Source organism: Sorex fumeus, unplaced genomic scaffold (genome assembly GCF_029834395.1).
Source record: "Sorex fumeus unplaced genomic scaffold, SorFum_2.1 ptg000093l, whole genome shotgun sequence".
NCBI classification, from domain to species: domain Eukaryota; kingdom Metazoa; phylum Chordata; class Mammalia; order Eulipotyphla; family Soricidae; genus Sorex; species Sorex fumeus.
Genome location: NW_026606150.1, coordinates 3,005,270 through 3,076,084, shown reverse-complemented (window position 1 = coordinate 3,076,084; position 70,815 = coordinate 3,005,270). Strand labels below are relative to the sequence as shown.

Genomic DNA, 70,815 nt, shown 5'->3' with positions numbered 1-70,815 from the left:
TAGAACATTCTACAACCACCATACCTACACAGAGCCCAGCCCAACCATAGATGAAGGCAATTTACCCTGCAGGAAATGACGAGGTGGAAGCTCCCCTCACCAAAAGAGAAGCCCACCTTTTCCTGGAGTTTCTGGACAGGGATAGAGCCTATGGGGACAGAGGGACAGGGTTCCCAGAGGGACTCACAGGGAGGGGTTCATGGTGGGTGAGAGTCCCCTCCCTGCAGGGAGCAGTTCTGTGTCAGTGAGGGAGGCCTGGTCATCAGGAGGCCTAGACGCTCCCCTAGGCCATCATTCCCCTCATGTGCTGTTCCCAGGTGACCTCGTGTTCTGACCCCTAGGACAGCCTGTGACAATGAGCTCAGCCCCTGTCCACGTGGGTCTCACTCCTGGGAGTCAGTGCTGCCCCCACAGAGGAGGGGACTCAGGGTCAGGAAGGGCAGGAGCCTGTCAGCCCTCCCCCAGGAGAGACGTGAGACTGTATCTGAGTGTTTCTCCAATGCACCCAAGACCCTCACATACAGGGGCCAGCCCGGGGCAGCTGCAATCTGGGTCCAGGCAAGAGGCAGACGGGGGGAGCCCAGGAGAAGATGGAGAGCTTTTGTGGGCTGTGCCCCTGTGGAGCAGCATAAGCAGGGAAACTGTGCCCTCGTGCCCTGCAGAATGGGGGCCCCTTCACAGGAGTCTCTGGGGGTGCCCTGGGTCTGGCCACACCTGCTGTCGCTGCCTCACCTGAATCGGGTGCCCTGAGCAGGGGCTGCACTGCTGGGGGTCGGGAGGCGCTGTCCACTGAGGCTCAGGGAAAAAAACGATGGAAAAAGACCTTTGACCCAGGGGCTTAGTGTCAATGTTGGGGCGGCAGAAAGATGAAACAAGCACCACGACCCTGCACTAGGATCAGCACCAAGTTTCTCATTTTAAAATAAGGGTCTCTGGAGACTTACGAAGGCCATTTTTCTCTCGGTGAGCTTCGCTGCCTGTGGTTCTTCGTTGCACTACAGAGTTTTATTCTTCCTCAACCGTCCCCAGGTGCACCTGTGCCATGAATGATTCGCATCAAAGTTCACACCAAAACTGCTTTGTCCCCCAAGCAGGGTCGTGCCCAGCAGATGCAGAAACTCAGGGGTTAAGCAGAGGAGACTTCGGGGTGCAAGGTCAGAGTGTAAAGGGGCGGTGGGTGAGTCAGAGCTGAGGAAAAGCCCCCGAGGAAAGAGGGGCTCAGGCAAGGCAGGCACATGGGGTCCTGACAGCAGCAGATGGGAAGGGGAGCTGGATGCCCAGACCCAGCAGAAACCTGCCCAGCCTGAGCGGGGTCACAGAACACACAGAGTCAGAGGGACATAGCCCCAATCCCCATCCTCACAGACACGTGCCCGCCCGGGGTCTCCCATCTGACCCCGCCACAGGCTGAAACCTAGACTCCGAAGTAGGGTTGCTGCCGGGAAACGGCTGATTCCGGAGCCCATGATGGAGCAGAGGCATCCAGGCCTCCTCCCTCAGGCTGGGACAGGGGCTTCCTAAGGGGCTGGGGAGGGAGGAAACAGAGACAAAGGGGGGAGAGGGTGGCACAGGGGACTGGAAGAGCAGCAGTTGTACCCCAGGGCCTGCAGGCGACAAGGTACATTGATGAAATCCCTGGCTAGGCCTGTCATTAAGAAGCACAGCTGACCCTGGTTCAGCTCTGCCCCTCACCCCGTGACCATCAGAGGGAACACCCGTGCTTTCCTTCAGGGATGGGAGTCTGTTGCCACTAAACCCACAGGCCATGGGGACGTTTCTTAGCCCTGGGGTGAAGGTGTGAAAGAGTGACAGCTCTGTGAGGACCGGATGGGGTCCCTGGCACCTATGTACTTGAACCCCACATGGGAAGAGAGCTGCCTACTGCCCGGAAGTCTGGAGAGACCAGGTCCCTCACCCTCTGGGTGTGTGTTTCTGGGGTGAAACACACCCCAGAAACACACACTCAGACCCAGTGGAAACCCAAACTCAGTCCTGCCTGGTGAGGAGGTAGAAGGTAGGTCCCAGGTGACTCCCCATCAGCCCCCAAGTTCTCTCCTATGACATCCCCACAGCAGAGTACTCCCCTGCAGAGACTCCCCCCAAGAAGAGATCCCTAAGAGGAGAACCCTACAGGAGAGACCCCCACAGCAGAGTCCCTTCACAGCCGTCAATGCTTCCAGGTCTTGCCCCTGGTGAACAGGCTGAGGCAGGGTCTCCCTGGAGGATTAGACAATAGATGGAAAAAAGAGAGAGAGCAGGGGTGCAGTGCTGGGCTTCGCACTGGTTCTGACTGCCTTTCACTCTCCACACGCAGAGCTTCAAACTAGTTATTATTAGGGAAAGGGCTGAATCTCTCCTAGTCATGTTCCTGAGAGCAACTTCCCTTTTCTGCCTTTGCCTCATCCAACTGTTATTCAACCAAGAAAGGCCGCTGTGACAAGAGCCGTCCACCCTAGGTGACCAGCATCTAAAGTGCGGGAGACCCGGGGGGGGGGGGGGTTCCAGCATCAGGCCTTTTGTTGACAATGTCTGAAATGATTCCAGATCAGTCACTTAATCACTTAATCACTTAACTTCCCGTTAGTCGTCGATTTGCTCGAGCGGGCGCCAGTAACGTCTCCATTTGTCCCTGTCGCGTGCTAGTGTAGCCCAATGGCATCTCTTCGCTCCGGGAACAAGGAGGGCCTCAAACCGATCGTTCATGACCTTGACAAAGAAGTCTGACCATCTGGTAGGTGGGCGGCCACGCGGTCTCTTGACATCCCGTGGAATCCAATCAGTAACAGCTCTAGTCCAACGGTCGTCTTTAAATCTCATTACGTGACCAGCCCATCTGATTTTCGACACCTTGGCAAAGGAGACAGCGTCCCTGATCCTTGATCGTCGACGGATGTCAGAACTCCGGATTCGTTCTCTCATTTGAGTGAAACGTGATATTCCAAGCATAGCTCTTTCTATTCTTCTTTGGGAGACCTGAATGGCGTTCTCATCTTGTTTGCGTAGGGCCCAGGTCTCTGAGGCATATGTTAATGCAGGAAGAACAGTGGAATCAAAGAGATGTGCCCGGAGCCGGAGGTTCTTCGTCCTCTTAGCTATTTCTTCGACGTTCTTGAAGGCGTTCCAAGCCGCTCTCTTCCTCCTGCGCAGCTCGGGTGCCAGGTCATTTGTCATGTTGACCTCTCGCCCTAGGTACACATAGCTGTTGCATTCGGAGATGGTCGTTCCATTGAGAGCGAATGGGGCGTCAGGAACAAGGCTGTTTCTCATAAACATTGTCTTCGTAAGATTCAGCTGTAGTCCTACCTTTCCACACTCACGGTCAAAGTCGGCCAGCATTTGTGCCGCTTGGCTGATGTTTGGTGTTATTAAAACAATGTCATCAGCAAAGCGGAGGTGGTGTAGTTGCCGACCATCTATCTTCACTCCCATTCCTTCCCATTCCAGTCGTCGCATGATGTTCTCGAGGGTGGCACTGAAGAGTTTTGGTGAAATGGTATCACCCTGCCGCACCCCTCTCTTGACATCAACGATCACTTCTTTGTAGAATGGTGAGATCCTGGTAGTGAATCCGCAATAGAGCTCACGGAGGATCCTGATGTATTGGGCTTGAATGCCCTGATTGGCTAGGGCTTCAATGACCGCTTCCGTCTCAACAGAATCAAAGGCCTTTAAATCAATGAACGTTAAGCAGAGCAGCATCTTGAACTCCCGAGAAACCTCAATGAGTTTGGTTATCGTGTGGATATGGTCGATGGTGCTGAATCCTTTGCGGAACCCTGCTTGCTCACATGGTTGTCCTTCATCTAGTGTTCTGCCAATCCTATTCAGGATGACTCGAGTGAACAACTTGTAGATGACAGACAATAGGCAGATCGGGCGATAGTTGCCAATGTCATGGATGTCTCCCTTCTTGAACAGTAGTACGGTCCTGCTGGTTTTCCATTGAGATGGAACCTTGCATTCAGACAGGTAGCGAGTGAAGAGCCGAGCCAGTGTATTGATGAGTACTGACGGCAGGTTCTTCAGGTGTTCAGGTCTGACCTTGTCTGGGCCGGGTGCTGTTTGCTTCTTTACTGACGAAATGGCGTGTCGGATTTCGGAAGGGAGAACGTTGGGAACGACATACCCATCCTGTGGAATTTGGTATGTCGGCAAGTGGACATGGCTATCGAAGAGATTTGAGTAGAAGTCATGGATAATCTTCTCCATTGCCGTTCTGGAGGATGTGATGGATCCATCAGGACGTCGGAGGGCAGTCATCTTGGTCTTATAGTTGGCGAAGGACAGGCGGGCGTTACGAATACTTTTCCCGGCTTCTGCCGCATCTACCAGTACTTCTGCTCTTCTCTCTTTGAGGTCTTCCTTGATCGCATCTCTGCACTGCTTTGCAAGCTCGGACGTTAGCTTGCGGTTGCCTGAGGCATGCGCCAAACCACGCTGGCGAATTAGCTCAAGAGTTTTCGAAGATAGGCGACTTTTTGTGGCTATCTCTCTCTTGGCATTCCTCGCACATTCATGGAGGTGCTGAACCAGTCGATCGTATTCCTCGTCAATGTTGTCAACAATGGCATCTTCCCATGTTGCCGCAATAGTACCAAAGAGTTCCCAGTTGGTGGTCGTTCTGGGAGTTCTCTTTTTGAACTTTGCAGCCCTTTCTCCCCGCTCTGTGAAGTAGAATTTTGCACGAAGGAGACGGTGGTCCGATCCCGTTCGAAATTTTGGGATAACAGCGACATCAGTCAGGCAAAACCGTCGATTGAATATGATGTGGTCTATTTCGTTGTGGAATCGTCCACCGGGAGACTCCCATGTCCATCGTTTAGATTCTGCCTTCTGGAACTGTGAGTTACCATGCATGGTCTTGGTCGACATGATGAACTCAGACAGTCTCTCACCCTGTTCGTTCCATTCTAGGCCATGGGTTCCGATGTGAAGTTCTTCAGCTGATCTTCTCGGTCCTATCTTGGCATTAAAATCACCCACAATGATCTTGTAAAAGGTGTGGTCTTCTTTATAAAACTTCTCTAGCTCCATGTAGAACTTCTCAATTTCTCTTTCATCATAATGAGATGTTGGTGCGTAGACAACGAAGATAGAAACTGCAGGCAGTGAGCCACATCTATTCAAATGTAAACGTCCGATTCGGGTTGTTAGGCATTCAAATGAATCAATGCTCTTGGCCAAGTTTGTGTTGACAAGGACACCGACGCCTCCAACACCTCTTTTATCGCATGTTCCGAGGAACAATTCTTCTCCAGTGTCGAAAACGGCATGGTGAGTTTCGTGTCTTCTTGTCTCGGTCAGACCAATGATGTCGTACTTGATCATTCGCGCTTGTAACATCAGGTCCTCGATGGATGCATCTGATGCTAGCGTACGTGCATTGAAAGTACAGACGATCATTTTTGTCTTCCTTCGTTGTGGCAGCCTAGGTCGGCCTTGAGATTTTGTCGGCCTCTCCTTTCTCATCCTTCTCAGTGCTGCCATGTCGGTGAAGCCTTCAGGGTCAGGTGAATGAGACCAGTTGTAGTTACTGGTTTTGGCATATAGAATACACAGCGGATAGCTTGCCAGGCTCTTCCGTGCGGGCAGAATACTCTCGGTAGCTTGCCAGTCTTTCCGAGAGGTATAGAGGCTTTTGGGGTGACCTCTAATCACCCTTGTAGGTGTTACCATATTTGAACCCTATCAAATATGGTATGACAATTCCAGAAGACGGGTATTTAGTGTCTTATGATGTGTCGCGCGGCCGCTTGCGGCCGCGCGGGTCCGGAAAGCGTCCTGGAGTGTGGCGACGGCTGGGTAGTGGAAGTAGTGTCGAGAGTGGAAGTCTGCCAGTGGGATATTTATCTGGGTAGGGTGGGTCTCCTGTGCACAATTCGATCCCTGGGTGGTTGATGGAAGCAGACAGGGCAGGGTAGGGTGGGGCTCCTGATTAGAATCCCTTTGTCACCTGTGGTGGTGGGAGCAAGCAGAGAAGCCCTGTCCCTGGGTCCGCCGAGCCTGGAGTCCAAGGTCTCAGAGAGTTCCGCTTACCTTGTTCTGTGGGTCTTCAGTTGTGCGTGGGTCTCGGCCGGAGCTGCCGCGCGGATCCGGAAAGCGTCCTGGAGTGTGGCGACGGCTGGGTAGTGGAAGTAGTGTCCAGACCAGTCAGTGTGGGGAAAATGACAAGAAACACACAAAGGGGGACAAGACACACGAAGGACTGTGACAAGAAAAAGAAAACCCAAAGGGAAAACACAGAACTGCTTAGAGATGGAATCTATCCAGGATATGGCAGTGAGGGGGTCCTAACTCCCTTTGAATTCCTTTGATCCCTCTAGGGAATTCGGAAGTGCTGACCCCAAAGGCCATCAGGCACCTCTGCAGGACTGGACCCTGGAAGAAAACGGGAAACTACCCAGAAGGGCGGGGTGCGGGTGGGGACACATGCAGGAGCCCTGGCTGCTCCCTGGGACATGTATGTTTCTCCCCACCTCCAATCCACCCCCAAACACCGAGCCCTGAGCACCTCCGGACCTGGCCCATAAACACAGAGAAAAATATCCCCCCACATGGGGGCCAGCGGCCCAGCTCAGGGGTGATGGCCATGCCAACCGGGCAAGGCCCTGAGCACTGCTGGGAGCAGCCCCTCCCACAGTGGGATCACAACTTCCACAACAAAAACGACCCCACAGCCCAGCCTCGGAGCACACCTTCTAAGGTGCCTTTGGTGGGTGCAAACAGTTGGAACCTTGTGTGGAGGGAGGCAGGGCAGTGGGGAGAGGAAGCACTTCCTGTGCCCGAGGGGGTGGAGGAGGTCTAGCCTGTGGCTCACTTCCTGCAGTTTTAATTGTTTGTTCTGGAAACATAGACACTGTGAGGTCCCGATTCTGATGGGATTCCAGAAGTTGCTGTTTCTCTAAAGCGAAGGTCTGAACTTGACTCCCCAAGCGTCAAGTCCCTCTGCTCTAGGCTGTGTTACTACCCAGAAATCTGCCTCCTGCATTTGGAGAGTTGGAGTCACTCACTGTTCCTTCTGCCAGCTGGTTGCAAAGCTTCAATAGGAGCTTTCTGGGGTGCTGGGGCAGGTCAGGGGGAGCCTGTTCCTGAGGCAGGCGCAGAGCAGCTGAAGGGGGACCCCGGGGTGCAGGAAGCAAAGAAGGAGGCCTTGTTTGGTGTGGGGGCAGGGCTGCTCTCCTGTCTCTACCCCTTGGATCATCTTTCTGGGCCCCTCCCAGTGTGTCCCACTGACACAGAGCATGGACAGAGGAGGGGGATGGGGGTCCTCCCCGAGCCACCGCCATCCTGCCCCGCCCAGGCCAAGCAGCTCTGGCACCATCACTCCTAGGAACGTCCCCACAGTCCCCAGTAACTGAACTGCCTGATGGGGTCGGGTGCCTGTGGGGTCTCAGGCAGTGCCACTGGCCCGGGACGTGGTGCCGCGCAAAACCTGAGGTTCTGGGGACGATGGTGTCCGAGGCGCTATGGCCACACCCAGAGCTGCTCTGAGGCCTTGAGACAAGGCTGAAGCCACGGCCAACCCACTGCTGACCCTGCACACAGATGCGCCTCACCCGGACACTCTCTCCTGCCCAAACCCGCCGGTCTAACGGCACAGTTTCCCAGACACTTACCGAGGCCGCGTCCTGCCTCCAAGTTACCTTCCTCCCCAATGTTCGGTGGCTAAGTACTGCGCACTTCCGGTTCACAATAAGCTTTCGCTTTCACAATAAGCTTCACTTCCTCTTTGACCCGCACAGACTTCTAAACACTTTAAATTCTTTTTTTTATTTCCAAGCTGCTGGATTTCTGTATTAAGTCCTTGTGCTTCTGGGAACACTTTAAATTCTATGCATCAGCAGTTCCTGTCAAAGCTGCCATTTTCTTTTCCAAGCAGGGCAGGCCCAACCCTATGGGCACCTGAACCTGGATATGAGCCACAGAGAGGAGACATCGGACAGCAGAGCCTGAGTGTGTGTAAACTTACACAAAATAGGGGGCACGGCATCCACAGTGGCGGTGGCTCTATCTCTCCTGCCACCCGCGTTTGGTAGTCTCACCCTTCTCCCACCCCGGAGAGGTTGATGGCGATGGTCAGGCAGAGGAAGGAACGAGGGCCAGGTTGGTCGGTATTCGTCGTAGTTTATTCTGATTCTCTCCTCATCTGTCTCTGCTCCCTCTCTCCTTCTGTCTCTCTGCTCCCTTCTTCTATCTCTGCTCCCAGTCTTCCTCCCTCAGCTAGTGTAAGGGACAGGCCCAAAAATGGACTACCACCAGAATTAATTTAGCTTAGCTTAATAGGAACCTGCATTGCAAAATAACTTGTTTTTCAAGGAACAGTTCTAGATAAGCTTTTTCAGATCCGCTTTATAGGAGCCTGCACTGCAAAATAACTGGTTTTTCTGCCCCTGAGCAAGGAATTCAGATACAGGTACTCGAAGGGTGGGGGTCAGACCAGATAACTGGATGTCTCTCACAAGACCCATGTTGCAAGACCCAGGACTGCCTTAAAAACCTGTCAGTTCCTAAGCACCGACGCAAAATGCTGATCTTTAAACTATAGGCTAGGAAGTGATGTACCCTTAATTGGATTGGTTAAGAAAGCATATGTTGTTACAAATCTATTGGCTATGAAATGCGCGGGCTTTGCTGTAACGGCCAGTGAAGGCCTATATAAGACCCCCTTTGAAGAAGTTCGGGGTCTTGCCTCACCTAACTGACCTGCGTGTCTGTGTAGGCGGCTTGACCCTGGCTAGCCAGTCTTACAATAAACCTTGCTTGCTGTTTGCAGTCTCTGGAGTTTCTTTGTCGTTAAAGGGAGATCACGATCCGCGCCCTAACACTAGTTTATTCTCCTTCTCCATCCTCCTTCATTCTCCTCTTCCTTCTGATCCTCTCTGAACCTCTGCTTCTTCCTTCTGCCCCCTGCCCACTCCTACAGTACAGTTAAATCCTCTCTCCATGAGGAATTAGGGGAACCCATTACACATAGGTGTGATCACAATCAATAGGGGTAGAAATCAACGGGTAGAAATCTTGGCCTCAGGGAAGACCACTCCTAGGACAGATCCTTCCTCAGCAGGAGGATCCACCCTAGAGCATAATCCCATGGGCGTGCCTCTCCTCTCCTTGTCCGACAAGCATGTAAGAATATAATATAAATTATTTTGTATGGATACAGTAAGAAATATCTTAAACTTATAGAATTGCTCTCCTAGGGCCATCTCGATCTCAGACTACGGTGCTCAGGCCAGATAGTCTTTCCCACCCCTAGCAGGATCCTAGTCTCATCGTTACCTTGGATCATGACAGCATTTGTCCATGATCAAACTCTTAACTTATAGTTAAGAATCGTGGCACTTTGGCCTGGCCCATTTCGCTGCCAGGGTAGCTCACTGCTTGCCCTGGGTCCTTTCAGTCCCTCGTCGGGACCCTGCTTTTGGGGTGTTAGGAACTAAGGGCAACTGAGGCTAAGTCGAGAAAGCAGATGCCCGGGAGTGAATAATATTCAAGGCCAATCAACTCCTAAATTACAAAGCATGATGTTAACGGTCTTCCTGTATCTATACAAAAAGGATATTACTTTAAGGTAAAATGTTCATAAGGCATAAGGAGTGGAGAAAGGTAATATTTCACTCATACATATAAAATCATAGATTTCTGGGAAACTGATCTTACAAATTAACAAAGTCTGATTAAGGGGAAAGCTGATTAACTGGGTGGGAAGGAGAGCATAGGGAAGACTGCTTACAGATAAACACAATGGAAGTGGAAGTGCTTCAGGAGCACTGTGATGGGTGTAACCAGATTGATGGGTGTAACCAGATAAACCTAAGCTTCTTGTAGAGGGACAAAGCAATGTTACCCAACATGAGTGGACGATGTGGTGATGGTCAAGGTCAGGGCAGAGGCCAAGTCACCCCATCAGAAATTGGACACAGTTCAGTTGGGAAGGAACTTGACTCAGCTGACCCAGTTGCATGCAGGCACTGTCCATGCTCCCCTGAGCACCACCAGGAGGGACTCCTGAGCCCAGAGCAGGAGGGTCCCAAGCCCCATCCCTCTACCCAATGTGCAGGGAGAGGAGGGGAGGGAGAGAAGGGGCAGGCAGGAGGGATGGAGGGAGGGGAGGGTCTGGGCAGGGAGGGAAGTGCTGCAGGGAGCCCCACACTCAGCCCCCAAACTGCTGCCCTGAGCAGGACAAACTCACAGATCAGGGCTGATGGCAGTAGGATCTGTCCTGGGGGACATGTTCCCTGCTCCAGTTCATACGTTTCCGTCCCTGACCACTGAAGACGTATACCACAGGACGGTGCTGCCAATAGACAAGTTTATTCAGTGTCTGCAGCCTGAGAAGACCCTGCAAGTGAAAGAATCCATATTAGGGCATCAAATTTTTGTGTACTTTAGCTAACTTGCAACATTGCTTTCTGTAAAACTGCTTGGCTGCTTTGCACCTGGGGGAGAGGGGACTTGGAAAGTGAACAGGGCATAACTTCTTTTCTAAACCAAATGTGACAGGATTCAGGTGTATTTACTGTTCCTGAAATGTATTGTCTCAGTAAAGCACCCTGCAGACTTGGGTAAAGGATAACTCAGGATGCGGTGTTTGGGGGAAATTGCCCTTTCTTGGAGTGTATTGTCTCACTAAAGCACCCTGCAGACTTGGGTAACTCAAAACGAGGATGGTCAAGGGAAATTACCTAAGGCTTAATGATTCCAGCTATAACCTTGCTTGTGCTGACAATCGATGTATGTAAATGCTGATCTTTGAATCTATAGGCTAAGGAGTGAGGTACTTTTAAATGGATTGGTTAAGAAAGTATATGTTGTTACAAATCTATTGGCTATGAAATGTGCGGGCTTTGCTGTAACGGCCAGTGAAGGCCTATATAAGATCCCCTTTGAAGAAGTTCGGGGCTCTCAGCCACTGCCCGTTTTGGGGGTATGCTGCGGAGCCCCAGCATGCTGGTCTAAATAAACCCCGTTTTTACTCCTGCAGGAATTGTGTCTATCTGGTCTCTCTGCGCCTCCCAGGGCTAGGGAACTCCCGATCCCAACACAAGCATCTTACTTTGGGGACTAGTGGTCATCATGAAAGGAGCTAGGAAGGCTAGGAAGGAGTTAACTTAGGAAGGCTAGGAAGGAGTTAACTTGCAAAATGGCTTTCTGTAAACAGTTCAGCAGCCTGGAGGTTACAAAATTAGATTGAACCCAGTAGATGTGTAAGGTATGGGCTAGACATAACTATTTAAAGATAGAGTGTTTTGACTATTCTGGAAACTGAAACTATGTGACCGGGTTAAGATGTTTGGGTCGAAATACTGCAAGAAAAACCGCAAGGAACCTAGCAAAACATGTATGTGCAAAATATGTGGTCTTTGTTCTCAAACTGTATAAAAAAATGATCTGTTTCTGAGTTCAGGGCTCTCAGCCTCTGCCTGCTCTTGGGTATGTTGCAGAGCCCCAGCAAGCTGGTCTGAATAAAACCCCGCTTGAATTCCTGCAGGAATGTTGTTTGTCTGGTCTCTCCGTGCCTCCCAGAGCTAGGGAGCTCCCAACCCCAACAATCGGGGCTGGGGGAGGAAGCAGCAAAGGCGGGAGGTGGGGGAGGGGCGGGAGCCGGAAACTCAGATGCAGGCCACAGATCACAGTGATGCCCCTTCCCATGACAGATGCCACAGGGTCGCACCAGGGGTCCCCGCACCCCTCTAAGTGTCCCTGACCGGCCAGCACAGCCCACACAGCTCAGAGGTCCTTGACCTCATGGACAGTTTCTGTCCTGGGCACAGTTTAGCAACCCTACAGGCAGCAGCTGCGCAGGGCAGGGGGTGTGAGGGCCCCCCGGGCTCTCGGGATCAGTCATGCTCAGCACCTCCACTTGCCTCAACCCTGCTGCCCATCAGAACTCCTCGGTCAGACTTTCAAAGAGCAGATAGTGGCTCCATAGGCTCATCTCCAGGCTGTGGGGCTGACGTTGTAAACCTCGAAGCACTGATGGACTCACAGACAGTGCTCAGGGAGCCTAGAGCCAGTGCGGGGACTCTTGGCCTGACAATGTGGAGCTACACAGCCCTTGGGCCTCACCCAGCGGCAGTGCCAGATACAGGCAAGGCCTGTATCCCTGACCCAAGTCACTTCCCTGGCCTCTTGATTCCCTTTAGTTTGTTTTGCTTTCTTTATCTAATCAGGGCATTCAAGCCCAATACATCAAGATCCTCTGTGAGCTGTATTGCGGATTCACTACCAGGATCTCACCATTCTACAAAGAAGTGATCGTTGATGTCAAGAGAGGGGTTCGGCAGGGTGATACCATTTCACCGAAACTCTTCAGTGCCACCCTCGAGAACATCATGCGAAGACTGGAATGGGAAGGAATGGGAGTGAAGATATATCGTCGGCAATTACACCACCTCCTCTTTGCTGATGACATTGTTTTAATAACACCAAACATCAGCCAAGCGGCACAAATGCTGGCCGACTTTGACCGTGAGTGTGGAAAGGTAGGACTACAGCTGAATCTTACGAAGACAATGTTTATGAGAAACAGCCTCGTTCCTGACGCCCCATTCGCTCTCAATGGAACGACCATCTCCGAATGCAACAGCTATGTGTACCTAGGTCGAGAAGTCAACATGACAAATGACCTGGAACCCGAGCTGCGCAGGAGGAAGTGAGCGGCTTGGAACACCTTCAAGAACGTCGAAGAAATAGCTAAGAGGACGAAGAACCTCCGGCTCCGGGCACATCTCTTTGATTCCACTGTTCTTCCTGCATTAACATATGCCTCAGAGAGCTGGGCCCTATGCAAACAAGATGAGAATGCGATTCAGGTCTCCCAAAGAAGAATAGAAAGAGCTATGCTTGGAATATCACGTTTCACTCAAATGAGAGAAAAAATCCGGAGTTCCAACATCCGTCGACGATCAAGAATCAGGGACACTGTCTCATTTGCCAAGGTGTCAAAAATCAGATGGGCTGGTCATGTAATGAGATTTAAAGACGACTGCTGGACTAGAGCTGTTACTGACTGGATTCCACGGGATGTCAAAAGACCACGTGGCCGCCCACCTACCAGATGGTCAGACTTCTTCGTGAAGCTCATGAACGATCGGTTTGAGGCTCTTCATGATCCCAGAGCGAACAGATGCCATTGGGCTACACTAGCACGCGACAGGGACAAATGTAGACGTTACTGGCGCCCGCTCGAGCAACTCGACGACTAACAGGAAGTTAAGTGATTAAATGATGTCTTCCTTTTTGCCATGCAGATATGCTTTGGGGATACTCCTGGCTCTGGACTCAGGGGGTCTGCCGACAGTGCTCCTGGAGGGACCCACCAACACATCTACTCATTCCACTGAGCTCTCTAACTCTGGGATTCTCTTTGAATGTCATTCCATCATGTTTCTAAGATGCATATATGCCACTTTGGAGCTGTGGGACAGCTGGCAGGACACAGGTACGTTCCTATTATCCACTCTCCCTCCTCCACACACAGCTCAGGGATCACTGTTTGCATCCACCAGTCCAGAGGATGTTCTAAAGGCAGCTCTGAGTCAGGACACAGGGACACAGGAAGGAGGAGAGGGCTCTCGGGTGTGCCATGGACTGTCCTAGATCTCAGCCTCTGTGAGGCCCAGGATGTGGGTGCAGGGGGAGGTGCTCAGGCAGCCCTTTGCAGGAGACAGGGTGCAGAGAGTGCCAGCAGTTGCCCCACTGCTCTGGCAAGGCCTGTTCCAGCCCTTCATGGCTGGGTCCCCTGTGGGGTAATGAGCTCATCCCCTGCAGGTTAGGAGGAGAGGCCGCTTGCCCAGTCTGTCTCTTGGGCCTCCATGTCTAGGGACTCGATACTGGTCTCAATTCTAGGGTCCCTGCAGGACCTGCAAACACATGTGCCTTTAGCAGACATGTGTATCCTACCATGTGAGACGGAGGGTTTATGTCAATGACCCCTGTGTTGACTGTTGGTTTTCAGGTGGGACACTGAAAATGTGATTTCCGATGGGTCAGTATGGGGGGGGGGGACTTGGGTTTGAGTCTGGTACCATCACTGTGCTGCGATGGGCAGCTCTGCAGTAACACTCACGGTGCAGATAGTGGGGGCAAGAGGTGCTCAGGAAGTGAAATGATAAAGTGGGGAGATTTGAAAGCAAAGACCTCTTAAATATTGTTTTAGTTGTTCACAATAATTTATTACATTCAATATCCAACACTAATCCCACCACCAATACTCCTTCCCACCACCATTATATCGAATTTTCCCAACCATAACCCAAGCTTGCCCCAATAGCAGGCCTAAATAACTATTTTGTATTGTTTGTTATGGATAATCCACTAAAAATGATCCCCAAAAGTTTCTTTAGAAGAAAGTATGTGAGGATTGTTGTTCTAACCTAGGAGCCATTAAGTTCTTGTATAAGAGATTTAACAATGTGCTGTTACAGGTTGAGCTTTGTGTGCTAATGCATATGTGTGTGTATATAAATGCATATATATATATCTTGTATATCAATGATATAGTGTGAGTTGTTTCGTCGTCACCTTTGCTCTACGAATTCTAAACTGTTAAATAGGGTCATAAAGCTGGAGTTAAATTTTCACATAGATAGTGATTTGAGGGGTTCAGAGGCATCTTCTGAGATTTATTTGTGAGTCTCTGAGTCATGTCCATTAATGAGCTTATACAGCCCCAGAGGCAGTTCATGGGTATGACTGCCAAGCTCCTGGAAGCACAGAGAGATGGAGAGATGTTGTCATCCCTGACTACGTAAGAGCCTGGAATTTCGGTCACAAAATCTGCATATCAGAGTTTTTCAGCAGATTCAGTCACAGTAAGGATCATCCAACCCTGTAGAAAAAGGCTGTGAACATGGCAGCGATTGACTTCTGGAGGTTTTCAGTTGCTAGAGCGCTGTTGGAGCAGGAACTCACCCGCCCCCTCTGGGATGTCCTGATGAGATTCAGCCTGGTTTAGGGGCTGAAGGCATCTCTCTTCACCTTATTGATCTCTTTGAACATTTATTTGTGAATCGCTGGGTGATGGCTACTAGTGAGCTTATATGGCATGGAAGCAAAGACACTTACAGTTTTGGGAGGACCCTTAACCTAGCAGGAGACTGATTCCTGCTCTGAAAAAGGGACAAAGGAGGACTGGGCTGTGGGCCACTTCAGGAAGGGACAGAGGTGGGCTGTAGGGATCCCCTGGGCTTTCTTCCTCACGACCTCCCAGGGAAGACTTGGCACCATTGACAAGGAACCTATGGCACCTCGTGCCCCAAAGCCAGTCATGAAACATTTTGGGGATATGACAGAGTTCTTATGTTCCAGCAAAAAAGTCTGGGAGGTGGAGGACCTCAACCCAAACCGCCCCTGTCCCAGGTTGGGGCTTTGAGCTCGGTGAGAGACTGGCTGGCCAGCCTTTGGGGGGGGGGGCAGAGAGGCTCAGTGGTCCCACAGTGTCATGATCAAGGATCAGGTGAGTAGAAAACACTGGGGTGCCTCTTGGGTGTCCTGATCCTGCATCGCCCACCCTCCTGTCCATGGTCAAGGACCAGAGTCATCACAGATGTGTCCAAGAAGGGACTCAGAGGCTGGGAGGTCCTAGGATCTGCTGCACCCAGCTGACACACTCTGGTCCCGGAAGTGGGTTTGCACCCACTGTCGGTTGCTCTTGACCTTCTGAGAAGTAGAGAAAGTGGGGCTTCCAGGAAAATTACCCCTGGGCAAAGAGGATAGATGCCTTTTGTTCTGATAATGCTCCTAAAATCCCCTAAACCCTCTATTGAAGACCAAGGATAGTATCATCATCATCATCATCATCATATTCGTCATAATTGTAAGAAGAAGGAGAAGGAGAAGGAGAAGGAAATGGAAAGGAAGAAGAAAAAGAAAGAAGAAAAGTTTTAGTTTGCAAGCAAGGTGGGACGTGGAAACTCCTCTAAGAAGAGACACATTTCTGCCACCAGCAAGTCACACCAGGATTTCTCGAGGGTAAAGTCCAGATTTCCAGCTAAATATACTCCAGGGACCCAGATGGATGCTGTCCCTACCCATATCAGCAGCCAATCAGCAGGCTCAGTGTGGGGCGCTCAGCCAATCACATCCTCTCGGGAACGCAGCGGGAACCTGTGGGTTAGTGGGAAGTGGGGTGGGGTTGGCAGGACAACCTGTGCAGGAACCCTGGGGAGAAGCAGGAGCCCCAGACAGGAGCAAGGGGAGCCAGAGAGGAGAGAGGGGAAAGAGGGAAAGACGGCAGAGCCGAGAAAACGGGCGGATCCTGCAGGGCCAGCAGGAGCAGCGGGCACTGGGGCCGCACCCGGTCATGGCCGCAGGAACACACAGCTCCGGCCACGGGCCCTGGGTCCTGTTCCTGCCCATCGGGATGGGTCTGTCCAGGTGCTCCTGTGGAAGGACCCACGTCCTGAATGAGAAAGACAGACACAGACACAGACCCCGGAGTTCAGGCCTTTATTACTCTGTCCACCAGCAGGAAGGGGCAGCACGGGCAGCATCGGCCCTTGGGGATGTTCCTCCTGTCCAACAGCAGCCTGGGCTTGAGTTGGCTGAGAGTCCCCTGAGAAGAGAGGTCGCTTTGCTACAGGAACACGAGTCCACCCGGGCAGCCCCCACTGGCCCAGCTACAGCCCTTCACCCCAGAGGTGCCCCCATCCCTGCGGCCTGGGGCTCCATAGGAACTTTGGAACTCACACCCTGGGGTCTAGATGGGCTGCGGGGCCCCCACCTGCACTACCTTAAAGGAGCCCCTATCAGCGTCTATCAGGGTGACTGAGAGGCCAGATCCAACCTCCTAGGCTAGGCCGGACGGCAGGGTTCGAGGTTCTTCTTTCCATTTCCTGAGTAGCTGTCCCTTAAACATCGTTGATTCCCACATCAAGACTATCTACCAGCAGCTGAAAGGGATCCTCCTCCTGCAGCAGGAAGAAGAGGGTCATGGTATGGGGCTCCGGACATCACACACAAACCCTCAGGGGTCACCCAGGAATCTGTCAGCCCCTCCCCCGGGAGAGATGTCTAGACTGTGTCTGAGTGTTTACCCCCGTGCACCCCAAGACCCCCACATTCACAGGGGCCAGCCTGGGGCAGCTGCAATCGGTCCAGGCAAGAGGCAGATGGGGGAACCCAGAGGGACCTGGAGAGCTTGGGTTGCTGTGTCCCTCTGGAGAGGCATGAGCAGGGAGACTGAGCCCTGGTCCATGCAGAATGGGGGCTCCCTTCATAGGAGTCTCTGGGGGTGCCCTGGGTCTGGCCACACCTGCTGCCACTGCCTCAGCTGAGCCGGGTACCCTGAGCAGGGACTGCGCTGCTGGAGGTCGGGAGGCTCAGGGAAAAAAACGATGGAAAAAGGCCTCTGACTCCTAGGGGCTTAGAGTCAACGTTGGGGTAGCAGAAAGATGGAGCGAGCACCCCGACCCTGCACTAGGATCAGCGCCAAGTTTCTGATTTTAAAATAAGGGTCTCTGGAGACTTACCGAGGCCATTCTCCTCTCGGTGAGGTTCGCTGCCTGTGGTTCAGCCTTCGTTGCACTGCAGAGTTTCATTATTCCTCAACCGTGCCCCGGTGCACCTGTTGAAAGGAGCTAGGAAGGCTAGGAAGGAGTTAATTAACTTGCAAAATTGCTTTCTGTAAACGGTTCAGCAGCCTTGAGATTACAAAGTTGGAGTGAACCCAGTAGATGTATAAGGTATGGGTTAGACATAACTATTTAAAGATAGAGTGTTTTGACCATTCTGGAAACTGAAACTATGTGACCGGGTCAAGGTGTTTGAGTCGAGATACTGCAAGAAAAACTGTAAGGAACCTAGCAAAACATGTATGTGAGAAATATGTGAGAAAAATATGTGGTCTTTGTTCTCAAACTGTATAAAAGATGACCTGTTTCTGAGTTCGGGGCTCTCAGCTTCTGCCCGCTCTTGGGTATGTTGCAGAGCCCCAGCATGCTAGCTTGAATAAAACCCCGCTTGAATTCCTGCAGGAACGTTGTCTGTCTGGTCTCTCCATGCCTCCCAGGGCTAGGAAACTCCTGTCCCCAACATTTGGAGGTTCCACCGAGATCTGAGGACCCTGCCCTAGGGACGCCAGATTGAGCCGCGGGGTAAGTCAAGGCGCCTCTTTTTGTTTTTTCTTTTGGTACCATATATTCTGTCTATATATTCTGTCTCTCAGATCGGACGGGAACACGTCTGCATGTGCGCTCAGTGTCTGGAGAAACACTGACCACAGCCACGAGGGACGCCCCAGTGGTGGAGGAGGACCAGGGACGCCTGGAAGGCTCCTATCTGGTAGACTCGGAGAGTCTACATCTGTTGTGTTGCCCGACCTCTTGACTCTTTCACTATCCTCTTCTCTACAAAGGGAATTGCGCTTGCGTCATTCTCTCTTACAGGTTGTTTAAGAAAATTTTTGTCAAGGAACCATCTTTTTCATAGATTATTGCTTGCAATTAGGAAATATGATAACATGACCACCTTAGGTTTCAACAACTTTGTCATAGTTTATTTTGCCGGCTTATATCAACAAAAGTGCTTTCTTGACCCATTTTTAACAAACAGGAGACTGGCTGGTCAGGCTGGGAAATGGGGAGCAGTGTTCCCAATCGGCCGACAGGGCTTCTTTGCCCTGGGGACTGCTCCTTCCTTTCTCAGTCCATCAGTTTTCTCCCTGCAATTTTTGAAGGGTCAGATCAACTGCAGATGTGTGCACATGTACATGTGGTCTTTAATCAGTTCATTGTCTGTCTGTCTGTGTGGAACACTCGAGTGCTGGAACCAGGTTCCCTCTGCTCCTCCCCTGGCTCCATCTGTGCCTGTCCCCGCAGCTATCGCTCCTACTGCTCCTGTCTTGGTGGCGCAGCCATCTAGCCATCCGCCGCTGTACCCTGCCCTTCCATCCAAAGATCCCCTCCCTGAGTCACAGGATCTCTTACTCTTCGATGAGTCCCCTCCTTATCCACCTGTCCTGGGACTCCAGCCATTCCCGCCTCCTTTCCCTCCTATTCCTGATCCTCTGCCTCCTGCCGTTGCGGAGGCAGCCGCTGCCCCTCCAGCCCCGTACTCATCAACCCCCGGACCTGCGTCCTGGACACGGAGTAGGGAGGCCAGAGCAGCCGGCAGCTCCTCCGAGGCTGACACAGTTATCTTACTCCTCTGTGCTTATGGCCCTGAGATTCCTGATGGGGAGGGGGACGGACGAGTACTCCCCACTCCGGCGACCTGACTGGGACCCCAATACATCTGAAGGTAGGAGACATCTACAGATCTACTGCCAGACTCTAGCTGCGGGTCTCCAGGAGACTGGGCGTTAGCCCACCAATTTGGCTCAGGTGAGGAGAGTTACAAAGGAGCAGGACGAGAGTCCAGCTGTGTTCTTAGAAAGGTCAATGGAGTCGTACCGCAGGTATACTCCCTTCGATGCTACTGTGGAGGAGCACTAGGCTGAAATCAGGAGTAGAAATTTTAGAGAAGTTAGTGATATGCAACCCAGTGATTTAAGAAATGCAGTTGTTTTTGGAACCTGTCAGACAAGGGTTAAAAGAAGAATTCTTATCAGAAGGTTGAGCCTACAGAGAGCGCAGAATTCTCCATCTAAATTTCTTGGTAGAAGAACATTAATGATTATGTGATTAACAGTTGAAATCCTTTTGAACTTAAGAATCTGTACTACCCAGGAAGAGCTGCGGAACTAGAGCCTGAAACTAAGTAAGTAAGTAAAGTAAAGGCCCTCCCGTTGTTCATCGATTTGCTCGAGCGGGCCCAGTAACGTCTCCATTGGAGATTTTGTTGTTACTGTGTTTGGCATATCGAATACATCACGGGTGGTTTGCCTGGCTCTGCCGTGCGGGCTAGATACTCTCGGTAGCTTGCCAGGCTCTCCGAGAGGGGCGGAGGAATCGAACTCGGGTCGGCCATGTTGGCTGCGTGCAAGGCAAACGCCCTACTGCTGTGCTATCGCTCCAGCCCTAGCCTGAAACTAAAGTGAAATAAGAGTTCAGAGAATGCAAGACCTTATCTTACAAGCCTCAACTAACTTTAATGAAAAATTAGGCCGCTTTTCCAAACTACAGAGGTACAGAAGGCATGAAAATGAAGTTTCCTTATTTTCCTAAACAGTGGCAATTTATAGGATAACAATTGGATTTGTCCATTCTCCCTTGACACAAGGAACTAAGGTTTATCAGGTTACACCCATCACAGTGCTCCGGAGTCACTTCCATTCCTTTATTTTTCTGTAACCACTTCTCTATGCTCTCCTCCCCAACCAGTTAATCAGCTTTCCCCCTAGTCAGAATCTGTTAATTTGTAAGATTAGATCCTTCCAGGACACTGAACTTGTACTGTAAATTGCGAGTCGATCTGCTAAGTGAGAATCTGTCCTAGAATGTCCTGACTAGTTTGGATGAGGCTAAACATTTTTCCCTTTCAAACTGCCTTCAGTAAATAATTTCAGTATACTGCAAGAGGTAGCTTCTCTTATCTCACAGAGCAGATCTCAGGTGCTAGCCAGACCTGATCTTTGGGATGTAGATTCCAAGCTCTAGCAGACTGGTCTTTGATGTGCTAATCCGAGTGCTTGTAGCTTGTAAAAGGTGAGGCCAAAATTACTGGCCTGCAGATGTAAAGAAGCAATGTATATTTTGCTGCTTCAATGTTCTTTCTCCTTTTGATGATATCACTATATTGCCCCTTTAGAGGTACCATGATCTATATGAGGACATTTCTGGGCTCTCTACCAGGAGGTCTGAGAGAACCGGGGAAAACATGCTTGAGAGAACCGGAGTTTCTTTTATGGGATATAATGAGACTGTAAGAATGGGCTAGGAGAGGCAGAAGAGATACGAGAGTGAGTGGAGAGAGGATTGGAATAAACTGCAACTAAGATCAAGTAGCCTGGCCATAAGGTTTCCTTCCTTTTTCTGCCCATCGTCATCCACCTCCCTGAAGTGGGGGAAACCACCGAACGTGGGCGGTGGGAAAGATAGATTGCTGTCATCCTTTTTGTGTTCACACAGCAATTCAAATATTTTCTTTTTTTAAAAATTTATTTATTTATTTATTTATTTTTAGTGAAACACCATGTGGTACAGTTGTAGATTTACAATTTTTTGTACTTGGGTTTCGATTATACAATGATCAGATACCCATCCCTCCACCAGTGCCCATTTTCCACCACAATGGATAATATCCCCCCACCCCATCCCCCCCATCCCCCCTGCCTCTGTGGCAGGGCAATCCCCTGTGTTATCACTCTCCTTTTGGGTGTTGTGGTCTGCAAAAGTGGCAAACATGTTCAGTCCATAGTCTACTTTCAACATGCATCTCCCCTCCTGGGAGGATCCTCCAAACACCCTTTATTTGGTGCTCCCTTCTCTATCTGAGCTGCCCTTTCCTCTAGAATGCCCGGCTGGCCACTAAGCTATGGAGTAATCCTCCTGGTGCTGATCTCAGCTATTCTTGGGTATTAATCTCATATTTTGTTACTTTATATCCCCCAGATGAATGCAATCTTTCTATGTCTATCCCTCTCTTTCTGACTCATTTCGCTTAGCATGATACTTTCCATGTTGTACCACTTGTATGTAAATTTCATGACTTCATCTTTTCTAACAGCTGCATAGTACCCCATTGTGTAGATGTACCAAAGTTCCTTTAACCAGTCATCTGTTCTTGGACAGCCGACCTCCACTGCCCAACCACTGCCATGCTCCAGGCCGCTTTTTGGACTGCAAAGTGGCCACGAAACACATTGAAGGCACTCCCTACCCATTACTGCCTCTTGAAGAGCCCAGCAAGCTACTGAGACTATCCCGCCCGCACGATAAGAGCCTGGCAAGCTCCCTGTGACGTATTCGATATGCAAAATACAACACTAGGTCTCATTCCCCTGACCTTGAAAGAGCCTCCAATCGTTGGAAAAAGACGATTAAGAAGAGGCTGCTAAAATCTCAGGGCTGGGAGGAATAGAGATGTTACTGGTGCCTGCTCGAGTAATTAGACGACCAATGGGATGATTGTGATAGTGATAGACATCAATGATGTTTTTCTATAATTCACTTAATCACTTAACTTCCAGTTAGTCCTTGATTTGCTCGAGTGAGCACCAGTAACCTCTCCATTTGTCGCTGTCGCGTGCTAGTGTAGCCCAATGGTGTCTGTTCGCTCTAGGAACATGAAGAGCCTCAAACCGATCGTTCATGATCTTGATGAAAAAGTCTGACCATCTGGTAGGTGGGCGGCCACGTGGTCTTTTGACATCCCGTGGAATCTAGTCGGTAACAGCTCTAGTCCAGCGGTCGTCTTTGAATCACATTACGTGACCAGCCCATCTGATTTTCGACACCTTGGCAAACGAGACAGCATCCCTGATTCTTGATCGTCGACGGATGTCGGCACTCCGGATTCTTTCTCTCATTTGAGTGAAATGTGATATTCCGAGCATAGCTCTTTCAATTCTTCTTTGGGAGACCTGAATAGCGTTCTCATCCTGTTTGCGTAGGGCCCAGCTCTCTGAGGCATATGTTAATGCAGGAAGAACAGTGGAATCAAAGAGATGTGCCTGGAGCCAGAGGTTCCTCGTCCTCTTAGCTATTTCTTTGACGTTCTTGAAGGCGTTCCAAGCCGCTCTCTTCCTCCTGCGCAGCTCGGGTTCCAGGTCATTTGTCATGTTGACTTCTCGACCTAGGTACACATAGCTGTTGCATTCGGAGATGGTCGTTCCGTTGAGAGCGAATGGGGCATCAGGAATGAGGCTGTTTCTCATAAACATTGTCTTCGTAAGATTCAGCTGTAGTCCTACCTTTCCAAACTCACGGTCAAAGTTGGCCAGCATTTGTGCCGCTTGGCTGATGTTTGGTGTTATTAAAACAATGTCATCAGCAAAGCGGAGGTGGTGTAGTTGCCGACCATCTATCTTCACTCCCATTCCTTCCCATTCCAGTCATCACATGATGTTCTCGAGGGTGGCACTGAAGAGTTTCGGTGAAATGGTATCACCCTGCCAAACCCCTCTCTTGATATCAATGATTACTTCTTTGTTGAATGGTGAGATCCTGGTAGTGAATCCGCAATACAGATCACGGAGGATCTTGATGTATTGGGCTTGAATGCCCTGATTGGCTAGGGCTTCAATGACCGCTTCCGTCTCAACAGAATCAAAGGCCTTCTTTAAATCAATGAACGTTAGACAGAGCGGCATCTTGAACTCCCGAAAAACCTCAATGAGCTTGGTTATCGTGTGGATATGGTCGATGGTGCTGAATCCTTTGCGGAACCCGGCTTGCTCGCATGGTTGTCCTTCATCTAGTGATCTGCCAATCCTATTTAGGATAACTTGAGTGAACAACTTGTAGATGACAGACAATAGGCAGGTTGGGCGATAGTTGCCAATGTCATGGATGTCTCCCTTCTTGAACAGTAGTACGGTCCTGCTGGTTTTCCATTGGGACGGAACCTTGCATTCAGACAGGCAGCATGTGAAGAGCCGAGCCAGTGTATTAATGAGTACTGACAGCAGGTTCTTCAGGTGTTCAGGTCTGACCTTGTCTGGGCTGGGTGCTGTTCGTTTCTTTACCGATGAAATGGCGTGTCGGATTTCGAAAGGGAGAACGTTGGGAAAGACATATCCATCCTGTGGAATTTGGTATGTCGGCAAGTGCACATGGCTATCAAAGAGATCTGAGTAGAAGTCATGTATAATCTTCTCCATTGCCGTTTTGGAGGATGTGATAGATCCATCAGGACATTGGAGGGCAGTCATCTTGGTCTTGTAGTTGGCGAAGGACAGGCGGGCCTTACGAATACTTTTCCCGGATTCTGCTGCATCTACCAGCACTTTTGCTCTTCTCTCTTTGAGGTCTTTCTTGATCGCATCTCTGCACTGCTTTGCGAGCTCGGACGTTTGCTTGCGGTTGCCTGAGGCATGCGCCAAACCACGCTGGCGAATTAGCTCAAGAGTTTTCGAAGACAGGCATTTTTTTGTGGCTATCTCTCTCTTGGCGTTCCTTGCACATTCATGGAGGTGCTGAACCAGTCGATCGTATTCCTCGTCAATGTTGTCAACAATGGCATCTTCCCATGTTGCCGCAATAGTGCCAAAGAGCTCCCAGTTGGTGGTCGTTCTGGGAGTTCTCTTTTTAAACTTTGCAGCCCTTTCTCCCCGCTCTGTGAAGTAGAATTTTGCACGAAGGAGATGGTGGTCCGATCCCTTTCGGAATTTTGGGACAACAGGAACATCGGTCAGGCAAAACCGTTGATTGAATATGATGTGGTCTATTTCATTGTGAAACCATCCACCCGGAGACTCTCATGTCCAACATTTAGATTCGGCCTTCTGGAAATGTGAGTTACCATGGATGTCTTGGTCGACATGATAAACTCAGACAGTCTCTCACCCTGTTCGTTCCATTCTAGGCCATGGGTCCCGATGTGAAGTTCTTCAGCTGATCTTCTCGGTCCTATCTTGGCATTAAAATCACCCACAATGATCTTGTAGAAGGTGTGGTCTTCGTTATAGAACTTCTCCAGCTCCATGTAGAAACTTCTCAATATCTCTTTCATCATAATGAGATGTTGGTGCGTAGACAACAAAGATAGAAACTTCTGGTAGTGAGTCACATCTATTCACATGTAAACGTCCAATTAGGGTTGTTAGGCATTCAAATAAATCAATGCTCATGGCCAAGTTTGTGTTGACAAGGACACCGATGCCTCCAACACCTCTTTTATCGCATGTTCCGAGGAAAAATTCTTCTCCAGTGTTGAAAACGGCATGGTGAGATTCGTGCCTTCTTGTCCCAGTCAGACCAATGATGTCGTACTTGATCTTTTGCGCTTGTACCATCAGGTTCTCGATGGATGCATCTGATGCTAGCATATGTGCATTGAAAGTACAGACGAATTTTCTGTACTTTCTGAGACCTTGGACCTCGGAGCTCTCTGAGACCTTGGATTCCAGGCTCAACGGACCCAGGGACAGAGATTCTCTGCTTGCTTCTACCAACCACAGGTGACCAAGGGAGCCCCACCCTACCCTGCCCTGTCTGCTTCCACCAACCACCAAAGACCCAGGGATCGGATTGCGTACAGAAGACCCACCCTACCCCTACTGGGACCAGATAAATACCCCACTGGCAGACCTCCACTACCGACACTACCTCCATTACCCAGCCGCCGCCACACTCCAGGATGCTTTCCAGACTCGCACAGCCACACAGTGGCGGTGCAACACATCATAAGACAATAAATACCCATCTTCCGGAATTGCTGTGCCATATTTGATAGGGTTCAAATATGGTAACACCTACGAGGGCGATTAGAGGTCGCCCCTAAAGTCTCTATCCCTCTCGGAAAGACTGGCAAGCTACCGAGAGTATTCCGCCCGCATGGCAGAGCCTGGCAAGCTATCCGTTTTGTATTCGATGTGCCAAACCCAGTAGTTACAATTGGTCTCATGCACTTGACCCTGAAGGCTTCACCGACATGCCAGCACTGAGAAGGATGAGAAAGGAGAGCAGATAAAATCTCAAGGCCGAACTAGGCTGCCACAACGAAGGAAGACAAAAATGATTGTCTGTACTTTCTATAATTACATCGTTTCAATGACTTAAGGACTTTCTTAATATTAACTAGCACAGGCTCCCAATAGGGGGGAAGAGGGAGAGGAGGGCTGTCTACGGGGAGAAGGTGATCTGGATATCATTGGCTGCAAGAGGCAGAACTTAACGCAAGATGGCCTAGTTGCCTGGTGGTCACTGTCCAAGGCTAAAGTTGGCCCCTGGAAGGGATTTTCCTCTGTCCCTTGGGCATGAACAGACGGGGAGGCGGGGGCACAGTGGGAGGTAAGAGGAAGATGGTGAGGGACCGAGAGTCAGTGTGAAGAGGGGCAGTGTGGAGAAAACCAAGGCAACACTGAAGCTGTCTCTCCTCGCCCTGGCATTAAGAATGCTTGCATTCCTTCTCTATCCCAGCTGCCGACTCCCCCAGCTCCTAAGCAATGATGGTTGGAGGGATTACTCGGGATGGGAGATGTGTGCTGAAAGTCGAAAAAGGATAAGACATGATGACCTCTCAGTATCTGTATTCAAACCATAAAGGATAAGACATGATGGCTTCTCAGTATCTGTATTGCAAACCATAATGCCCAAAAGCAGAGGGAGAGTCAGAGGGAAATTGTCTGTCATAGAGGCGGGGGGAGGGGCGGTACGAGGAGGAGGGCAGGAGGGTTACTGGGAACATTGGTGGTGGAATATGCACACTGGTGGAGGAATGGATGTTCCATCATTGTATGACTGAAATTCAAATATGAATGCTTTGTAACTATAACTCACAGTGATTCAGTAAAAAAATGCTTGCATTCATTTTCAGCGGATTATTCATAACAAACAATATAAAAGAAATGATTTTGGTTCTGCTTTGGGGCAGGGGTTGGGGTTTGGGATGGAGACATCCAAAATATGGTGGTGGGAAGGTGTAATGGTGATTTGATTTATATTCGAATATTAAATGTAATCAAATATTGTGAACAACTTTATAAAAATAAAATAAAATTTAAGAAACAAAAAAATTAAAAAGTTTTTTTAAAAAGCATGCTTTCATAAAGCCAGGGAGAAAACTTTCTAGGGGAGTTTTAAAACTGGTTGTTCTGCCCAGGTTTTGGCTGCAGTGGCAGGTTTTTAGGCGTGAAGGGTGACTTCAGAGCAAGGGTGATGTCTTGTTCTCAGAATTCCAGCGCTCTAAGAGGGCCAAAAGCTAACTACTTGGCACAACCAGGAAGCCGAGGACATTTTGAAAAGCTCACAGAAAAAGGAGTTGGCCCCACTATGCAGGATTCCCAGTGGATCCCAGTGGTGAGCACGAGGACTTACAAAACCTGTAACTGACACCAAAGCACAAAAATCTGCAAGTCTACAACTGTACCTCACGGTGTTTCACTAATAAAAAATAAAAAAAAAACCAGGACCCTTATTCCAGGGTCTCACTTAAGCCTCCATGGCCCTAGAAAGTCATTTCTTGATACCTTAACATGAGTTCCACAATGGGCTGAGGGACCGAGAGTTCACATCATTCTGGATATAACAGAGGAGGGCTGAGTCCCCAGAGGTGATGATTGGTCAAGATAACTGTCCTACACATAATCTCTGGTCAAAAAGGAAAAACATGATGAAGTAATCCCAACATCTAGAAGGACACTTCAGGAGTCATAAATTCTAAAACAGAATGTCATGAGGCCGGTTGTTGGAAGACGTGATCACCTCTACCTGGGAAAAGTCACTGGTGTAGGATAACACTGATTTATCATTTCTCCCTGGCCTCAGGGAGCTTAGATTTATTGAGTTACACCCATCACAGTGCTCCTGAGGCAGTCCCATTCCTCTGTTTTTTTTTTTAATTTTTTTATTAGTGAAACACCATGAGGTACAGTTATAGACTTACAAATTTTTATGCTTGGGTTTCAGTTATACAATGATCAAGTACCCATCCCCCCACCAGTTCACATCCTCCACCACCACGGGTCCCAGCATCCCCCCCCCCCACCCTCTCACCCCCCCGTCCCATCCTGCCTCTGTGGCAGGGTATTCCCCCTTGTTCTCTCTCTCTTCTTTTGGGTACTGTGTTTTGCAAGAGAGGCATTGAGTGGCAATCATGTTTGGTCTATAGACTACTTTTAGCATGCTTCTCCCACCCTGGGAGAGTCCTCACAACACCCTTTATTTGGTGCTCTCTTCTCTATCTGAGCTTCCTTTTCACCTAGCACGTGTGGCTGGCCTTCAAGTCATGGAGCAAAATTCCTGGTACTAATCTCAGCCATTCCTGGGTGTTAGTCTCCCTTTCTGTTGCTTTATGTTCCCCAGATGAATGCTATCTTTCTGTGTCTATCCTGCTCTTTCTGACTCATTTCGCTTAGCATGATACTTTCCATGTAGTACCACTTGTATGTAAATTTCATGACTTCATCTTTTCTAACAGCTACATAGTACTCCATTGTGTAAATGTACCAAAGTTTCTTTAACCAGACATCTGTTCTCGGGTACTCAGGTGTTTTCCAGATTCTGGCTATTGTAAAGAGTGCTGCAATGAACAAACAATTGCAGATGTCACTTCGACTATACCTTTTTGCCTCTTTGGGATCTATTCCCAGGAGTGCTATAGATGGGTCAAATGGGAGATCAAATTCTAGTTTTTTTTGAGAATCGTCCATACTGTTTTCCAAAAGGGTTGGACCAGCCAGCATTCCCACCAGCAGTGAAGGAGGGTCCCTTTCTCACCACATCCGCGCCAGCATTGGTTGCTTTTGTTCTTGTGGATGTGGGCCAGTCTCTGTGGTGTGAAATGATATCTCATTGTTGTTTTGATCTGCATCTCTCTGATGATTAGTGATGTAGAGCATTTTCTCATGTGCCTTTTTGCCATTCGGATTTCTTCTTTGCGAAAGTTTCTGTTCATTTCCTCGCCCCATTTTTTGATGGGGCTGGGTGATTTCTCCTTGTGGAGTTCAACCAGTACCTTGTATATCCTTGATATCAACCCCTTGTCAGATGTGTATTTGGTGAATATCCTTTCCCATTCTGTAGGCTGTCTTTGTATTTTGGTCACTGTTTCTTTTGAGGTGCAGAAGCTTCTTAGTTTAAGATAGTCCCATTTGTCTATCTCTGTTTTCACTTGCTCAGCCATTGGCGTGACATCTTTGAAGATACCATTAGCTTCAATATCATGGAGAGTTTTGCCGACTTTGTCTTCAATAAACATTACGGATTCCAGTCTGATGTTGAGGTCATAAATCCATTTTGATCTTACTTTTGTGCGTGGTGTTAGGCAGAGATCTGAGCCCACTTTTTTGCATGTAGCCGTCCAGTTTTACCAGCACAGTTTATTAAAGAGGCTTTCCCTGCTCCATTTCACTTTTCTTGCCCCCTTATCAAAGATTAGATGATTATGTGTTTGGGAGGAAATGTCAGTATAGTCAACTCTGTTCCTTTGTTCTGCAGCTCTGCCTTTGTTCCAGTACCATGCTGTTTTAATTATTACTGCCTTGTAGTAGAGTTTGAAGTTAGGGAGGTTGATTCCTCCCGTTTTCTTTTTCCCAAGAATTGCTTTAGCTATTCGTCGGGGCTTATTGTTCCATATAAATTTCAGGAGTGTTTGCTCCATTTCTTTGAAGAATGTCATGGGTATCCTTACAGGGATTGCATTGAATTTGTACAGTGCTTTGGGAAGTATTGCCATTTTGATGATGTTGATTCTTCCCATCCATGAACAGGGGATATTTTTCCATTTCCTCGTGTCCTCTTTTATTTCCTGAAGTAGCGTTTTGTAGTTTCCTTTGTACAGGTCCTTTACTTCCTTAGTTAAGCTGATTCCTAGGTACTCGATTTTCTGGGGCACAATTGTGAATGGGATTGTTTTCTTCATGTCATTTTCTTCTCTTTTACTATTTGCGTATAGGAAAGCCATGGATTTTTGGGTATTGATTTTATAGCCTGCCACTTTACTATACAAGCCTATTGTTTCTAGGAGTTTCTTGGTAGAGGTTTTAGGGTTATCTAAGTATAGTATCATATCATTTGTGAATAGTGAGAGCTTAATTTCTTCTTTCCCTATCTGGATGCCCTTAATATCTTTTTCTAGCCTAATCTTTATTGCAAGTACTTCCAGTACTATATTGAACAGTAATGGAGAGAGTGGGCATCCTTGTCTCGTCCCTGACCTTAGGGGGAAGGGTCTCAGATTTTCCCCATTGAGGATGATGTTTGCTGTAGGTTTGGGTAGATGGTTTTAGCTATATTGAGAAAGTCCCCTCTATCCCCATTTTGGCAAGGGTTTTCATCATGAATGGGTGGTGGATCTTGTCAAATGCTTTCTCTGCATCTATTGATATGATCATATGATTTTTATCTTTTCTTTTGTTGATATGATGGATTATGTTGATTGATTTCCGAATGTTGAACCATCCTGGCATCTCTGGGATGAATCCCACTTGGTCATGATGTATGATCTTTTTGATGAGTTGTTGAATTCTATTGGCTTGTATTTTGTTGAGAATCTTCGCATACGTGTTCATCAGGGATATCGGCCTGTAGTTTTCTTTTCTTGTGGTGTCTTTGTTTCCTTTTGGTGTTAGAGAGATATGGGCTTCATAGAAGCTGTTTGGGAGAGTTTCTGTTTTTTCTATTTCCTGGAAAAGCTTGAGAAGAACTGGCAATAGGTCCTCTTTAAATGTTTGGAAAAATTCGCTAGTAAATCCATCTGGGCCTGGGCTTTTTTTTTTTTTTTAATAATTTATTTATTTATTGAATCACTGTGGGAAAAGTTACAGAGCTTTCGGGTTTAGGTCTCAGTCATGTAGATACCGAACACATTTCCCTTTACCAATACTCATTTTTAACCCCGAACTCCAATAGACCCCCACCTCCCACCCCTCCCAATTCTTGTGAGGCAGATGAGTTCTAGTTAATACTCTATCTACTTTGACTAGATAGATTATTTCGATAGAAGATGCACAATTATTCTTTAGAGTTTAAGACCCACCCCCCCCCCCCATCAGACATGCTGAAACAGCATTGTGAAATGATTTGCTTTCTACAACTTGGTTTAAGAATAAAATGATGTCGCGCGGCCGCGATAGCTGCCGCGCGGTTTTGAATTTCTGCTATTTTACTTATTGACCCTGGAAGAATTTCTATTAAAAGTTATCTAGTTAAGAGATTGGTTTCTGTGCCCTGGAGTCGTGGCCGTGCCGGAGAGCCGCTCGTGGGGGGCAGCTGGCGACCTCGGTGGGGCGTGGGGGACGGCCCACAAAGCCCCCCTTCCCATGAGGTCCCCGCCGCTCCCCTGAGCCCGGCTCAAACCTGCTTTCCACAAGGCTCCCGTGCGGCCGCCATCTTTCTTTCCAGAGAGGAGCGGGCGGGCCGGTCAACGCCCTTCCCCCTCCGGGCAGGCTTGGTGGCGCGGATCAACACAAGTCCATTTGCTTTTCTGCTCCAAGCGGCTGGTTCTCTGTGCTAAGTCCTTGTGCCTCCAGGGCCGTGGCCGTGCCGGAGAGCCGCTCGTGGGGGGCAGCTGGCGACCTCGGTGGGGCGTGGGGGACGGCCCACAAAGCCCCCCTTCCCATGAGGTCCCCGCCGCTCCCCCGAGCCCGGCTCAAACCTGCTTTCCACAAGGCTCCCGTGCGGCCGCCATCTTTCTTTCCAGAGCTGGGCTTTTGTTTTTGGGAAGACTTTTGATTACAGTTTCAATTTCCTTGATGTGAATAGGTCTATTCAGGTACTCTATATCTTCTTGATTCAGCTTTTGGAGATGATAGGAAACCAGGAACTTATCTATTTCTTCTAGTTTCTCATGTTTCCTGGCATACAGACTTTCAAAGTAGTCTCTGATGATCTCTTGAATTACTTTAGTTTCTGTTGTGATATCCCCATTCTTATTTCTGATTCGATTTATTAGGGCTCTCTCTCTCTCTCTGTTTCTTTGTGAGTGTTGCTAGTGGTTTATCTATCTTATTTATTTTCTCGAAGAACCAGCTCTTGGTTTCATTGATCTTTCGGATTGTTTCTTTGTTTTCCATGTCGTCGATTTCTGCTCTAAGTTTTATGATCTCTTTCCTTCTGCCTGATTTAGGCTCTTTCTGTTGATCCTTTTCTAAGGTCTTGAGCTGTGAGGTCAAGTTGTCTATGTGCATCGTTTCTATCGACCTAAGATATGCTTGCAGAGCTATAAATTTTCCCCTTAATACAGCTTTCGCTGCATCCCATAAGTTCTGGTAGTTTGTGTCTTCATTCTCATTTGTTTCCAGGTATCTTTTGATTTCATCCTTGACTTCGTTCCTGACCCACTCGTTGTTCAGCATGGAGTTGTTTAATTTCCAGCTGTTTAATTTGCCTCTCTGTGTCTTTGTGTGATTCACTTCTATCCTCAGTGCATCATGGTCTGAAAAGATGGCTGATACTATTTCTATCTTCCTGATTCTGTTGAGGTATGTTTTGTGTCCTAGCACATGGTCTATTTTGGAAAATGTTCCGTGCGCACTGGAGAAGAATGTGTATTCTTTCTTTTTGGGGTGTAAGGCCCTGTATAGGTCCATAAGCCCTTTCTCTCCTATTTCTTCTTTCAAAGCCAATAATTCCTTGCTGGGTTTTGTTCTTGTTGATCTATCCAGAGGTGATAAGGCGATGTTGAAGTCTCCAAGTACTATTGTGTTGGTAGTGATGTCCTCCTTAAAATCTGTTAGCAGTTGTTTTAAATATTTAGCTGTTCCCTCATTAGGTGCGTATACATTTAAGAGTGTGATTTCTTTCTGTTGTATGTATCCCTTGATGAAGAGAAAATAGGCTTCACTGTCCCTTCTAATCTTTTTCAAAGTGAAATTAATGTTGTCAGATACTAGTATGGCCACCCCAGCTTTTTTGAGGGAGCTGTGTGCTTGCAGGATTGTTTTCCATCCTTCGACTTTGAGTCTGTGTTTGCTCTGGCTGTTGAGATGAGTTTCTTGTAGGCAGCAGAATGTTGGGTTCTGTCTCTGTATCCATTGTGCCACTCTGTGTCTTTTAAATGGTGAATTTAGACCGTTGACATTGAGAGAGAGAATGGTTATGGGGTTTTGTGTCATCTTTCTGTGCGGGTGTGTTGTGGTTGTAGGGTTTGTCTTGTTTTATAGTAGCCCCTTTAGCCCTTGCTTTAGGTTTGGTTTTGAGTCTATGAAGTTCCTGAGCTGCTGTTTATCTAGAAAATAGTGTACCTTTCCTTTGATTTTGAGGGAGAGTTTAGCCGGTTAGAGTATTCTAGGTGAAGCATTCATTTCAGTGAGTTTTTTTACTATATCTCGCCACTGCCTTCGGGATTGTAGGGTTTCCTCTGATAGGTCTGCTGTGAATCTAAGGGGTGCTCCTTTGTATGTGATTTCCTTCTTTGCTCTTGCTGCTTGCAGTATTGTGTCTCTATCGGCAGCATCGATCATTCTAACTATGATATGTCTTGGAGTGTTTTTGTTCGGGTCTCTTTTAGCTGGCACCCTTCGGGCTCCTTGAACCTGAATGGCTGCATTGTGGAGCTCTGGGAATTTTTCAGCAATGATTTGTTTGACGGTGTTTTTTTTCATTGGGATTATTTCCCTGAGCTTCAGGTAGTCCCGTGATTCTAATGTTGTTCCTCTTGGAATCATCTGCTAGGACTCTGATTCTCTGTAGAGCTATTTTGAGGTCCCTTGCCACTGTTTGTTGTTGCGTGTTGGCTTGGTGCAGCTGATCTTCCAGCTCACTGATTCTCTCTTCAGCTGTGGTCATTCTATTTTTAAGAGAAGAAACTGAGTTTCTCATTTCTTCTATGGAATCTTTTAATCGTGATATTTCTGCCCTCTTTTCTTCGTGTAATTTGTCGATTTTTTCTGTGGTGTTACTGGCTGTCTGTCTGACTGTTTCATTGAGTTGATTGAACATCTTCATGACTTCGTATCTGAATTCTATGTCAGAGAGGTCCCTTAGGTGAGCTGTATCGACAGAATGTTCTGGATTGTTTTCGTTGTCCTCCCCTTGTGGTGGGGATTTTCTTTGTTTCTTCATATTGCTGAGTAGGTTGGGAACTAGATTCCTTGGGGACTAAGTTCCTTAGTATGGTTAAACAACCTATGGCCGCTTTAGCGGCCGCCCACGGGAAAATAAGCCATGCCCACGTTTGAAGCCACGCCCACTTGTGAAGAGGCCACGCCTCTACAGAAACCTGGGTTTGGGATGAGATGGGCTCTGCGTCAGGAGTGGAGAGGGCAGGGCAGATGCTCAAAACTGCTTCTCTCCAGGCGTCTTGGGAGACACCTGGGGTCCTGCAGAAAGAGGTGGAAGTCCCAGGGTCGCGAGCCGTCAATTGAGCTAACCTGGGTTTGGGATGAGATGGGCGCTGCGTCAGGAGTGAAGAGCCCATTCCTCTGTTTTTAGATTTAACCTCTTTGTACTCTGCTTCCCCAACCGATCAATCAACTTAATACCCAAATCAGACTGTTGATTTGTATTTGTACGTGAAGTACTGCTTTTCTCCTTCCCTTATATCCTTTTGCATAGTTTACTTTGGATCAATGTCCTTTCTGTTTAGACACAGGAAGACAGTTCATGCAATGCTTTTGTAAAAATAAAGTAAGTAAAGGTAAAGTAAAGGCCCTCCCATTGATCATCAATTTGCTCGAGCGGGCCCAGTAACGTCTCCATTGGAGACTTTGTTGTTACTGTGTCTGGCATATCGAATACTCTCGGTAGCTTGCCGGGCACTCCGAGAGGGGCGGAGGAATCGAACTTGGGTCGGCCATGTTGGCCGCGTGCAAGACAAACGCCCTACCCGCTGTGCTATCGCTCCCCAAACCCAGGTGTGACCCAAAAAGCAAAAAAAAAAAAAAAATCAAACACTTGGTAGTTTGTGAACTTCTAATTCTTCTCCTAAAGGAAATAGCCATCCATTATTAAAAATTAGAAAACCAAATAGATGAAGCAACTCTTTTATTTTTACTGAATCACCGTGAGAGATACACATTTACAAAGTTGTTCATGACTGGGTTTCAGTCATACAATGTTCCAACAACTGTCCCTTCATCTGTGTAATTTCCCACCACCAGCAATGTCCCATTCCTTCGTTTCTCTCCCACCCGTGTCCTCTCCTCCTATGGCAGGCACTTTCTCTCTCTCTCTTGTGCACACACACTCTCTCTCTCTCTCTCCCTCCCCTTCTCCGCCCCCCCTTTTTTTATTTGGCCACCTTGGTTTGCTATATAGATACTGAAAGGTAATCATAAAAGAAACTCTTTTACACACTGGATGATAGTCAGCTGAGTAAGGAAATGTTGGACAAAGAACTGTGTCCGATGTGACTTCGGAATGCTTTTGTAAGTTGGGAATTAATTGACTCTGAATAACATTCACTCCTGGGCATCTGTTTTCTCGACTTAAGCCTTACTTGTCCTTACTTCCTAGCATCCCCAAAGCAGGTTCCCAAAGAGGGACTGGCTTGACCAGTAAGCTGTGAGCTACCCTAGCATCGAAATGGGCCAGGTCAAGTGCCATCATACTTAACTGTAAGTTAAGAGCATGGCCATGGGACAAATTCTGTCATGATCCAAAGAGCAACAACTGGATTAGGACCCTGCTAGGGTTAGGAAATATTAATCTGGCCTGAACACTGTAGTCTGGGATCTATAGCAAGATGTACCCAGGAAAGCAATCCTACAAGCATGATGAACGTCTCCAGGGTACAGTCCCGACTCCTGCTAATCTCTAGTGGCCCAGATTGGTGCTACCCTTGGCCCCACAAGTCTGCCCCATGCCAGGGCCCCCCATAGGGCTCACAGCACACGACCCCTTCAAGGCAACATAACTGACACTGGGGGTGAAGCCCAGGGCTATGCTCTGCACTCAGAGCCCAGTGGAGGCTCTGAGTGGGTCACTTGACCCACCAGCAACCAATCAGTGGGCTCAGTGTGAGGAAGCTCAGCTAATCATGTTTTCCTGGAACCCCGCGGGAGCCTATGGATGAGTGGGGTGGGAGCATGGGACAGAGGCCCAAGAGGCCTGTGTAGGACCCTGTGGGGAGAAGCAGGAGCCCCGGGCGGGAGCAGTGGAAGCCACAGAGGAGAGACGGGGAGAGACAGGAGAGCCGAGAAAACGGGCACATCCTGCAGGGGCAGCAGGAGTAGTGGGCACCGGGGCCGCACCTGGTCACAGCCGCTGGACACACAGAGCCGGCCATGGGCCCTGGGTCCTGTTCATGCCCATTATGATGGGCCTGTCCCCGTGCTTCTACAGAAGGATCCACATCCTGCAAGAGAAAAACAAACACAGATGCAGACCTGGAGTCCAGCCCTTTATTAAATCTCTGTCCGCCAGCAGGAAGGGGCAGCACGGGCGGCATAGACTTGCGGGGAAATTCCTGCTGCCCAACAGTGGTCTGGGCTTGAGTCGGCTGAGAGTCCCCTGAGGAGAAAGAGTGGGTTGCCTTGTCACAGGGACACGAGTCCCACCCGGGCTGCCCCCCTAGCCCAGCTCCAGCCCTTCCCCCCAGAGCACCCCCATCCCTGTGGCCTGGGGTTCCCTAGGGACTTTGGGGCTCACACTGGGGTCCCGATGGGCTGCAAATCCCCCACCTGCACTATCTGAAATGAGCCCCAAGGGTCCATCAGGGTGACCAAGGGGCAGGACCCAACCCCTTTGGGTAGGCTGGAAGTTGGGGTTCGAGGTTCTTACCTCTTCCCGTTTCCCACGTAGAAGTCCCTCAAACATCGCTGATTCACACACCAACGCTATGTACCAGCACCTCAAAGGGATCCTCCTCCTGCAGCAGGAAGAAGAGGGTCATGGAGTGGGGCTCTGGACATCACACACAGACCCAAGAGGTAACCAGGAGGGACCAGCTGGCCCATGTTCTCTTCAGCGGAACCCCGGGGGAGCAGAGAGACCTGGAGAACCACCCAAGGGGGCAGGACCTTCGAGAGAAGAAGGTGCTTCCCGGCGGGGAGCAGCAGAGGGAGAGGAGCTGTGGGTGCCCGCTGTGGACACTCGGGAAGGAACACGCGGGCCTGGGGCTGGCACAGGCGGAGGAAGCCGACAGGGGGCGCTGAGGGGAAGGGAGGAATGCCTGGAAGTCTAGGTCGGGGCTGGCCAATCAGGAGCCGGGGAACAAGGGAGATGCTGAGGCACCAGAAACAATCCTATCCCTGTGCTCAGCACCCTGCAGCACCAGTGGGAAGTCAGGCTCATCTGCTGAATGAAGGCCGGGACTGTTTGTTCCTCCAAAGGCGAAGCTTTCACTGTAGTTATCCTCTGGGTGTCACCAGAAGGGGCTTCTGGAGTAGGAAGTGGATCCTAGCGGGGGTGGGGACCCTTCATGGAGCAGGAGGGACAGAGGATGTTCCCTGTGTGGGCACGCACAGCAGAGCAGCTGTCACCCTGAGGTTGCCTGACCGCCCAGCAATCTTCATCATAAATCTCCTGTGTCCTACTTCACCGATTTCACCAGGGGAAAACTGAGGTAACTGTGTAAAACACTCATCCAAAGCTCATCCATGATGATTCTGAGATGCCTTAGAGGGGCACTAAGGACTTCAGAGAGAGGGAAACAACACCACAAACAGACCAAAGAGAATAGTGTAAGGCGAAAACAGCAGATGTTGGTGAAACTGGGCATTTAACTCAGGAGAGAGAAGAATCCAACCACACTCCAGGGGTAAAAGGAAAAGTTTTGGGGGTGAAGGCAGCTGCCTTACAAGGGTGAGGCCCGATGTGCTCCAGCACCACAAAAAAGGGGGCTGATGCCCCAGTGCTCGTGTGTGTGCATGTTGTGTGTGTGTGTGTGTGTGTGTGTGTGTGTGTGTGTGCTCACAGAAGCCCCACCAGACAAGCTCAAAGGACTGTCAGCACCACAATTCATCAGAGTGACCTGAGAAATCACACAGGTTGGGTCATCACCACGACATCCCCTAGACACCCAGGTGCCCAGACATCCTCAGTAACTGACTGAGCCCCATCCTGGGCTCCACATTCCCAAAATGTCTCATTACCACACAAACAACCCCTTTTTCTAGGGTCCTCCTCCTCTTTACAAGGAGCCTCTGCCCTTTTGGGGTGTCCATAGTGTGGGATCACAGCGGTCAGTAGCCCGACAACAGCAGGGAGGAACAAGGGGAGCTGCCTCCATGCACAGGACCCGCAATGCTCCCTTCCAACTCCTCTACTCCTGTTTTCTCTCCTGCCCACACCTAGTCTTGCTCTGATACCCCTGAGGTGCCCGGGTGCAGCCCAGGGTCTCCCGCATGCCAGGCATTTGCTCTGCCTCTTCACCCACAGCCTCGGCCCCTCCTCTGCCCAATCCTCACAGCCCCCATACTCTGGGTTCTAGGATCTTTGTCAAGTGTCAGGTTCTCCCTAAGAATTGGAGCCACCTCCACTGTGGGGCAGCCTCTCCCTGACCCCTCCAGTGAGATCCAGGCCTGTGTGACTGGTGCATGGGATCACATACCACCTATCGTGCAGCTGCTAGCCTGAGTGAACAGATACTGAGCACAGTGAGCCTCAGTTTCTCCATCCGTGAAATGGGTGATAGAACCTGCTTCTCACCAGAGATAAGTTGAGCTCAGTTTTATCTTCATCTTCCAGAGGCTGATTGGTGTTGCTTCATCTCCCACTCCAACTGTGACTTTGGAGGGGGCACAGTGCTCTGTCCAGTCATGCCCAATCACAGTAGAGTCAGGGGGGACAAGGCTTAGAATGGGGACATGGCTGGGAAAAGGGACACACCTGAGCACAATAGGAATGTCCATAGCGTAGCCTCATGGCAAATGTCTCACAGTTCAGATTGAAGGTGCTGTGGTGCCACTCCTGCCCCACCAGTATTAAGGCTCTTCTGGCGATCTCCACAGGAGGCTGTGCCGAGAACTTCCGATCATACTTGTTATTGACCCGGAAGTCACACCCGGCAGCCACGTCCGACAGCAGCTCCTTCTTCACCACACCTTTGGGTACTATGTCTGGCAGAGTGTTGACAGTCTTTGGGTCTGATTTCCTAAAGTCTGTGGGTCACAAGAGAGGACTCAGTGGTCACCCTGCACAACCCCACGGAGTCCACCCTCCCCCAAGTAAGTCACCCCATGGCCCCTTTCCCCACAGAGGGGATGAGCCCAGAAGGGCTGACACTTGCTGACTCTGGCTCAAAATTGGGTCCACTGAGCCTGGACCTCTGGCGAAGGCTTTGGAGTCCCCAGACTCTCTTCCCCTCATTTGTTTTCTAAAGGACAGAGGGAAGTTGGGTGGAACCTGGGTCTCCCACACGGCCATGCCCTCCTCCCTGACCCTAGCCTCAGCTCACTGCAGGTTCTGAAGCAGAGGCCGGGAGTTCTTCCAATACCCCAAGACAGATGTTCTGGAATTGTTGCATGAAGGTGGATGACATGGGCACAGGTGACCAATGCCAGCTATTGGTCCCAGCTTACCACCCACTTACTTGTGGCCAGTCACCAACCCTGCAATACATTGAGCCCCAGCTGGGAGGCCTCAGCAGGCTAAGGCAGACAGTCCAGGGCAGGAGATGTCCAAACTCAGCACTGTAGCACTGTTGCATTGTCCTCCCGTTGTTCATCAATTTGCTCTATGGGGGCCCAGTAATATTGTGAGATTGTGGCTACTCTGTTTGGCATATCGAATATGTCATGGGTAGCTTGCCAGGATTCTGCCGTGCGGGCAAGATACTCTCAGTAGCTTGCCGGGCTCTCTGAGAGGGGCAGAGGAATCGAACTCGGGTCGGCGGGCCAGTAGTGTGCAAAGCAAACACCCTACCCGCTGTGCTATTGCTCCAGCTCATTCAAACTCTGTTTTATCAAATTCCTGGTTCTCCTCTAAAGCTTCCCCAGGAGCCCTGGCTCAGCTGCTCTAGGGGCTGTCTGTGTGGGATGGGGGTTACTGCTGTCCTTCACCATTGATCATCACCAAAGGGCAATTCAACACCGTGTCTGGTTTGGCTTTCCAGCTGCAGGAGCAGATAGGGGTGCAGGAGACCCCAAAGGCAGTATCGGGCCCTCTGGCATCTCTCCCAGACAGAAGGGGAGGCTTCATGCAGGAGAGGAACCTGGGCACCAAGTTGGGCAGGGAGGCATGGGGCTCACCAGTAGGCTTTGCGCCCTCATGGGACAGCCTGGCTCATGATGGGACACCCTAGAAATATTCTGGGTTCTGGAGATGGGACTTGGAGGGGCGCTGCTTGGCATGCTCTGACCGAATTCCATCCAGGCGCCACCTTGTCCTGGAGCAATACTGGGTGTGTCAGTGCACCACCAGCACTGCAGGGCCTGAGTATCACCACAGCCTCTATCCTGGGAGGAACCCAGAACAGGGAGAACATGAACTGAGGGTGGGACCTCAACACCTCCCGAGGATTATTCCAGAAGAGTCCCTAAAATTTGTACCAAGATACATGTGTGTGTGTGTGTGTGCGTGTGTGTGTGTAAAAACACCCTACACTGCAACCTGTCTAAATATTTCTAACCCCAGATTTCTCCTTCAGACCTCCACTCTCTGGAATTTCTGGCAACTGAAGATCAGCAGGTGACGGCTATCAGGGAATAGCACTTGTCATTGGGCCTCAGTGCTATTCCCATGGCCAGGTCTGCAAGGGAACCAGCACAGTGTGTCAGCAAAACCAACAGTCATGTCAGGACGTCCTCAAGAGAGGTCCCGTGCTTACCTGGGTTAGTCAGATGGACCACGCAATTGTTTCCCACATACACTGCCCAGTGGTCATATTCTAGCGAGTGATTGTTGAATTTCCCACCACGGAAAAACTCAATCAGGTCTCCAAGTGTGGGCTCAGGAGAGAGTATTCTCTTCAAAAGAAAAAGCGATTGAGGGAGGTGAGTCCTGACAGGGAACATTCTAGAGCATTCTAGATCCACCATAATTGTAAGGAGATAGGACCAGGTGAGAATCCTCCTTTTCCCATCTGCAGGAAGTGTAGAGGACAAGGCTCCCATCACCATAGAGAGGCATCCCACTTTCTTGGGGAGGCTGGGGTGGAATGAACCTTCAGGATAGAGGTGACAATTTCCCTAGAGGAGCTGTGAGAGGAGACTCACAAGGAGGAGGGCACAGTAGGCGGGAGCCCCCTCCTTGCACGGAGCAGCTCTGTGTCAGTGAGGGAGGCCTGTTCACCAGGAGGTCTAGATGCTCTCCAAGCCGTTGTCCACCCATCTCCTGGACCCAGGGTGACCTCATGTTCTGACTCTCAGGTCAGCCTGTGGACACTGAGCTTAGCCCCTGCCCACGTGGGCCTCATTCCCGGGAGTCAGGAAAGGCAGGAGCCTGTCAACCCCTCCCCCAGGAGAGACGCCGAGATTGTATCTGAGTGTTTACCCCAGTGTACCCCGAGACCCCCACAATCCCAAGGACAAGCCCCACGCAGCTGCAATCTGGGTTCAGGCAAGAGGCAGAAGGGGGAGCCCAGGAGGAGCTGGAGAGCTTGGGCAGGTAGCGGCATGAGCAGGGAGCCTGTGCCCTGGTCCCCTGCAGATGGGGGTGCCTGCACAGGAATCTCTGGGGGTGCCCTGGGTCTGGCCACACCTGCTGCCGTTGCCTCAGCTGAGCCAGGTGCCCTGAACAGGAATTGCGCTATCCCCTGAGACCTTGGGAGAAATGATGGACTCAGGCCTTTGACCAGGGGTCAGAGTCAACGTCAGGGGCGGCAAAAAGACAGAGCGAGCACCTCAGCCCCTGAAAAAATTTTTAGCCCCATTTGTTGCTCTTGCATAGCGGGTAGGGGTTTTACCTTTCATGCAGCCAACATGGCCAGCCCGAGTTCGATTCCTTCGCCCCCTCAGAGAGCGCGGCAAGCTATCGAGAGTATCTCGCCCACACGGCAAAGCATGGCAAGCTCCCTGTAACTTATTTGATATGCCAAACACAGTAACAAGTCTCACAATGTTACTGGGCCCGCTCGAGCAAATCGATGAACAATGGGAGGACAGTGACAGTGAAAGTTTTTGCTCTTTATTAAAATAAAGAGGCTCTGGAGACACCCCGAGACCATTGTTCCTCTCAGTGAGATTCAGCCTTTGGTGACCTTTGATGCACTCCAGGAATGTGTGTGTGTGTGTGTGTGTGCGTGTGTGTGTGATCACAACACCTCTTCAGAGGGGCTTAAAGAGACTGTCAGCACCACAGTTCATCAGAGTAGCCAAGCTACCACACGGGCTGGGGTCAGCACCGTGCTGTTCCCTGGTTATCCGGGTGCCCAGAACAGTCTCAGTAACCACCTGGCTCCTTCCATTGGTCAAATCCACTTTCTCCAGGCTCCTCGACCTCCTTACAGGGGTCCCTGTGCCCCCTTAGAGTGTCCAGGGGTCAGCGTCCTGGACACCATAAGAGAGGACCCAGGGGAGCTGCCTCTGTGCAGACAGGATCAACCTCCACGGGGGCGCCATCAGCATCCCTGCCCCTGGCGATGGCCACTGGGAGTCGGACTTTGGGAGTGACTGAATAGTTGGTTTAGGTCAACACTGTCAGCTTTTCTTGAAGAGATGGGGAGGCTGATCTTACCCTGGGGGCTATTGTGCTCAGTGGACTGTACGCTGACTGGCAGACACTGACACTGAGTGCAGGACAAGGGGATGCCCAAGCTGTGGGCAGTGCCTGTGCTCCAAACCCCCTCCTCCGCAGGGTCACACTCCCCACCAAGTCCTCCATTCCTGATTTCTCTCCTGCCCACACCTACTATTGCTCTGCCTGCCCCTGAGGTGCTTGGGGTGCAGCCTAGGGTCTGATGCATACCAGACATGTGCTCTGCCTCTTCACCCACAGACTAGCCCCTCCTCTGCCCAATCTGACAGCCCCTGTCCCCTGGGCACTCGGATCCCTGGCCAGGGTTAGGCTCAAACCAATGTAAAACTGGCATCCACTGCTGGGCTTCCTCTCCCTGACCCCTCTACGGACATCAAGGCCTGTGTGGCAGCTGCCCTGGAGTCATATCCCACCTACAGGGCAAGTGCTAGAGTTTGGATGATACCTGAAGCACTTTGGGCCTCAGTTTCTCTATCTGTGAAGTGGGTGAGAAAATTTGCTTCTGAGTAGTGGGTCCAGCTCAGCCCCATGTGCTGAGCCCATGCTGGTGCCCCTCCACCTCCCACCCAGACGGTGACATTTGAGAAGGGGGACAGTGGCTTCTGTCTGTCCAGCTCAAGACAGGAAGTCGGTCTGGTCCAGAACAATCAGTGTGGACCATGGTGGGGATGGTGGCAATGGTTGAGGACATACCTCTTCAGAGATGGGTTCTCCGTAGCGCAACTCCGTGACGAAGTGCTCACAGTTCTTCTCGCTGAATCTGTAGGGCCACTCCTGCCCCACCAGGCCAGAGGCTATTTGGGCGATGTTCTGAGGAGATCTCACTCGGCGCTTACCATCGTGTTTGTTATTGACCCAGTACACGCTCTCCCTGACCACCTCCGACAGCAGTAGCTTCTTCACCATGGGTTGGGTGTCTTGGACAGACGCCGCCAAAGTTGATTTCACAGTCGGAATCATAGTGTCTATAGGGCCACAAGAGAGGACTCAGGGTTAACCCTGCACAACCACAGTGAGTCCACCAGCCCAATAAGTCACCCCAGGACCCCTGACCCCATGGAGGGGAAGAGCTCAGAAGAATTGACACCTGCCTGTTCCACTAACACCGGGGCCCACTGGGTATGGCCTCTGGTGAAGGCTTTGGAGTCCCCGGACACTCTTCCCCTCATTTCTTTTCTAAGGGACAGATGGAAGCTGCACGGAACCCGGGTCTCCTACACGACCATGCCCTACTCCCTGACCCAGGCCCCCCCCCCCCCCCCATTCCTGGTTCTGAAGCAGATGCCGGGAGTCCTTTAAATGACCCAAGGCGATTTTGCTGGAATTGTCGCATGAAGGTGGGTGACACGGCACAGAGTCAACCTGGCAACTGGCCCGGGCCATCACTCAACTGCCAGCCCACCACTGGGCACTTCTCCTTGAGCTTCAGAGTTTCCAGTTAAGTGGAGAGAGAAATGCAGGGACATCCACAGTCAGTGGGTCATTGCTCCTTCTGTGACCCTGTGGCAGTGGTGAGTGTTAGGGAGCCACTGCTTCCTGTCCCCTGTTCCTGCAGGTCAGCAGCTACAGAGGATGCTGGGTTCAGGAAGTGCCGTGTCCCCAGGACAGGTGCTGACTGACCCTCCACTCTCCAACCGGACGTGTCCACAGCCTGTCCTTGAACTTCCGGCTACAGAAGATCAGGAGCTGATGGGCCTACAGTGGCCAGCCCTGATCATGAGGCTTCAGTGCTGTGCCGGCTGGCCAGGCTTGCCAGCACAATGTGAACTGAACTCACAGTCACCTCAGCATGTCCTCTACAGACCCCGTCCTTACCGATGTTAACCAGTTTCACCACAAAACCATCTCCCACATACACGGCCCAGTGCTTGAATCTATAGTTGGAAATCTCAATCAGGTCTCCAGGTATGGGCTCAGGACCAAGTCTGTTCTGCAGACAAAAAACAGAGACAAATGGAGGAGGAGAGTCCTTTACAGGGACTGTTCTAGAATATTCTATATCTTCCAGACCTGCTAGGAGCCAGGTCAGTTGCTGAATCCTGCTGTTCTCCTCTGCAGCAAATGGGTGGAGGGGACTCCTTCACCAGGAGAGAAGAAACCCCATGTCCTGAGGTTTCTGGGAGGGGGATAGAGCTTATTGGGGACGGGGGACAGGGTTCCCAGAGGAGCCGTGAGAGGGGCTCACAGGGAGGTGTGCACAGTGGGCGGGAGCCCCTTCCTCCACAGAGCAGGTCTGTGTCAGCGAGGGAGGCCTGGTCACCAGGAGGTCTAGATACTCACCTAGGCCATCGTCCTCCCCATCTGCTGGTCCTGAATGACCTCATGTTCTGACCCCCAGGCCCGCATGAGGAAGCTGAGCTCAGCCCCTGCCCACGGGTTCTCATTCCTGGGAGTCAGAGTTGCACCCACAGGGGAAGGGATTCAGGGTCAGGAAGGGCAGGAGCCTGTCAGTCTCTCCCCTGGAAGAGACACCGAGACTGTATCTGAGTGCTTCTCCCCTTGCACCCGAGACCCCCACAATCACAGGGGCCAGTCGAGGGCAGCTGCAACCTCGGTCCAGGCAAGAGGCAGACGGGGAAGCCCTGGAAGAACTGAAGAGCTTGGGGGGCTGTGCCCTTGTGGAGCTGCGTGAGCAGGGAGACTGTGCCCTGGTCCCATGCAGAATGGGGGCCCTGTCACAGGAGTCTCTGGGGGTGTCCTTGGTCTGGCCACACCTGCTGCCGCAGCCTCAGCTGAGCCGCGTGCCCTGAGCAGGGCCTGTGCTGCCCACTGAGGTCTTGGGAAAAATGGTGGACTAAGGCCAGGGGTCAGAGTCAACATCAGGGTGGCAGAAAGACAGAGCGAGCATTTCAGCTCCTGGACAAAGTAGCCCCATTTTGTTGCTCTTAATATAAAGAGCATTTGGATACTTCCCAAGACCATTGTTCCTCTCGGTGAGATTCGCTGCTGTGGATACAGCCCTTTGTGACCTTTGGTGCACTTAAGGATATGTGTGTGTGTGTGTGTATGTGTGTGTGTGTGTGTGTGTGTGTGTACGTATGTATGTGTGATCACAACACTCCTTCAGAGGAGTTTAAAGAGACGGTCAACACCACAGTTCCTCAGAGTGACCCGAGACATCACACGGGCTGGGAGAGCACCGGGTGCCCAGAACAGTCTCAGTACCTGCCTGGCTCCTTCCTGGGCTCCTCATTCCCCAAGGGGTGGGTTCCCATTGGTCACGTCACCATTCTCCAGGGCCTTCCACCTCCTTACAGGGTCCCAGTGCCCCCTTAGAGTGTCCCTATGAGGTCTCAGGGGTCAGCATCCTGGACACCAGCAGGGAGGACCCAGGGGAGTTGCCTCTGCGCAGACAAGACCCAACTCCAGGGGTCGCCCGTAGCCTCTCTCCCTTTGGAGATGGCCACTGGGAGACGGAACTTGTCAGTGAGTCACTTGATCACTTGACTTCCCGTTAATCATCGATTTGCTTGAGCGGGCGCCAGTAGTAACGTCTCCATTTGTCCCTGTCGTGTGCTAGTGTAGCCCAATGGCACCTGTTCGCTCTAGGAACATGAAGAGCCTCAAATATATCATTCATGATCTTGATGAAGAAGTCTGACCAGTTGGTAGGTGGGCGGCCATGCGGTCTTTTGACATCCCGTGAAATCCAGTCGGTAACAGCTCTAGTCAGAAGTCGTCTTTAAATCTCATTATGTGACCAGCCCATCTGATTTTTGACATCTTGGCAAACGAGACAGCGTCCCTGATTCTTGATCGTCGATGGATGTTGAAATTCCGGATTCTTTCTCTCATTTGAGTGAAACGTGATATTCCAAGCATAGCTCTTTCAATTCCTCTTTGGGAGACCCGAATAGCGTTCTCATCCTGTTTGCTTAGGGCCCAGGTCTCTGAGGCATATGTTAATGCAGGAAGAACAGTGGAATCAAAGAGATGTGCCTGGAGCCGGAGGTTCTTCGTCCTCTTAGCTATTTCTTCGACGCTCTTGAAGGCGTTCCAATCCGCTCTCTTCCTCCTGCGCAGCTTGGGTGCCAGGTCATTTGTCATGTTGACTTCTCGACCTAGGTACACATAGCTGTTGCATTCGGAGATGGTCGTTCCGTGAGAGCGAATGGGGCGTCAGGAACGAGGCTGTTTCTCATAAACATTGTCTTCGTAAGATTCAGCTGTCGTCCGACCTTTCCACACTCACGGTTGAAGGCGGCCAGCATTTGTGCCACTTGGCTGATGTTTGGTGTTATTAAAACAATGTCATCAGCAAAGCGAAGGTGGTGTAGTTGCCGACCATCTATCTTCACTTGTGTATTCGATATGCCAAAACCAGTAATCGTCAGTGAGTGAGTAGTTGCTTTTGGTCAACAATGTCAGCTTTTCCCAAAGAGACAGAGAGGCTGACCTGACCCTGGTAGACAATAGTGCCCATTGGACTGGACATGACCGCGAGACACTGAGCCTGAGCGCGGGGCAATGGGATGCTCAAGCTGTGGGCAGTGCCTGTGGCCAAACTGCCTCCTCTGCCAGGTCAGGATCCCTCCAATTCCTCCACTCCTGTTTTCTCTCCTGCTCACACGCAGTATTTCTCTGCCTGCCCCTGAAGTGCGTGGGGTGCAGCCTAGGGTCTAATGCGTGCCAGGCATGTGCTCTGCCTCTTCACCCACAGCCTGGCCTCTCCTTTGTCCAACCTGACAGCCCTGTTCCCTGGCACTCGACTCCCTGGCCAGGGTCAGGCTCTAGCCAATGTGAAACTGGTCTCCACTGTGGTGCTGCCTCTCCCTGACCCCCTCTATGGATATCAAGGCCTGTGTGGCAGCTGCCCTGGAGTCAGATCCCACCACAGGGCAAGTTCGAGTGTGTGGATGATACCTGAACCAATGTGGGCCTCACTTTCTCCATTTGTGAAGTGGGTGAGAAAATTTGCTTCTGAGTAGTGGGTCCAGCTCAGCCCATGTGCTGAACCCATGCTGGTGCCCCTCCACCTCCCACCCAGATGGTGACAATTGAGAAGGGGGAGAGTGGCTTCTGTCTGCCCAGGTAGGCATGGTCAGTGGAGACACTGCTTGGGACGAGGGCACGGGCTGAGGACGCACCTGCTTACAGATGGGTTCTCCATAGCGCAGCTCTATGGCGAAGTGCTCGCTGTTCTCCTGGGTGAGTCTGTAGGGCCACTCCTTCCCCACCAGTTCCATGGCCATTTTGACGATATTCTCAGGAGATCGCACTCGGCGCTTACCATCGTGTTTGTTATTGACCAGGTACTTGAACCCCGCAGCCACCTTGGACAACTCTTCCTCCTTCACCATGGTTCGGGTGCACTGGACAGTTTCCGTCGTATTCAGATCCACATCCAGAGTCCAACACTCTATGGAATCACAAGAGAGGACTCAGGGTTAACCCTGTACAACCTCAGGAAGTCCACCAGCCCAAGGAAGTCATGCAATGCCATAATTCCCCACAGAGGGGATAATCCCAGAAAGTCTGACATCCCCCACACCGACCCACAACGGGACCGACTGGGCCTAGGTCTCTGGCGAAGTCTTTGGAGTCCGCAGACTCTCTTCCTGCCATTTCATTTCTAAGGGACAGAGGGAAGTTGGGAGAAACCAGGTCTCCCACACGGCCACGCCCTACTCCCTGACCCAAGCCACCGCTCACTGCTGGTTCTGAATTAGAGACCGGGAGTTCTTCAAATGCCCTGACTGGATGTTTCAGGAACTGTCACATGAAGCTGGGTGACACGGGCATTGGGCCAAGGTGGCCGAAACTGGCTCCTAGTCCCGGCCCACCATCCCACTACCTTGTGTCCAGTCACCAACCCTGCACCACCCTGAGCCCCACCGAGAAGGCCTCAGCAGGGCCAGGCACAAGGTCTAGGAATGGAGATGCCCACACTCCCCAGGATCAAGCTTCCTGTTTCTCCTCTAAAGACGCCCCAGGAGAGCAGCTGGGTTGGTTTCAGTGTCTGGTTCAGCTGTGCCAGGAGCTATCTGTGCAGAAAGGGGGTTTCCGCTCTCCTTCTTCATTGGTTCTCTTCCAAAGGACAATTCCACACTGTCAGGCCCAGCTCCCTCATGCTGCAGGAGCAGGCGGGTCAAAGGAGAGCCCAGAGGAGAGAATCAGCCCCTGCTGGCATCTCACCTGACCATCAGGGGAGTTTCAGGCACAAGAGGAACACGAACACTGAGTTTGGGCAGGAAAGGCATGGGGCAAGCAGTAGAGCCTGCAGCACTCATGGGGTAGCCATAGCCTGTCCTGGGATACCCTATATATTCTGGGTTCTGGAGATTGACCGTGGTTGGGGTGCAAGCTCGGCGTGCCCTGACCCGGGTTCCTTATTGGCACCACATGGTCTGGAGAAAAGTTGGGTTGGCAGCGCTCTGCAGGATCTGAGCAGCACCAGAGCCTCGGGCCCAGAGGAGCCCTGGAGCAGAGGGGCCAGAGAATTGTGGTGAGGAGTCAGGCCTCCTGGGCACAGATCCAGAAGGCCTCCTGAAATTTATACCAAGGATTCATTCTTATGCATAAAACATAGCCTGGTCCTCATGCTGCCTCAAAATCTCTGACCTCAGATTTCCCCCTCAGATCATCCCTCCTCTCCTGCATAGTCTTCTGAGTCTTTCCCTAACCCCTCCCCAGTCCCGTCTCCCCCCACCCATCCAGGCTCCCAAGCATCCCCACATCTCTCCCTTCTCCTTCCCATCCTGCCCAGCCCAGCCCAATGTGCTTCTTGTCTCTCCTATAGGGGGCGCCCTACTCCTAGAGAGATTCTGGACCAAAGGCAGAAGCATGGGGGCTTCTTACTTGCACTCCCAGGAAATGAAAATCTATGTATGCAAAAACAAAAGAACCTTATGTGGGAATATTGATTGGGGAATCCAGTATCTCAGTCAAAACTCTAAGCCAAGAGACTGAGAAGAGGGGGTTGGGTCCACCCTGCCAAGGCCGTCCCTACCTGCTCTCTTGCCAGCCCACCCTAGGGAGCTTCTTATTGAACTTCAGAAGGTGTAGTTCAGAGGAGAGACGGAACATGGGGACACCCACTGTCAGCAGAGCCATGCTTCTTCCATGGCCGCATGGTAGTATGAGTGTTGGGGGAACCCTGCTTCCTGTCCCCCATGTCCTTGCAGATCAGCAAATACTAGGAGACTGGGCTGGGAAGCACTATGTACCCAACAGGGGCTGGATGAGCCCCCCCCCCCCCCCCACTCTAATGGGACGTGTCCATAGCCTGTGCAGAAACTTCTGTCTATAGGTGATCAACAGCCAATGGACCTACAGGGGACAGCCCTGGTCATGTGGCATCGGTGCTGTGCCTGCTGGCCAGGCCTGCAGCGGAGACCCACACAGTGTGAATCAAACCCACAGTCACCTCAGCCCATCCTCTACAGAGACCCTGTCCTTACCATCGACAGTCAAATGGACTACAGAATTAGGTCCCACGCACACGGCCCAGTGCATGAAACAACCGCTGATAAACTCAATCAGGTCTCCGGGCATGGGCTCAGGAATGATCAATTGTAAAAGACAAACAGAGAGAGAGAAAAAAGTGAGTACTTTCAGGGAAGGTTCTAGAACATTCTACAACCACCACACCTACAAGGAGCCCAGCCTAGCCACAGATGAAGGCAATTTGCCCTGCAAGAAACAAAGAGGTGGAAGCTCCCCTCACCAAAAGTGAAGCCCACCTTTTCCTGGGGTTTTTGAACAGGGATAGAGCCTATGGGGACAGGGGGACAGGATCCCCAGAGGAGCTGACAGGGAGGGCTGCACAGTGGGCAAGAGCCCCCTCCCTACAGGGAGCAGGTCTGTGTCAGTGAAGGAGGCCTGGTTACCAGGAGGTCTAGACGTTCCCCCAGGCCATTGTTCCCCCCATCTCCTGGTCCCAGGTGACTTCGTGTTCCGACCCCTAGGACAGCCTGCGAAAATGAGCTCAGCCCCTGCCCACATGGGCCTCACTCCCGGGAGTCAGAGTTGCCCCCACAGAGGAGGGGACTCAGGGTCAGGAAGTGCAGGAACCTTTCAGCCCTCCCCCAGTAGAGACGCCGAGGCTGTATCTGAGTGTTTCTTCCACGCACCCCGAGACCCCCACATACAGGGGCCAGCCCGGGGCAACTGTAATCTGGGCCAGGCAAGAGGCAGAAGGGGAGCCCGAGGAGAGCTGGAGAGCTTGGGGGGCTGTGCCCTTGGGGAGCAGCAGGAGCAGGGAGACTGTGTCCTGGTGCCTGCAGAATGGGGGCGCCTTCATAGGAATTTCTGGGGGTGCCCCTGCTCTTGCCATACCTGCTGCCACTGCCTCAGCTGAGCCAGGTGCCCTGATCAGGGGCTGCGCTGCTGGGGGTGGGGAGGCGCTGCCCACTGAGACTCAGGGGGAAAAAAACAATGGAAGAAGACCTTTGACCCAAGGGCTTAGTGTCAACTTTGGGGGTGGCAAAAAGATGGCGCGAGCACCCCGACCCTGCACTAGGATCAGCGCCAAGTTTCTGAAGTTAAAATAAGGGGCTCTGGAGACTTACCGAGGCCATTCTCCTCTCAGTGAGATTCGCTGCCTGTGGTTCAGACTTCGTTGCACTGCAGAGTTTTATTTTTCCTCAACCGTGCCCTGGTGTACCTGTGTCATAAATGAGGCTCATTAAAGTTGACACCAAAACTGCTATGCCCCCCCAGGCAGGGTCGTGACAGGCAGATGCAGATACTCAGGGGTTAAGCAGAGGATACTTCAGGGTGCAAGGTCAGAGTGTACAGGGGAGGAGGGTGAGTCAGAGCGGAGGGAAAGCGGGGCTCAGGCAGAGCATGTGCGTGGGTGGTACGGAGGGCGGCAGACAGGAAGGGTGCAGGAGGCCCAGACCCAGCAGAAACCTGCCTGGCCTGAGTGGAGACACCGAACAACCAGGGTCAGAGGAACAGAGCCCCCACCCCATCCTCACAGACATGTGCCAGGGTCCCCTATCCGACCTCCTCAAAGGCTTACGCCCGAACTCCGGAGCAGGGTTGCTGCAGGGAAATGGCTCATTCTGGAGCCCGAGATGGAGCAGAGGCCCTAGACCTCCGCCCTCAGGCTGGGACCAGGGTTTCCTCAGCGACTGGGGAGGGAGGAAAGAGAGCAAGAAGGGGAGAGGGTGGGGCAAGGGGGTGGCGGGGCAGAGGCTGGCACAAGGGACTGGAGGAGCAGCAGTTGAACCCCAGGGCCTGCAGGTGACAAGGTTCTTTGATGAAATCACTGGCTGAGCTTGTCAGTAAGGAGCACAGCTGACCCTGGTGCAGGCTGCCCCTCACGCCGTGACCAACAGAGGGGACACCCGTTCTTTCTCTCAGGGACGGGCACCTGTTGTCCCTAAGCCCACAGGCCATGGGGACGTTTCTTAGCTCTGGGGTGAAGGTGTGAAGAAGTGACAGCTCTGTGAGGACCAGATGGGTTCCCTGGTGCCTGTGTACTTGAACCCCACATGGAAAGAGAGCTGCCTGCTTCCCGGTTGTCAGGAGAGACCAGGCCCTCACCCCTCAGGCCTATACTCCAGAAACACACACCCAGACCCAGCGGAAATCCAAACTCAGACCTGCCTGGTGAGGAGGGAGATGGTTGCTCCCAGGTGACACCCCACCAGACCCCAAGTTCTCTCCTATGACACCCCTACAACAGAGAACACTCCTACAGAGACTCCCCCCTAGCAGAGACCCCCACAAGTTGAACCCTACAGGAGAGACCCCCACAACAGAATCCCTTCACAGACTTCACAGCTGCAGGGGACCTGTCCTTGGAGAACAGGCTGAGGCAGGGTCTCCCTGGAGGATTAAGACTGTGAGATGGAAATGAGAGACAGAGCAGGGGTGTAGCGCTGGGTTCTGGACCCGTTCCGACTGCCTTTCACTCTCCACGCACAGATTTCCAAACCAGTGATTATTAGGGAAAGGGCTGAGTCCCTCCTTCTCATGTTCCTGAGAGCAACTTCCCTTTTCTGCCTTTGCCTCACCCCAACCTGTCTTCAACCAGGAAAGGACCCGCTCTTCATCTGTGACAAGAGCTGTCCACCTTAGGTGACCAGCATTTATAGTGTGGGAGACTCTGAGGCGGGGGTGGGGGGTGGGTCCCAGCATCAGGCCGTTTGTTGAAATGTCTGTAATGATTCCAGACCAGGAAGGGTGGGGAAATGACAAGAAACACACAAAGGGTGACAAGACACACGAAGGACAGTGACAAGAAAAAGAAAACCCAAAGTGAAAACACAGAACTGCTTAGAGATTGAATCCATCCATGATATGGTAGTGAGAGGGTCCTACGCCATATGAGATTCCTTGAACCCCTCCAGGACATGCGGAAGTGCTGACCCCAAAGGCCTTCGGGCACCCCTGCAGGTCTGGACTCTGGAAGCAATTCGGAAACTACCTAGAAGGGCGGGGTGTGGGTGGGGACACATGCAGGAAACCCGGATGCTCCCTGGGACACGCATGTTTCTCCCCACCTCCAATCCACCCCCAAACACCGAGTCCCAAGCACTACTGGGCATGGCCCATAAACCCAAAGAAAAATATCCCATCACATGGGGGCCAGAGGCCCAGCTCAGGGGTGGCAGCTATGTGAGCCCTTCAAGGCTCTGAGTCAATCCTGGGCCCTGGGTGGCCCTGAGCACTACTGGGAGCAGGCCCTCGTACAGTGGGATCACAACTTCCACAATAAAAACGACTCCACATCCCAGGCTCGGAGCACACCTTCTAAGGTGCCTTTCCTGGGTGCAAACAGTTGGACCCTAGTGTGAGGGAGGCAGGGCAACGGGGAGAGGAAGCACTTCCTGTGCCCGAGCATGTTGAGGAGGTCTAGCCTGAGGCTCACTTCCGGCACTTTTAATTGATGGTTCTGGAAACCAGGACACCTTGAGCTCCCACTTATGATGGGTTTCCAGAAGTTGCTGTTTGTCTATAGCGAAGGTTCTAGACTCCCCAAGGGTCAAGTCCCTCAGCTCTGGGCCGTCACAGCCCAGATCCGCCTCCTGCATTTGGAGACTTGGGGTCACTCACTCTTCCTTCTGCCAGCTGGTTGCAAAGTTTCAGTAGGAGCTTTCAGGGGTGCTGGGGCAGGTCAGGGGGATCCTGTTTCTGAGGCAGGAGCAGAGCAGCTGAGGGGGGACTGCGGGGTGCAAGAACCAAAGAAGGACGCCCAGTTTGGTGTAGGGGCAGGGCCCGCTCTCCTGACTCTACCCCTTGGATCATCTTTCTGGGCTCATCCCAGTGTGTCCCATTGACACAGAGCAGGGACATAGGTGGGGGATGGGGGTCCTCCCTGAGCCGCCATCTTGCTGCACCCAGGCCAAGCAGCTCCGGCACCATCACCCCTAGGAACGTCCACACAGTCACCACTCACTGAACTGCCCCATGGGGGTCGTGTGACTGTGGGGTCTCAGGCAATGCCCCTGGCCCAGGACGTGGTGCCGCGCAGACCCTTGGTTCCGGGAACGATGGTGTCCGAGGCGTTAAGGCCAACCCCAGACCTTCTCTGAGGCCTTGAGAGTCTGCTGGTGCCACGGCCAACTCACTGCTGACCCTGCCACAGCAGCGACTCACCCGGACACTCTCTCCCGCCTGCCGGAACCCGCCATTTCTAACGGCACAATTTTCGCACACTTACCAAAGGAGGAAGAGGAGGTGATGGAGGAGGAGGAGGAGGAGGAGGATAAAGAGAAGGAGGAGGAGAAGAACAATAAGGAGAAGGAGAACGAGAAGAAGAAGAATGAAAAGGAGAAGGAAAAGAGAGAAGAAAAGTTTTAGTTTGCAAACAAGGTGGGACGTGGAAACTCCTCTTAGAAGAGACGCTTTTCTGCCACCAGTAAGTAAGTCACACCAGGATTCTCTCGAGGGTAAAGTCCCGACGTCCAGCTAAATATTCTCCAGGCGCCCGGGTGGACACTGACCCTGCCCCTATCCAGGCTAACCCACCAGCAGCTAATCAGCGGGCGCTGCGTGGACTCGCTCAGCCAATCACGTTCACTCGGGAACCTCGCGGGAGCCTGTGGGTGAGTGGGGGGGTGGGAGGTGGGCGGGGGCAGTTGGACAAAGACCCGGAAGGCCTGTGCAGGACCGCGTGGGGAGAAGCAGGAGCACCGGGCGGCAGCAGGGGGAGCATAGAGAAGAGACGGGAGAGACAGGAGAGAAGGAGAGCAGATCAAACGGGCACAGCGTGCGGGGTCAAAGGGAGCAGCGGGCACTGGGGCCGCACCAGGTCACGGCCGCGCAGACACACAGCGCCGGCCACGGGCCCTCGGTCCTGTTCCTGCCCAGCGGGATGGGCCTGTCCCCGTGCTTCTGTGGAAGTACCAGTGTCCTGCAAGAGAAAGACGGACACAGATGCAGGCCCTGAAGTCCAGCCCTTTATTAAAGCTCTGTCTTCCAGCAGGAAGGGGCAGCGTGGGCAGCCCTGGGCCGGTGGGGATGTTCCTGCTGTCAGACAGCGGCCTGGGCTGAGTTGGCTGAGAGGCCCCCGAGGCGAGAGAGCGGGTTGCCTTGTCACAGGGACACAAGTCCCAGCCAGGCCGCCACCATAGCCCAGCTCCTGCCCTTTCCCTGAGAGGCACCCTTCCCAACCCCACCCCCACCCCAGTTGTCCCTGTGGCCTGAGGCTCCATAGGAACTTTCGAACTCAGACACTGGGGTCCAGATGGCCTTAGACTTCCCACCTGCACTACCTGAAAGGAGCCCCAAGAGTCCATCGGGCCAAGAAGCGAGATCCAACCCCCTTGGCTAGGCCGGATGTCGGGTTCGAGGTTCTTACCACATTCCTCCTACAATCTGATCTGTATTACAGTGCAGACTGCTACAGAAGTATCGCAGCACCCACTGCTTCGATGACACCAACCAAAACACCGAGCGCATGCAAAATCTTTCTTCCCACGTGCAGCAGGAACCAGGGGGTCACTGGCATGAGGCTCTGGACACCATGCAGACACACGCAGACGTCACCCAGGAGGGACTACCTAACCCATGATCTCTTCAGTGGAACCTCGGGGAGCAGAGAGGCCGGGAGGGGCTGGGGGAGGTTCAGGACCCACGGGAAAAGAAGGCACTGCCCGGTGGGTAGCAGCAGAGGAAGAGGAGCTGTGGGTGTCCGCTGCGGACACTCAGGACAGACACGCGGACCTGGGGCTGTTACACGCGGAGGAAGCCGACAGGGGGAGCTGTGGAAAAGACGGGGGTACCCGGAGTCTAGGTCAGGGCTGGCCAATCAGGAGCCGCGGAGTTCAGAGGATGTGGAGGTACTGGAAACAATCCTATCCCAGTGCTGGGACCCTTAAGCTCCAGCGGCCGCTCAGGTTCATCTGCTGAATGAGGGCTGGGACTATTTGTTCCTCCAGAGATGAAGCTCACACTGCAGTTATCGCCCAGGTATCATCCGGGAGAGTTGGTTCTGGAGTAGAAACGGATCTTGGAAGAGGTGGGAACCCAACATGATGCAGGAGACAGAGGATGTTCTCTGGGCTGAGTGTTCTGAGGAGAGCAGCAGTAACCCTGAGGCGGCCCCTGTACTCCCAAGAGTAGCGGAGGCCTTGACGACCTGGCATTAACAGCGGGACCTGAATGCTACAAGAGCTGTTGGGTCTTGGCCGCTTAGCAACCCTCTTCATAAATCTCCGATGATCCCACTCACAGCGGGAAGACTGAAGTCACAGAGTAAAGGACTGGCCCAAAGTCACACAGTGATGATTCTCAGGGGCACTCAGAGTATCAAAGAAAGGGTAATAACATTCTAAAAAGGGACCAAAGAGAATATTGCAAAGGAGAACACAGAGCAGATGTATGTGGCATTGGGTATTTCAGTCAAGGGAGAGAAGAATCCAACCACACTCCAGGGGTAAGAGGAAATGGTTGAGGGGCAAAGACAGCTGCCTGGCAAGGGCAAGGCCAGATGTACTACAGCACCACAACTAAAGGATTGACCCGAGTGTGTATGTATGTTTGTGAGTGCGTGTGTGTGTGTGCTCACAGCATCTTCTCAGACAAGCTCATAGAGACTGTCAACAACACAGTTGTGGTGTTCTGGACAAAAGCCACTCATCAGAGTGGCTCGACACAGCTCATGGGTTCGGGGTAGCACTTACATGTGACAATGACCAGTATACACTGAGCCTGAGTGTGGGGCAAGGGGTAGCCTCGTCCCAGGACACTCTAGAAATATTCTGGGTGCTGGAGATGGACCGTGGTTGGGGCGCAGGCTCGGTGTGCACTGATCCTCTTCCTTAGGGGCATCACAGGGTCTGGAGCAAAGTCAGGTGTGGCCAGAGCACTGCAGGTTATGAGCAGCACCAGAGCCTCGGGCACAGAGGAATCCCAGGCAGAGGGGCTGGAGGATTGTGGTGGGGACTCAGTTCTCCTGAGCACAGGAGCCCCCCTACATTTATACCAAGGATCCATCCTTATACATGTAAACACAGCATGTTCATCTCTCTGCCTCAATATATGTGACCTCAAAATTCTCCTTCAGATCATCCCATCCCTGCTGCCTAGTCTTCTGACTCTTTCCCTAACCCCTCCCCCCACCCCTCTCCCCAAGCATTCCTGGCTCCCAAGCAGCCCCTCATCTCTCCCTTCCTCCTTTCCCAGCTCAGCCCAATGTGCTTCTCCCCTCTCTCCTGTAGGGGGCACCCTGCTCCTAGAGAAATTCTGGACCAAAGTTAGAAGATGCGGGCTTATTATCCACCCTCCCACGAAATGAAAATCTATGTATGCAAAAACAAAAGAAATTTTAGAGGGAATCTTGATTGGAGATCCAAGAACTAGGTCAAAACTCAAGTCAAGAGGCTGAGAAGAGGGTGTTGACTCAGCCCTGCCAAAGTCACCCCTGCCCCTCTCTGCGGCCAGCTCACCTCAGGGTGCTTCTTGCTGAGCTGTAGAGGATGCTGGTGAGAAGAGACAGGGGACCAGGGAACACTCACATTGGTCGGGCCATGCTCCTTCTGAGACCCTTGGCAGTGCTGAGTGTTGGGGCTCCCTTGCTTCCTTTCCCGTCTGTTCCTCCAGATCAGCAGCTATAGAGGAGATGGGCGTGGGAGATCTCTGTCCTCAAAAGGGTCTGAGTGAACCCCCAATGTCTAGAGAGATGTTTCTGTCTCATGTCCAGGAACTTCTGGCTACAGATCAGCAGCTGATGGGCCTATAGGGGACAGCCCTAATCCTTCGACTCCGTGGCTATGCCCACCGGCCAGGCTACAGGGGACACCATCACAGTGTGACCCGAACCCACAGTCACCTCAGCCCATCATCTCATGCTGTCCACTGAGCACTGCCAGGCGTAATTCCTGAGTGCAGAGCCAGGAGTAACCCCTGAGTGAGGCACACAGTTCCTTGTGTGAGGCAATAAAGAAAACACACAAAAACAGCAAAAAAGTGAATTTGAAGGGCTGGTGACAGAAGAGACACATCCACTGGAAGGAGCCTGAGTCCTGAAACCTTTCCCAAAATCAGGTTTTGAGACCTTGGAATGTAAACAAAAGATATGGGGTTAGATGCCTGGCTCAGCAAGTGGGCTCAGTCACTCAATTCTCACAATGTCCCATGACTTGCCTTTTGTTAACGCTAAGAGAATAAGTAGGATAGGTAATCATAAACTGCTAGTGGAAACTCTTGGTTAACTATTGCCTGAAAACTGTTACCCTAGACTCTTGCCAAAACACCTTGGTTGGATGACAAAGTAAGATTTCTTTTTGAAACATTAAGGCATGTATGCTTATGTAATCGACACTATATAAACTGCTTGTTCCCTGAAGTCGGGTTCGTAATTGAGAGACCACTCTGTGGGTGATATAGTTGAGCCCAGTATACTGGAATAAAACTCCTACTGCTTTAGCATGATCGTGTCCGTGTCTTTGACCATCTTGCCACTTGGGAACCCATAGTCCCTAGCTTAACATTGCCTCTGGAACATGTACTTCCTGTCCCCTCACATCTTTCTATGTAAGTTTCTGTAAAGACAATCTTGTTAGCGCCTGCCAGTCCCCCTCCCCCGAAGATAAAAATAACAAACGAAGGAAGGAAGGAAGGAGGAAGGAAGGAAGGAAGGAGGAAGGAAGGAAGGAAGGAAGGAAGGAAGGAAGAAGGAATTAAAACAGCGTTTCCCAATAGTCACTGTTTTTTGCAGAAAAGAATTTCAGGAGGAGATGAGGAAAAGTAAAGTCGAATAGTTTTATCGAAAGAAACGTGAGGGGCCTAGGAAGAGACAGGGAAACAGAGCGTTATGTTGCAGGAGGATGAGCATGGGGACCTGGGACTGAGTTTTCAGCGAATCACACAACAAAGAAGGAACTGCCTCGCCCTAATGTAGCCCAAAGAACACTCCACTTTGAAATGAAAATACTGGACTCTTTGGGGAGGGAAAAACCTGTGTCAAGGTTGGGATTGATTTTCCTTTCCCTGCTAAGAAAAATTCCTCACTCCAGTCTGCATCCACAGCTCCCCCAAAATCTGGGTTGCGATTGCAGAGGGCCCGCAAACCACTCTCCGGCCTGCAGAGGTGGCCCTAGGATCCATAGGTGCAGGGAAGGACCGACCAAATGAACACAAGACACGAGAGACAGAGTACAGTTTAGAAATAGAGAGAAAAAGGGACAGCACTTTATTGAGGGATACAGGCTGTTTATATAGGGTCCAGGGAGCTCAGTCAGGAGCAGAAGCAGTACAACCATAAATGGTTAGGTCAGCAACAAGAGTTTCACCTAACATTCAAGGTAGACATTTGTACATCAAAGGGTCTTATGGCAGTAGGTGCATCCTGAGCTTTACATTTGTATATCAAAGGGTCTTAGGGCAGTAGGTGCATCCTGAGCTTTACATTTGTATATCAAAGGGTCTTAGGGCAGTAGATGCATCCTGGAGGTTAGTATAGATAAGGCCAGCTAAGCTAACTGTCAGCCTGATGTTGCTTGCTATAGATCAGGCACCCACTGAGATCAGGAAGTCCTGGGAGACTGTCATCAGTATCTGTCCCAAGCAGTTCCTAACATGGGAACCACGGCCAGGGTCTATTAGAGGGCTCTTGGCTTCCCACACTGGGTGGTGGGGATCAGTTTCTATGTTATGCAAGAAGCTGGTCCCCATGAACAAGCAGACTTTGGGTACAACTTGACAGCTGCCTCCTGGTGAGGTTGGTGGGGTGCAAGTGTCCACCCCATGTGGGTGCCTGTGCTGATGTTGCTAGACCTGACACTTGAAGACACTTCCTCTGGACAGGTGGTCAAGCAGGAACGTGGTCAGCACTCTTTTCTTGGGGCTACCTTGCTTGGTCCCCACTGTAGCCAATTCCACTGTATCACTCAGCAAGGTAGCCAGAAAGCAAGTGACCTGCAATATGACTCAAAAGTCACCCGGGAAATCTACTTCCCTTGGTACTTCTCTCACCCACATCAACAACAAGATGTTGTTGATGGCCAGAGCGATAGCACAGCGGGTAAGGTGTTTTTGCCTTGTATGCAGCTGACCCGGGTTCGACTCCTCCGTCCCTCTTGGAGAGCCCGGCAAGCTACTGAGAGAATCTCGCCTGCATGGCAAAGCTTGGCAAGCCCCCCGTGATGTATTCAATATGCCAATAACAGTAACAACAAGTCTCACAATTTGTTGTGAGATGTTACTGGTACCCGCTCAATCAGATTGATGAACAACAGGAGGACAGTGACAGTGACAGTCATTAATATTTAAAATTTCTTTCTTTTGCTGACATAATGTAATTTCCAAAGTTATTCAAGATTAAGTTTCAGGCACACAATGTCCCCACACCAATCCCTTTGTTGCCTGTGGCTCAATCAAGTGGGGAGTGAGGGAGGTAGATTTGATAAAAGAGTGCTTCACCTCCCTGCTCAACCCACCTCAGCCTCCAGTGCTCAGAAAAATACCTGGCCTCTGAAAGTCTGTCCTAACCCTGGCCCAGGCATTCTGGGTCTGTCATCTTCCCCTCACAAGAAAATAATTTCAGGAGGAGAGAAGTGGTGAAGCAAAACAAGTCTGAATTTAATCTTACTTAGAAAAATAGTAGGAGCGATAGTAGGAGAGATAGCACAGCAGTAGGGCATTTGCCTTGTGCTCGGCCAGCCCATTCGAGCTGGGTTTGATTCCTCCGACCCTCTAGAAGAGCCCGACAAGTGCCGAGAGTATCTCGCCCGCATGGCAAAGCCTGGCAAGCTACCCGTGACGTATTCCATATGCCAAACACAGTAACAAAAATTCTCTCAATGGAGACGTTACTGGGCCTGCTCGAGCAAATCCATCAACAATGGGAGGACAGTGACAGTGATAGAAAAATGTGAAGGAAGATTGAGGGAGGAGTTTATGTTTGAGAGAGGACACAGGCTTCTCCAGAGTGGAAATAAGCAAATAAAATAGAAACCAACATGGAGACAGATAAGAGACATACATATTCAGAACGTATGATTTTTGAAACATTTTTTTCCTTTTTGGGATGCGAGGGAACAAACCGGGCTCAGATGCATGTGAAGCAAACACACGACTCAATGTGCTAATGCTAGGGCCCCTAATTTTTGAAACGTGAAGGAGAAAACTTGAAGCAGAAGTGTTGCACAACATTGGCTTATCCTTGCTCCTCCCACAAGGAACTTAGTTTCATTGAGTTACTCTGACAACAGTGATCCTGAGGAGATATATATATATATATATTATATATTTGTATAGACACAGGAAGACAGTGATGTTAAGCTCTTATAACACGGGAGTTAATTGACTCTTTATGATATTTATTCCCGGGATCTATCATATTTACCTGACTTAAGCCTCAGTTGCCCTTATTTCCTAGCACTCCCATAAAAGAGGGTCCTAGCAATGATAAGGATGGACCCAGGGCAGGCAAAAGCTACCCTGGCAATGAAATGAGACAAGCGAATCTCCATAAGTATAATAAGTTAAGAGTATGGTCATGGAACAAATTCTGTCATGACCCAACAAGAAGAAACTGATAAGGACCCTGCTGGGGTTAGGAAAGACTGACCTGGCCTGAGGACTGTAGTCTGGGATATACAGTGAAATGTACCCAGGAAAAGTCAACATTTCAGCTTAATGTATCTCTTACTGTGTTCATACAAAACGACTAGAAATCTTGAGTAACAAGTAAATTCACTAGGATTGTTTGAACAGATTATTAGCTAAGAAAAAGAGAGCAAGAAACCCCAGATGGAATTGTGGCCTTGAGCGGATCTCCTAATAATCTAGATTGCTGAACCCTCGGGGGGTGGGGAGGGGGAATTTGTCCTTGAGTTAACCGCCTAGAACTTCCTCGGAGGGGTTCGGCATCTGTTTGTTGTTAGGACAATATTCTACCCCACCTATGTGTAGCTCAATTCCTTCACAATTTCTATATAACCATGCTGTAAGGAGGGAGGGAGAAGTCAATACAGACACTGTAATGGGGAAGAAAATAACGACACTATAAAGGAAGAAGTAAAAATAATGACAGTATAATGGGGCTGGAGCGATAGCATAGCGGTAGGGCGTTTGCAGTGCATGCAGTCAACATGGCCGACCCGAGTTCTAGTCCTCTGCCCCTCTCGGAGAGACCGGCAAGCTACCGAGAATATTTCACCCGCACGGCAGAGCCTGGCAAGATCCCCGTGATGTATTCGATATGCCAAACACAGTAACAACAAAGTCTCCAATGGAGATGTTACTGGGCCCGCTCAGGCAAATCGATGAATGACGGGAGGACAGTGACAGTGACAATGGGGGGAAGAAAATAATAACACCGCAAAGGGAGGGAAATCTAACTGTCAGGGGAAGAAGTAACTAAACTGTAAGAGAGTAGGGAGAATGAAGGTGTAAGAGAAAAGAGAAATAGATGGTCCCTGATTATCAACGAGCCCGGTTCCCTACAGTTGCCATTGACTGGTCTGGGGAGGGGCTCTTGGCCACCCAACGCACATGTCGCCACCCCCACCCACACTTCTTGAAACTCACAGAAGTACAGAACTTTTGAAATGAAATCCAAGAAAGTTCTTATAGGTGTTTTTATAGACATCAGCAGTTGAAATCTTCTCTTTATCTGGTATCTGAAATTTGTTGGATAGCTGGTCGATGGGTTGTCCTTGCTCCTCCTGCAAGGAACTTAGGTTGCGTTACTCCCAAGATAGTGCCCCTGAGGCACATCCAACTCCATCAGCACTAATCATCCTATGTTGCTTTCTCTTTCCTTTATGTCACTTGCATGGTTTATTTGTAATGTCCTTCTTGTCTAGACACAGGAAGGCAGTTGATACTATGCTTTGCAACATCGGAGTTAGTTGACTCCAAAGTAATACTTACTCCTGGGCATCCATAATAACTTGACTTAAGCCTCAGTTACCCTTAGTTCCTAGCACTCCAAAAGCAGGGTCCTGAAGAAGGAACCAGATGGACCCATGGCAAGCTATAAGCTACCCTGGCATTGAAAGCGGACAAGTTAAGCCCCATAGGTACACTCAATTAGAGAATGATCATGGGGGACCGAGCAATAGCACAGCAAGTAGGGCATTGGCCTAGCACACAGTCGACCCAGGTTCCATTCCTCCGTCCCACTCAGAGAGCCTGGCAAGCTACCGAGAGTATTAGACATGTTATAAGAAGTAAACTAACTATGATTGTTTAAATGGATTACTGGCTGAGGAAAGGAGAAGGCAATACACCCTGGATGGAATCCTGCCCTTGAGAGGATCTTCTAGTCATCTGGAGTGATGAACCCTCAGATGAAATCTTGTCTTTGAGTGGATCTCCTAGAACTTCCCCTGATGGATTGACTTTACCTCTGTTTGTTGTCATGACAATGTTCAACCCCACCTATGTGTACCCCCACCCTTCATGAATTCTATGTAACTATGCTCTAAGGGGAAAGAAGAGACTTTGGACTTTGAGGACAAGAATATGAGAACTAGAAGGATGACAATGATGACTGGAAGTAGAGGACTATGAGACCACAGCAACAATTGTGGGGTATCTGGCGTCTGAAGGCTCCATGAGGCTGCTGATGCACTCGCCTCACAGTGCATTCACCTGCTGGCGGCACCATACTCCCTTCCCCCACCATTCTCTTTTAAGTATTTGTTTATTCTCTTGATTAAATAATGGCCTCTTTCAGGCAAGTTAACTAGTTCTGGAAAACGGAATGAAGACTCCAGCCTGATAAAACTGAAGCTGTAACTGTTTTAAGGTGCATCCTTAACGTTTTCCAAATCTCCTTGGAAAATAAACTGGTACTAAGTTACTAAAGAGATTTCATTGAATAATTTTCACGTGGGCTATTAAACATATAGAATGTGATTATAAAGATACAAATGTGTGTTTTAAATAATAGAGAGAGTGAGTGGAGACATCTTTTATTGTAGCACTGTAGCACTGTCCTCCTGTTTGTGGATTTGCAGGCACCAGTAATGTCTCACAACAAATGGTGAGACTTGTTACTCTTTTTGGCATATCGAATATGGCACAAGGGGCTTGCCAGGCTTTGCCGTGCAGACGAGATACTCTCGGTAGCGTGCCGAGCTCTCAGAGAGGGGCGGAGGATTCGAACCCGGGTCAGCAGCTTGCAAGGCAAACGCCCTGCCCACTGTGCTATGGCTCCAGAAATGGAATGAAGAAAAGTTCCAGAACGTAATGAATACAATAGAGTACATAGAAAGCTCGAGGATAGTAGTCCCAGAGAATACAATTGTAGCACATGCAAATTGTTATAAGGTTCTTAAAATTAAGTTTTATAGTCTGCTTCTACCTGAGTAAAATCTGAGTATAACTTCCCTTCTATGAAAGAAAAAAAATTATCCTGAACAATGGTGAGCTTTTTCAGATAATTGATCTCCCTCGAAAATAAAGATATACTTTATAAACATTATTTTATGTCAACATATCATCAGATCTTTAAATGTGTTGGTTTTGGAAAAATTGAATTATAGTTGTAATTTTGAAATCTTTGTGGCTTTGTATAAATATGTAAGTGAGTATTATTTTATAGTGATTTGTTTTTAAACTCTTAATACTTGTAAGGCAAAACTTTTTAGAAATAAAGATTTTTTTTATTAGTGAAACATGTTATGCTAAGGTTTCAGTTATACAATGATCGAGTACCCATGCCACCACCAGTGCCCATTCTCCACCCCCACCAATCCCAGTATCCCTCCCACCCACCCCCCATCCCCCATCCCACCATGCCTCTGTGTCAGGGCACTCCCTTTTCTTCTATCTCTTCTTTTGGTTGCTGTGGTCTGCAGAAGAGACATTGGGTGGCAATCATGTTTGGTCCATAGACTACTTTCAGCAGGAATCTCCCATCCTGGGCAGATCATCCCAACACCCTTTCTTTTGGTGCTCTTAAGTGAGTTTGCTCTGTGATCTCCTCTTGGACTTCCCTCGTGTGGGGCATCTCTCCGATACCACTGTGGGCTCCACTTGGACCGAGGGGCTGGCTGGTTCTCTGGATTGTCACTGCATTAAACTTGGTCACTCACCAGGGAGGCAGTATTCTGAATGCACCTGCTCGGCCGGGTTCTGCCCACGTTGCTGTGGAGTTTACACAAGGCAGATACAATCCACCAGAACCTACTGCTGTCACTCCTCAGTAGGAAATGGCCTTCTTCCACCAGTATGACAATAATAGCTGGGAATGATCACTCTGGACAGGATCTGAGGGTTAAAAATAGGCAAAGCGATATTCTTGGTAAACTTTCAGTATCAATATTGCAAACCACAATGCCCATAAGGAGAAAGAGAGGAGAGAGAGAGAGAGAGAGAGAGAGAGAGAGAGAGAGAGAGAGAGAGAGAGAAGAAAAACAAGAAAAACAATGCCATAGAGGAAGGCAAGGGCTGGGATGGGCTGATGGAAGGGAATCAGGAACCTGAGGACACTGGTGCTAGGAAATGTACACTGGTGAAGGGATGGGCGTTGGACTCAAATCCACTCATAAACAGTTTTGTAAGGGCCCACTCACAGTGTCTCAAAAAAAAATGGTCTTCTTCAAATGGGAGGAATCAACCTCCCTAACTTCAAACTCTACTAAAAACCAGTAACAATTAAAACAGCATGGTACTGGCACCAAGGCAGAGCTGCAGACAAATGGAACAGCATTGAATATACTGACATCTCCCCCCAAAAATATGATCATCTAATCTTTGATAAGGGAGCAAGAAATGTGAAGTGGAGCAAGGAAAGCCTCTTTAACAAAGTTTCCTGGAAAAACTGTACAGCTCCATGCAAAAAAAAAAATGGTTTCAGTTCTTTACCAAACACCATGTACAAAAGTAAGATCAAAATGGACTAAAGACCTCAACATCAGACTGCAATCCATAAGGTACGTTGAAGGCAAGGTAGGCAAAATCCTCCACTACATGGAAGCTAACGGTATCTACAAAGATGACATGCCACTGAACAAGTGAAAACAGAGATAGACAAATGGGACTATCTTGAACTAAGAAGCTTCTCCACTTAAAAGAAACAGTGACCAAAACAGAAAGATAGTCTACAGAATGGGAAAGGATATTTGCCCAATACCCATCTGACAAGGGGTTGATATCAAGGATATCCAAATTACTGGTCGAACTCCACAAGAAGAAAACATTCAACCCCATCCAAAAATGGGGCGATGAAATGAATAGAAACTTTCTCAAAGAAGAAATCCGAATGGCAAAAAAGCACATGAGAAAATGCTCTACATCATTAATCATCAGGGAGATGCAGATCAAAACCACAATGAGATACCATCTCACACCTCAGAGACTGGCCCACATTCAAAAGAACAAAAGCAACCGATGCTGGCGTGGATGTGGCGAGAAAGGGACACTCCTTCACTGTTGGTGGGAATGTCCACTGGTTCAGCCCTTCTGGACAACAGTATGGACGATTCTCAAAAAATTAGAAATTGAGCTCCCATTTGACCCAGCATTATCACTCCTGGGAATATATCCCGAGAGGCAAAAAAGTACAGTTGAAATGACATCTGTGCTTCTACGTTCATTGCTGCACTATTCACAATAGCCAAAATCTGGAAAAAACCCGAGGGCCCGAAAACAAATGACTGGTTACAAAAACTTTGGTACATCTAGACAATGGAGTACTCGGTAGCTTTTAGAAAAGATGTCACTCTCACTGTCACTCTCTTCCTGTTGTTCATCAATTAGGTCAAGCGGGTCCAGTAAGGTCTCCATTGTGAGACTTCTTGTTACCGTGTCTGGCATATCAATACATCACAGGTAGCTTGCCAGGCTTTACCGTGTGGGAGAGATACCCTCAGTAGCTTGCCGGGTTCTCTGAGAGGGGTTGGAGGAATTGAACCCGGTTTGGCACGGCTGGCGGCTTGCAAGGCCCTACTGCTGTGCTATCATTCCAGTCCTATATAATACATAACACATATTTTATATATACTAGCACTGTAGGACTCTCCTCCCATTGTTCATCAATTTGCTCGAGAGGGCCCCTTCACATCTCCATTGTGAGGCTTGTTGTGACTGTCTTTGGCATATCCAATAGGTCACGGTAGCCTGCCAGGCTTTGCGGAGCCTGTGAGATACTCTTGGAAGCTTGCCAGGCTCTCCAGGAGGGTCGAAAGAATCGAACCTGTTCAGCACGGTTGGCCGCATGCAAAGCAAACACCCTACCCACTGTGCTAATATAATTATCTATTATAATAATATATTATATCACGGTCACAGTCCTCCCGTTATTCATCGGTTTGCTCGAGCGGGACCCGTAACATCTCCATCGTGAGACTTGTTCTTACTGTGTTTGGCATATTGAATACGTCATGCGGAGCTCGCCAGGCTTTACCGCGTGGGAGAGATACACTTGGTAGCTTGCCAGGCTCTCTGAGAGGGGAGGAGGAATCGAACCTGGCTCGGCCAGGCCAGCTGTACACAAGGCAAAAGCCCTACCACTGAGCTATCCCTCCAGCCCAATATAATAAAATAATAAGAATATCATAAAGATGTAATTTCATAGATTGCATCTGAGCAGAGACACATGCACCATCAATAACTGCAACGCTGAATGTCTCTGAGGTACAGTCCCGACTCCGGCTACTCTCCAAGGGCTCAGTCTACCGCTGCCTTTGCCTCTACCTGACTGCCCCGTGCCAGGGCCCCCCACAGGGCTCGCAGCACACACACCCCTCAGGGTAACATCACTGACAGTTGGGGTGAAGCCCAGGCCTGTGCTCTGTCCTCAGAGCCCAGCAGAGGGTCACCTGACCCACGAGTAGCCAATCAGTGGGCTCGGTGTGATGACGTTCAGCCAATCACGTTCTCCAGGGACCAGGTGGCATCCTGCGGGAGAGTGGGGGTTGAGGGAGGGGGCCGTGGGACAGAGACCCCAGGAGGCCTGTGCAGGACGCCTTGGGGAGAAGCAGAAGCCCTGGGCGGGAGCAGGGGGAGCTACAGAGGAGAGCTGAGAGATGGGAGAACTGAGAAAACGGGCGCATCCTGCAGGGGGAGCAGGAGCAGCGGGCACCAGAAGCCGCACCGGGTCACAGCCGCTCGGACACACAACGCTGGCCACGGGCCCTGCGTCCTGTTCCTGCCCATCGGAATGGGCCCGTCCTGGTGCGTCTGTGAAAGGAACCACATCCTGCAAGAGAAACACTGACAAAGACGCCGACCCCGGAGTCGACCCCTTCATTAAAGCTCTGTCTGCCAGCAGGGAGGGGCAGCGGGGGTAGCATTGGGCCAGTGGGGACATTTCTGCTACCCAACAGTGGCCTGGGCCTAGTCAGTTCAGAGTCCCCTGAGGAGAGAGAGCGGTCGCCTTGTCACAGGGATCCGAGTTCCACCAGGGCCGCTCTCCTGGCCCAGCTGGAACCCTTCCCCCCGGAGGCGCCCCCATCCCTGTGGCCTGGGAGGGAGCCCTAGAAACATTAGGGATCACACACTGGGGTCCAGATGGGCTGCAGGGCCCCCACCTGCACAACCTTAAATGAGCCCTAAAGGGTCCAACAGGGTGACCGAGAGGCCAGACCCAACCTCCTTGGCAAGGCCAGACGGTTGGGTTCGAAGTTCTTACCTCTTTCCATTTCCCGCATCGTAGTCCCTCAAACATCACTGATTCCCATACCAAGACTATCAACCAGCTCCTCAAGGGGATCCTCCTCCTGCAGCAGGATGAAGAGGGTCATAATCTGGGGCTCTGACATCACACACATTCCCACAGAGGTCACCCAGGAGGGACCAGCTGACCCGTGTCCTCTGTAGCAGAACCCCAGGGGAGCAGGGAGACCTGGAGGGGCTCCCAAGGGGGCCGGACACTCGGGAGAAGGAGACGCTGCCCAGCGGGGAGCAGGAGAGGGAGAAGAGTTGTGGGTGTCCGCTGTGGACACTAAGGAGGGACATGCGGGCCTGGGGCTGGCACAGGCAGAGCAAACTGACAGGGGGCGCTGTGGGGAAGGGGAAGTGCCAGGAAGTCTAGGTCTGGGCTGGCCATCAGGAGCTGGGAAGAGAGAGGGATGATGAGGTATGAAAAACAATCCTATCCTGATGCTCAGCCCCGTGCAACCCCCCACCAGTGCTCAGGCTCATCTGCTTAACGAGGCACGATACAGCTTTTTCCTCCAAAGGCGAAGCTTTCACAGTAATTATCCCCTGGGTGTCACCGGAAGGGGATTCTGGAGTAGGAAGTGAATCCTGGCGGGAGTGGGGACCCTTCCTGGTGCAGGAGGGACAGAGGATGTTCCCTGTGTGGGCACGCTCAGCAGAGAAGCTGTCACCCTGAGGTTGCCTGACCGCCCAGCAATCTTCTTCATATATCTCCTGTGTCCTACTTCACCAATTTCACCAGGGGAAAACTGAAGTCACTGTCTAAAAGACTCACCCAAAGCCACTCCGTGATGATTCTGAGATGCTCAGTTAGACGGCCACAACGGCCTTCAACGAGAGGGAATAAACACTGCAAACACAGACCAAAGAGAATATTGTAAGGCAAACACAGAGCAGATGTCGGTTGCACTGGGCATTTAACTCAGGAGAGAGAAGAATCCAACCCCACTCCAGCTGTAAAAGGAAAAGTTTCAGGGGTGAAGGCAGTTGCCTCAAGGGTGAGGCCTGATGTGCTCCAGCACCACAAATAAAGGGGGCCTATGCCCCAGTGCTCGTTTTGTATGTGCGTGTGTGTGTGTGTGTCTGTGTGTATATGTGTGAGTGAGTGTGCTCACAAGAAGCTCCACCAGACAAGCTCACAGGAGTTTCAGCACCACAATTCATCAGAGTGACGTGAGAAATCACACAGGTTGGGCCATCACCGTGCTATGCCCTGGACATCCAGGTACCCAAACATCCTCAGTCACTGGCTGAGCCCCATCCTGGGCTCCACATTTCCAAAATTTCTCATCACTGCACAAACAACCCCCCTTTTCCTTGTCCCCCTCCTCTTTACAAGGAGCCCTATGCCCTTTTGTGGTGTCCACAGTGTGGGATCTTAGGGGTCAGTAGTTGGACAACAGCAGGGAGGACTAAGGGGAGCTGCCTCTATGCTCAGGACCCAAACCGCTCCCCTCCAACTCCTCTACTCCTGTTTTCTCTCCTGTCCACACTCAGTATTGCTCTGGTGCCCCTGAGGTGCCCAGGTACAGCCCAGGATCTCCCGTATGCCAGGCATGTGCTCTGCCTCTTCACCCACCCCCCAGCCCCTCCTCTGCCCAATCCTCACAGCCCCCATCCTCTGCGTTCAAGGATCTCTGTCAAGTGTCAGACTCCCCTAAGAATAGGCTCCACCTCCACTGTGGGGTAGCCTCTCCCTGACGCCTCCAGTTAAGTCCAGGCCTTTGTGGCTGGTGCATAGCATCACATACCATCTATCATGCAGCCTCTAGCCTGAGTGAACAGATGCTGAGCACGGTGAGCCTCAGTTTCTCGATCCGTGAAATGGGTGATAGAACCTGCTTCTCACCAGAGATAAGTAGAGCTCAGCTTCATCTTCATCTTAAGAAGCTGAGCTGGTGTCGCGTCATCTCCCACCCCAACTGTGACTTTGGAGGGTGCACAGAGGCTCTCTGTCCAGTAATGCCCAATCACCCCCTGGCCAGTAAAATCAGATGGGACAAGGCTTAGGATGGGGACATGGTTGGGAAAAGGGACACACCTGAGCATGAGAGGAAACTTCATAGCGGAGCTCCATGGCAAATTTTTCACAATTCAGATCGAAGTGGCTGTAGGGCCTCTCCTTCCCCACCAGTGCCAAGGCCATTCGGGCAATCACCGCAGGAGGCCTTGCTGTGAGCATCCAGTCATGCTTGTTATTGACCCGGAACTCACAGCCGGCTGCCACCTCTGACAGCAGCTCCTTCTTCACCACAGCTTTGGGTAGCATGTCTGACAGAGACATGACAATCTTCGGTCCTGATTTCCTAAAGTCTGTGGGTCACAGGAGAGGACTCAGTGGTCACCCTGCACAAACCCACGGAGTCCACCCTCCCACAACTAGGTCACCCCATGGCCCCTGTCCCCACAGAAGGGATGAGCCCAGAAGGTCTACCCCTTCTGACTCTTACCCAAGATAGGGTCCCCCGAACCTGGGCCTCTGGCGAAGGCTTCAGAGTCCCCGGAATCTCTTCCCCTTATATCTTTTCTAAGGGGCAGACGGAGCTGGGTGGAACCTGGGTCTCCCACTTGGCCATGCCCTCCTCCCTGATCCAAGCCTCAATTCACTGCAGGTTCTGAAGGATAGCCCGGAAATTCTTACAATGCCCCAAGACAGATGTTGCTGAAATTGTCACAGGAAGGTGGGTGACATGAGCACAGGTGGCCGATGCTGGCTACTGGTCCCAGCGCACCACCCACT

General features: G+C 50.8%; 1 protein-coding gene and 1 long non-coding RNA gene across 3 annotated transcripts; both read right to left on the bottom strand.

The window, feature by feature from the left end:
- Window positions 1-35,813: 35,813 nt before the first annotated feature.
- On the bottom strand, window positions 35,814-50,728 carry LOC130039922 (uncharacterized). Of its 2 annotated transcripts, XM_056131903.1 has the most exons (9): window positions 50,573-50,728; window positions 49,463-49,559; window positions 47,150-47,421; window positions 43,878-43,992; window positions 42,756-43,027; window positions 40,195-40,333; window positions 38,256-38,527; window positions 36,207-36,294; window positions 35,814-35,936 (listed from the first exon to the last, which is right to left on the bottom strand). In XM_056131903.1, the coding sequence occupies exons 1-8, from the start codon at window positions 50,579-50,581 to the stop codon at window positions 36,250-36,252; spliced, it is 1,221 nt and encodes a 406-aa protein (XP_055987878.1). In that variant the 5' UTR covers window positions 50,582-50,728; the 3' UTR covers window positions 35,814-35,936; window positions 36,207-36,249. The 2 variants fall into 2 exon arrangements, with proteins under 2 accessions (XP_055987878.1, XP_055987879.1); XM_056131904.1 differs by lacking the exon at window positions 49,463-49,559 and having other exon boundaries at window positions 50,573-50,722.
- Window positions 50,729-64,219: 13,491 nt separating this feature from the next.
- LOC130039924 (uncharacterized) lies at window positions 64,220-70,216 on the bottom strand. The gene is made up of 4 exons (XR_008794955.1): window positions 70,117-70,216; window positions 68,851-68,925; window positions 68,047-68,134; window positions 64,220-64,682 (listed from the first exon to the last, which is right to left on the bottom strand). It is a non-coding gene; the product is annotated as an uncharacterized LOC130039924 (long non-coding RNA).
- Window positions 70,217-70,815: the final 599 nt, after the last annotated feature.

Coding starts and splice junctions, on each gene's coding strand:
- LOC130039922 (XM_056131903.1), bottom strand. Junction 40,334..42,755: donor GAGAACCCATCTCTGAAGAG/GTATGTCCTCAA, acceptor TTTCTTTTGAAG/AGAATACTCTCTCCTGAGCC. Junction 36,295..38,255: donor GACATTCCTATTGTGCTCAG/GTGTGTCCCTTT, acceptor TTCCTGCTGCAG/GAGGAGGATCCCTTTGAGGT.